This window comes from Arachis hypogaea, chromosome 8, assembly GCF_003086295.3.
Source record: "Arachis hypogaea cultivar Tifrunner chromosome 8, arahy.Tifrunner.gnm2.J5K5, whole genome shotgun sequence".
Lineage (NCBI taxonomy): Eukaryota > Viridiplantae > Streptophyta > Magnoliopsida > Fabales > Fabaceae > Arachis > Arachis hypogaea.
In genome coordinates, this window is record NC_092043.1 from 41,573,060 (window position 1) to 41,630,453 (window position 57,394).

The 57,394-nt window shown below is 30.2% G+C and overlaps 2 protein-coding genes and 1 long non-coding RNA gene across 3 annotated transcripts; 1 reads left to right on the top strand and 2 right to left on the bottom strand.

The window, feature by feature from the left end:
• Positions 1 to 4,107: 4,107 nt before the first annotated feature.
• On the bottom strand, positions 4,108 to 4,950 carry LOC140174613 (uncharacterized). The gene is made up of 2 exons (XR_011864350.1): positions 4,752 to 4,950; positions 4,108 to 4,440 (listed from the first exon to the last, which is right to left on the bottom strand). It is a non-coding gene; the product is annotated as an uncharacterized lncRNA (long non-coding RNA).
• Positions 4,951 to 10,988: 6,038 nt separating this feature from the next.
• On the bottom strand, positions 10,989 to 16,744 carry LOC112707525 (protein RETICULATA-RELATED 4, chloroplastic). Its single transcript, XM_025759286.3, has 8 exons — positions 15,851 to 16,744; positions 14,771 to 14,839; positions 13,834 to 13,965; positions 13,651 to 13,704; positions 13,529 to 13,573; positions 12,674 to 12,813; positions 11,602 to 11,727; positions 10,989 to 11,487 (listed from the first exon to the last, which is right to left on the bottom strand). The coding sequence occupies exons 1-8, from the start codon at positions 16,406 to 16,408 to the stop codon at positions 11,439 to 11,441; spliced, it is 1,173 nt and encodes a 390-aa protein (XP_025615071.1). The 5' UTR covers positions 16,409 to 16,744; the 3' UTR covers positions 10,989 to 11,438.
• Positions 16,745 to 34,624: 17,880 nt separating this feature from the next.
• Positions 34,625 to 37,895, top strand: LOC112707526 (uncharacterized). The gene is made up of 3 exons (XM_025759287.3): positions 34,625 to 34,993; positions 35,085 to 35,137; positions 37,582 to 37,895. Exons 1-3 carry the CDS (start codon positions 34,903 to 34,905, stop codon positions 37,702 to 37,704), a joined length of 267 nt encoding a protein of 88 aa, XP_025615072.1. The 5' UTR covers positions 34,625 to 34,902; the 3' UTR covers positions 37,705 to 37,895.
• The last annotated feature ends 19,499 nt before the right edge of the window (positions 37,896 to 57,394 follow it).

Genomic DNA, 57,394 nt, shown 5'->3' on the forward strand with positions numbered 1-57,394 from the left:
ACCTTACAATTCACCCCCCTAAGGGATTCAGCGCCCTCGCTGGCACATCGATCCAGGCTCCGTCTCTGATACCATCTGTAACAGCCCAATCCACCCGCTAGCACGATATTGTCCATTTTGACACACAAGGCCTCACGGTTTTGCCTTTGATGACAGGCATGATAGCCGAAGCCCCCCACACTCACTCGTCAAAACGCGTCATGCTAGAGAGAGGTAGAGGGGAACGAAGCATGCCTTATAAGGGTGTGGATACCTCTCCCTAACATAACGCATTTTGACGAGTGAGTGTGGGGGCTTGGCTAACATCCCTATCGTCAAAGGTAAAACCATGAGGCCTTGTGTGCCAAAGAAGACAATATCGTGCTAGCGGGTGACCTGAACTGTTACAGATGGTATCAGAATCAGAGCCCAGATCGATGTGCCAGCGAGGGTACTGGGCTCTCTTATGGGGGGTGGATTGTAAGGTTCCACATCGGTTGGAAAGGGGAACGAAGCATGCCTTATAAGGGTGTGGATACCTTTCCCCTATCATGACGCGTTTTGACGAGTGAGTGTGGGGGTTTCGGCTATCATCCTTATCGTCAAAGGCAAAATCATGAGGGCTTGTCTGCCAAAGCGGATAATATCGTGCTAACGGATGGTCTGAGCTGTTACAGGGTGTGACACGATGTCGATGGCGACGCGTGTCACGGCAGCGACTCCTCTCTCTCTCTCTCGTGTGTGATGGTGGAGATGAAGAGAAGATAGGATTTGGAAATTAGGGTTAGAGAGGTGAGAGAGTAGGATAAATGGAATAAAGATAAAATCGTCTAAAAGGATGATTTTAATATGAAATAAAACGTTAACGATGATTCAAAATAAAAAATTATATTGGGGAGGGTTTCGATTCTGATCCTAAATATTAGGGACCAAAATAATACTTATTCCTTAAAAAAATCTTTATCACTCTACTCTTTATGGTTAAAAGAATTTGTTAATAATCTCTTATAGACATATTTTTTTATTCTGAAAAATCTTTTTATTCCTTGCCAATAAAATATTTCAAACAATAACAAAAAAATACTATTTTTTCTGCTTTTCCTTTCTACTGTGTGCTTTTATCCAACTCTCAAAGTATTTTTTTATTGTGTCTGAAATAGACTATAATCTGTCAAAGACAGATAACTATATGCACTATACCTTTTAAGTAAAATCACATCTAAAAAATAAGTATTGAATATATTCAACCTCTTTCTTACACAATACATAAACCTTATTTTCATAGTTTTTTATTTCTATTATATTCAATCTTTCTTTTGTATTCACTCTGTCAATCAAAATAAATCATACAAACAATTCCACTATTAGTAGAACTAATTTTTTCTAAATAATTCTAATGAAATTGTAGCTTATTACCCTTTCAAAAATTATTTCTACCTGTAACATCTACACAAACGAATTAATACTAAAAATACTTTGTCTATCAACCTTTCACAAAAACACCTGCATAATTGGATTGATTGATCTCAGTTACTTAACACACTAATGCAAAGCTTTATATAGCTGCTGCACCGGTTCTATATAACTAACACATCTAACAGTGCAACTTAAACACTGATTACTATTACACCTAACTTCAGGTGGCTACTGTCTGCCTATTTTAATTTTAATTCCTTGCTCTCATTTTAAACTTCCTCTTTCGTCATATTAACATAGTATGGCCCTCCTTTGGTAATGCACATGTTCAGTGATACATGGGTTTTCCTTTATTAATGGAAAAAAAAATAGAATATGGTTGGAAAAAAATAGAATCTGGTTGGAAGTAATTATTATTCCCGCATTTAGGTGAGATTGTTCATTGGAGCCTACAACATTTAACCGGTGCTATGAAACCCTTCAGAATATCATAAATTGGGGCAAGATATTTAATATTGAAATGAAATTATTTAATTTGTTTGAAAAGTTAAAACTGATAAAAGAATAAAGGGATATACGAATAATTATATTTTAAATATGTACTATTATACTAAAAGTCTTTTTTTTTGTGTTTGTATGAATTAAACATTTGAGATCTTTCAAAATAAAAAGTTGGTAAAGTAAGAATATAATTATTTTTTTAATTAAAATAGTAGAATTTACAAAAAATGCTATTTGTATACTAAAATCAACCACTAAAATCAAGCATTAATATATTTGTGTATAAATACATATGTGATTTAATTTATTTTCAATGTGTATTTATATTCTAGCATGTATTTTATACTGGTGGCTAACTTTAGTGGCTGATTTTGGTATACACGTAGAATAACTCAATATAAAATTACAAATTTAATAGTGACTAATTTTTTATTTTATTTTTTATTAATTTTTTATTTTAAAATAATTTTTTGTAAAGATTTTTTTTGCTTTATATTATTTTTCTTTTGTGTAATGAAGATCAATTTCTAAATCTTTTTATCATAAAAATTCTGATATTATACTTGTTCTAAAAAATTAAATTAATAAAAATATATAAATAATTATATATTTAACAAATTTGATGATATATATTACTCTGATTCATTAATGTCTGCGACTAACCTCCCCCCCCTTCTTTTTTTTCATTTTTTAGAATTGAGGACTTAATACAACTTAAAAAATTGTGACCACGATGTCCGTTCATATCTTCTTTTTTTTTCTTTTTTTTAATAATCGTTAAATGCTTGATTTTTTCTCTTAAAAATTAAGGAAGCCAAAGAAGGGGGTCGTCTAATACAATCTGGACAACCAAACTCATCAAAATAATCTACAAACCAAGCTTAACTACCAAATCTCAAAAACAACGAACTTAAACAACAAACAACAAGAAAACCAATTATATATTTGAATAATGTATATTTAGTGTGTTAAGTTTGCAATATTGCAGTTTTGGATATCGTCCAATTCAAATAAGAATTTCAATATAGATTATATTATCTCAAAATTGTGAACCTCTTAAGAGGAGAAAAAACCCCTCAAACTTACATTTAGAGAAATTATATATATATATTGACTAAATGTATGTTTAGCAATATAAGACTCTTTTAATTTCCTTAATTATAACAAGTTTATTTAGGGTTAAACATTATTGAATAGTTTTATATCCAATATATATCATATTAAGTTGGTGAGTAGAGCAATATGTTGGAGACAATAATTTAAAGTTATTTATTTAATTTAATATTTATAATTATATATTTATTATATTTAATATTTTTAATTATTTTAGTAGTAATTAAAAATATAAAATAAAATAAGAAATAATTAAAAAATACAAATAAGATAATTTTAAGCTATTTTAAATTAATTTTTTTATTATCTTTCAGTGTAATAACATTCAATTTGATTGATTTATATTTTATAGTATAATTTTTTTTACATTATTAATTAATATATTATTAAACTAATTAAATAATTTCTTTCAAATAGTACAGGTATAAAAGTGGCTAATAAGCTAAGGCAAATTAAATAACATTTAATTTTCGGGGACAAGTAGAAAGAAACTTTTCAACATGCAGCCAGTGCTGACTGTCTTTAATTTAAATTGGCCTACAAATTAAATATATCAATGCAACTTGATGGGGTCTTATACATTGACCAAACCAATATGATCATAGCAATTACAACGCTACAAGAAATTAATAGAATAGTAACAGATGCGATTAAACAATTGATTTTGATAATGGCTAAAACTTTAATCGTTAAATTAAAAGTAGCGATTAATTTCGATAGTTAATTATTAATGATCAATCTTAATGATTGATTTTTAACTAAGGTTATCAAATTTATATAGAACAATATCAGTCACTAAATCGATCGCAAAATAGTAACTAACTTTTCGATCACTAAATTAATCTTTAAAAAAATCGATCACTAAATAGTAAATAACTATTAACTTTTTAGTTATTAAATCGATTGCAATTTTTTAGTTATTAAATCGATCATTAATACTTTATTTCAAAATCTCTAAATCAGTGACTAAATTAATTACTATTATTACTTTCACAATTATAAATTTTGATCAAATTTCGCATATATTACTATTAAAACTTGATTTTCAAATATAATTTTAATTCAACAAAATATATAAATAATCAAAGACACATCTACTTTTCACACAAATACCAAATAATATTCATAATATCAAGATAGGTAATGAAGAGTAATGTTTACATAATTAATCACTACAACTACTATCGAACCAAGAAAGCAAAATTAAAGAATTCTACAGACCACAATGACCACACTTTCTTTTTTGGCTATCCTCTTCCAACCCCTTTCCACTCTCACATTCTTCAAGTTCACATCTTTATTCTACTCCTTCTTCCTTTTCTCTTTTTTAAGCTTCTTCTCTAACCTTTCTTGCATACCCTTCGTCATCATTTAGGTTTTTTGCAACAAGCAATAATAATAGTACTGTTGTTTTTAGCACAAGTGCAAGTGCTGCAGAGAAATCCATCTAGATATCATAAACAAGTACTTGTAAATCAAAGCTAAGGTCAAACTATGAAACTTACAAAACATAGTTAATAAAGGCGTTACTTTTATATGAAGCGTTTGCCATCAACTTATCCGACAAGAGCAATACGTACATAGATATAGAACTTAGATATCATCATATTACGATTCTTTAGTGGCATGGGTAATATGGAGCAATATATAGATAACTAGAAATTATCTTAAAGTTCACTAATATTTTTTAGATGTTATATGATTAGTTCATTACTCATAAGATAAATGAATACATCACATACCTTGGCATGCCAATATGCAAATATCCATTGGGTTCTGGTGGAAAGCGGGTCAAAACTTTTTTCAACTGTTGCTTGGCATTTACTAAGTTCCCTAAGAAGTGGAAACATGCATAAAATTTAATAAGCAAGTAATACACTGGAAATGGCTCCCATGTAACTTGAAATTGTAATCAGTGTGAAGAATTTGCGTCATAATACTAACACAATAGAACAGGGTCACAATTATGATCAAAATAATGAAGTTGGGTTAATAGTTAAATTAATCCCTAAAAGATAAGGTATTCATCAAATTTGTCCCCGAAAGATTTTTTCAATTAAATTAGTCCTTTAAAGATTACGAATTAATCATATTTGTCCTTCAATTATTTCGCTCACAATTTTCGTCAACGATTGATGATGTGAAATATTAACTGATAGTATATATGACACATAACATGCTCAATTAGACGTTAACTAAATATGTTTACGAAAATCTATCAATTTAGTCATTGGGTCACATTAGGAATAGAATTTTTGTAATTGAAAAAAATGACTAAATTAATAAATTTTCATAAACATATTTGTCAATATCCAATTAGACATATCAGGTATTATATATGTTATTAATTAACGTTTTATAACATCAATCTTTGAAAAAAATTGTTAATGGAATGATTGGAGGACAAATATGATTAATTCACAATTTTTAAAAAACCAATTTAATTGAAGAAATCTTTTAAGGATGAATTTGAAAAATGTCTTATTTTTCAGAAATTAATTTAACTATTAATCCTAATGAAATTAGATACTTTGAAATTACCAAAAAAGACTTGAAACAAACATCATAAATAAGAGTGAGATAAAGCTCGCCTCTACTTTAACAGGCTTCTCTTTCTTCGTTTTAGTAGGCTTGATGATGAATCCATATGAGGAAATATGGCATTCCAAATAGATTCATGCTACTCTTTACTAGTACATGCATATATAAAGCCAAACAAAGCTAGAAAAATGCTAAGAACCTCTCGGTCTTTAACAACATGAAGTAAAATACTAGAAGATCTGTCTTAAAGAGCTGCAACCTCTCCTTAATTTGCACCATTTAGTTTGAGCAAGTGCTCAATCTTCTTTGGATCACCTACCTCCAAAACTAAAAATAAAATCATTATATTATATTCATTCGAGAAATAATGTTACATAAATAATAATTAGGGATAAGTACGATTTTGGTTCCTAACGTAGAGGCCGAAAATTTATTTCGTCTCTGACCTTTTTTTCGCTATAAAATGGTCCCCAAAGTTTCAGTTTGTTTTAAAATCGTCATTTTTACCAATTTTATTTTTTTATTACCAAATTACCCTTCATTAAAAAAATTTTAAAATAAAATAAATATAAAATAAAAAAAAGGAAAGAAAGGGGGATACTGAGAAGCGGAGTGGGTGGGGAGAGAAAGAAAGAAAATTGGAGGGGGGGGGAGGGAGGAGGGGGGTCGAGAAAGGGGGGAGGGTGGAGGGTGGAGAGAAGAGGGATGCCATGCCGCCGCCTGCCGCTTCTTCTTCTTCTTCCTGCCGCCGCGCACCGCCCGCTGTCTCAGACTCCTCGAACCAGAGCTCACCGCCGGCGAGCCTCCCCTACTTCACCATCGCGCAGTAACATGGAGCCTCCCCTGCTTCACCACCGCCAGCGAGCCTCCCTGCTTCCCCTCCCTCAATCCCTGTCACAGAAGGATTCAGAGCTCACCGCCGCCCATTACCCTCCCTCCAGCTCTTTTCTGTCATGCCCAGACTACCGGCGCTCCACCACTGCCTTCTCTGTCCCCTCTTTTCTGTTTTCTATTTTCATAATTCAGCTATCATTTTGCTTTCAATTTCTATTTTTGGTTAGTGTTAGATGCTTGATTTGATTCTGGATTAGTTTAGCTGGATTTTAATTTTCTGTTAGTTGATTTCAGGGTATTGAATTGCTGAAAATTGCTGCTGAATTGTTGTATTGTTGAGCTTCTGTTATTGAATTACTGAAAATTGCTTCTGTTGTTCTTCCACTTTTGCTTGATGTTCTGTTTTTGGTTGATAGTTCTTCTGATTTTCAATTTTCTTGATAGTTCTTATGATGATGATAATGACCATGATGATAATGGTGGTGGTGGTGGTGGGTTCTTCTGATTTTCAATTTTGTTATTGTTGTTGTTGTTATCTATTGTTGGCTATTTTTTTTCCTGCGTTTGTGCATCTGCTTCTGCTTCCGTTAATGTTGAGGAAGAAGATGGGATGGGAGGGTATTTTTGTCCAAAGGACAATTTTAAAACAAATTGAAACATTGGGAACCATTTTGTAGCGAAAAAAAGGTCGGGGACGAAATAAATTTTCAGCCTCTACGTTGGAGACCAAAATCATACTTATCCCTAATAATTAGTTTATTAAAGAAAAAAAAATGAATTGACTTGATGAGTCCAGGGACAGATCCAAAAATATTATTATGGGAGCTAATAACATATATAATATTAAAATATTATACAAAAAATTATATAATGTAAGATGTATTAGAAAATATGCCGATAAAGAATATATTTTAAAGTGTAAAAAATATGTGTGTACTTTTTACTAACGAAGTGGTTGATTCTTCATATAATAAAACTCATTGATAATAGAATTTATGTCAAAGTTTTCAACAATTTTCATTTCAATATAATTAAAAGATAATTAGCAAGAAATTCATCTTTCATTTTGTTTCTGAGTCATTTTTCACAATATTCATAGCTGAAAAAGATCTTTCAGTTGTAGCAATTGAAACAGAGAGAATTAATACAAAATGAATAAAGAAAAACGGTTACAAGAAAAATAAAAGAATTCACTTTATGGAATTTGAAAAATTTTATTTAATTAAAAAATATTAGTAATAATATTTTTTTCAAATTTTTTTAATATTGTTACTTACTTTTTAGATATTAGAAATAATTAATATTTAGGTTGGACTGAACTTTTATTTATAGTAGACTAAATATTAAATAATTTTTTTTAAAAATTAAATCATACTTAATAACTTAATACTATTTTAAAAAGAAAATTGAGGGTTGAGGCTTCCACTCGCCCCCCGTTTGTCCATCCCTACTTGGGTCACGAACTGCTAGACAAAGACACCAGTCACACCCAACATTATTAGATGAACAACAACTTTTTAGCCTAATTTTTATATTGATCATCAAATCAGTCACAAATGATAAATTTAGTAACTAATTTTAGTGACCAACTATTTTTGTCACCTTATATTTTTGTTAGTCACTGAATCGGTCGCTAATTTTATGATTAGCGACCAAGAGACCAAGTTTTTAGCGATCGATTTAGTGACCAATAATTTTTTAGTTTAATTTTTATGTTTGGCTAAATCGGTCACTAATGATAAATAACTGATCGATTTTAGCGACCAACTACTTTTATCGCCTTATATTTTTGTTAGTCACTGAATCAGTCATTAGTTTTATCATTAGCAACCGAGTAGAGACCAGCACTTTAGCAACCGATTTAGTGACCAACAAATTTTCAGAGTAGATTTTAGGTTGATATCTAAATCGGTAATTAATGATAAAATTAGCGGCCGAATTGGTTTTTTATGACAAGAAAAAATGTTGGTCGCTAATTTCTAATTTAGTGACCAACTAGAATAGTTTTAGTAGTGATCGCTAAATCAGTTGCTAAATTATAAATTAACAACTAACCTTTTTTTGGTAAAAGAAAATTGATCAATAGCTAAATCAATTGCTATTAGCAACAGATTTTGTTGGTTGCTAAAATCAATCGTTATTCTAATATTTTTTGTAGTGCAACAACCTCAATTATCTTTCCTTAATTAGGGTATGTTGAAGGTAGATACTACCTAATTGTCCTAAATCTATAACTATAATTTTACCTCCTTATTTTTATATAAATCGTGGTCGATATATATGTTATAGAAAAAAAATATAAAACCTATTGAAGTACCATGATTTATGCTTTTTATTTTGCATGCATGAACCGTTGTTTCTGGCTAAGTTTTGATGATGTCAGAAAAAGCTATCATTTTCACGTGGGAAGACCACGATTTATGTTTAATCCAAAAACCATGGATGAGTGAGACAAAACAATAGGCGAATAAAGCATAAATCGTGGGTTTTAGATCACCCATGATTTAGCGTGATAGATATCTAAAACACACAAGATTCCAACGATTTATGCAAAGAGGTGGCCTATATATAAAACCAGGAGGCACATTTTAGTGAGCCGTTTCAAGGATAAAAAACTTAAACCATAGCAACGATTTACAGTTTTAGAAAAGCTAGTGATCTTGGTGGGTCTCCACACAACACTACAACAGAATGCAGCAATGGATTATCTAGATATCAACTATACTGACCAAATGGGATTGCTCATATCGCAAGAACATAGACAAAGAAATTAGTCTTTTTAAAATTTTTTTGTTCCATTGACTATAATAAATGTAGTGATAGTGTGAATTGCTAATGGGAATTACTATATAGAACATTGTACAATTATAATAGATTGTAACACATTTATAACTGTAGAACTGACATAGTTAGCGCACGTTAGATAAAAAAAATAATTAAATAGGTCACATTACCGAAAGCTGAATTTTTATTGTTAAAACTCTAAAAACATGCATTTGGTTGGATTTTGGTTTTGTAGATGAGTCGTTGTGTTGTTACCGTGAGGAGGTAGCAGAAGATGCCATTACACGAGTGCATCATCCCTTACATTCAGGCTGCTGGGTTATACCAATTTTCTAGGCTTCACGAGTACCAGTTCAAGCTTGATGGACCCTTGTTAGTGCATTTATAGAGTTCTTAAGTCCACACCTTCCATATGCCTTTTGGGAGTACACAATTACATTGTAGGATATTGCCTACTGATTTGGACTTCCAGCGAGTGGGTGTCTGTTAGATTTTGGGTTGCACGTGTCTGAAGGGAGACAAGTATGGATATGGTTTCAAAAGTTATTTGGTGAGCTTCCTCCTACACACCGTCTATTAAACTTGGTTCCAGCAGAGAATTTGGGTTCTCCTAGCAGATGCCAGTAAGGATATTGCGAGGATTTATACTCGAGCATATGTTATGATACTCTTATCGACTTAATTGTTTGGAGATAAGTCTGGTAGTAGAGTACACATTTGCTACTTACCCTATGTTGTAAAGCTGGATGAGTTGGAAAAATATAGTTGGAACTCCGCCATGTTAGCATGGTTGTACCGCTGTATGTGTCGCATTGCCAACCAAAACCTGGTGCAATTAGCTAGTCCATTGACCATTCTCTAGCCACGGATATTTTGGCATTTTTCCATATTTAGATCCCGCAGATATGATTCATTTGTTTGTCCGTTGGCCCTTAGGTAATAGTCTTGGTACATATTTGTTGTTTAATGCAATAGCTAACCATTTAGCTATTTCGTTCGTAACAGTAAGATGATTGCATTGTAGGTAGAAGGGAATTAGTCCTTCGTATCATGAGAAAGAGCCTAGGTTGGTTTATACTAGGTTGAGGCTAGATTTATTCTGATCTATTGAGGTAAGTATCTTTTATATTGTTTAGTTAATGATATTGTAGCGTTAAATATTTTAAAATCGTAAAATGCCACCTTTATGTCTTAACAGTTTTTGTAGAGTTTCGAATTGAAAGTTATGAGAATTTAAGGATGATGATAAATAGTGACAGTTGGAGATTTTTGGTTCTACATTCTTCTCTTTTCCTCAGCTGCTTTCCCTCACTAGATGGGGTTATGGGTGTTGAAAGAAGTGTTGAGAGTGTTATAAGTGTGGACTTAGGCCTAGTGATGCCAGGTTCAATCAGTTTTAGCTTATTGATCCAACTTTAGACCAAAATTTTTAAAATTAATATTTTAATTTGTATTTTAGATATTTTTATTTTCTCCAATTATAAATTTTAAAATTTTAACTTTCTTTACTCATAATTAATTTATTAATTACAATCTAACCGAATTTTACAAAGAATCTCATAATCTATTTAAAAAAAAAAAAAAAAAAAAAAAAAAAACCTTTCCGGTAGATCCCGACACATTCTGCTATATATAAGTTCAAACACTCAAAAAACTTTTAAATTCTTTTTTTTTTTTAGATTTGACCAAGAATCAAACGCAATTCAATTCCTTTTTCGTTTGCTTTCACCGAATTCAGTTAGTTGAAAACCATTTTCAGCAATACTCATGTACTGGCCAAATTATACAAGGTGGATAAGATACGGCCTTGCTAAGAAATATATGGAAACAAATGGAATTTGTAAATGAATTATCAAATATACAGGTAATCAAGATGTACAGTTCTTGGAAAAAAGAAAAGGAAAAAAAAAACAACAGAAAAACTTACGACAAAATAGGAACATATTTAATCACCAATCGTTTGGAATTAGGAAGCATGAATTAAAATCGACTATGCTACATGTACATCAAAATCAACCACCAAAGTCAGCTACCAGTTTAAAATACATATTAAAATATAAATACATATTAAAAATAAATTAAACCATACATACATTTGTATACAAATACATTGGTGGCTAATTTTAATAGCTGATTTTGGTATACAAATAGCATTTTTAAATTACAATTTACCTTCAAACTTTTATGCCATGGCACTTTAGTTTCTCGTTTACCAAGATAAAGATCAAAGTGAATATTACTTTGCAATATCTTGTAATGCATAACAACGCCTAGTCTTTTATCTTCTGGACTCCAGCCCATCGAGCAAAATCCACCCACCTACTTACACGTGTGTAAAAAGGCAATGAGAAGGGAAGAGAATGCATTTATGGCAGCATAATAATTAATAACAATAACAATAGTAAATCAATTGAGGTAAATGAATAATCTTACAGAAGAGAACCCCAGTAAGTGTTGGCAGTTCTAACAGCAAAGTAAGCTGCACTTAGCATAAGCTTGTTTTGCCTTAGCAGCGGTTCTAGAATCCGTTGCTCAATAATTCCTGCAAGTATTTGGTACCTGATCACAAACACAAACACAAACGCAAATCCTTAATATGATGTTAAAACAATATATGCATACATTAATAACGTTCTTTAAATCTCAATATATAAGGAATAGATCACTATGCATAAGTTCTTTAAATCATCTTTTGTAATGTAGTCTGACATATATCTATCATAAAGGTAAAAAATGCACAAGCATCCTAAGTTAACAGAGTTTGGAGAAGGGCCGCTCCCAAAGGATGTAATATACGCAGTCTAATCCGATAGTTACATCAGTGATTATTTCCATGACTTAAACCCAAGATCTTGAGGTCACATGGGGACATCTCAACCGTTGCTCTAGGACTTTCCCTCATCAAAGGTAATGGCAGGAAATCTTTTACCCAGTAATTGATTAGATCATAGTCACACTCACATAATCGCTCTTTTAAAATGTTGCATAGTTACCATAGTTACTTGTTTTTATTTTTTGAGTGGTTAGTTGTTTCTAGACAGCTAATATTTCTACAGTAACTCAGTTATATTGATATAACTGAAGATACTACTATAAAAAGGATTCACTATAACAAGTGAGAAATCCCAATGTCAGCACTCACCATTAGAAATAGGTTTATTTTATCATAGTCTGTTTAACTTCTTGTTCCAGTGTTTTGTTGATAAATCCCTTGCTTGCCCCATAATTAAGGTATATCTACTATATATAGAGATTCACCAAGGTATATGAGGTTAGATGGAAAGGGTTGTCCTTATAATTACAGGTTTAACCTGAATCACTCACAAAGTCACAAGACTAAATAATCCTCGTTCAACAAGAGAGAGCAGGAATTATGTCATTTCCTGGAACTGCCTTGATTATGATATCCAAATCCATCAAAGACATATTGAAAGCAAAAACGAAAATTAACAGAAAAACAGGGCTAAAGAACATTTATAATACATGGTTTCGCTAGAATGCATACCTGATGTTGCTAACCACCACCATGTAAACTCCGTATGCAACACTGGTTGATATTACAGGTAAGTTCTCAATCTCAGAAGCCAATTTTTTTTTAACAACCTTCTGTGCATTGATCAATGCATTTGTAATGCTTATACCGACCTGAAAAGGCACATACACCAGTTATATCACCAGGGTATAGCTACTATTATTCCATTTCATTAAGTAATTAACTTCTGGTAATTGGTATGTTCAATAGAAGATAAAATACATTTCTATAGGATATCTGTTTGGCTCGGTCCCTCTTACAAATAACATGGACCAAGGAAGAGGCAACCTCAAAGGCAATGTGTTCAGAATAAATTTTGATATCTCATGTACGTTCTCCATTAAATATGATACATATCTGAAATATTTCCTATATATTCTTTTCGGTTCTTGTTTTTCCATGTTGCCTAGGTGGTCTATATACTATATCATGTGATTGTGCACTCCATAAATTCTTTTGTTAATGAATGGAAGTGAAGTAGGAAGCAAGTCAATTTGGAAATAAAATGGCTTTGCCTGATTAGCAAGCAAGGCAATGAAAATGGTGCAGGAAATACAAAATCAAGGTCACGGTTCAAGCCGTTGAATCAGCCACTCATGCAAATTATTAGGTTACGCTGCCTATATTACACCCTTTGGGTGCATCCCTTCCCTGAATCTTGCGTTAACGCAGAATGCTTATGCACCTACTGCCCTTTTATTATCTTTTTTCTTAGTTTGGTATTTTGAAGAGTGATCTAATTGAATTAGAGCAATTTCTGCTGATGTACCCAAAAAACAGAACAAGCTAAAATGGAACTTTTGTGAAGAATGTAAGGTGCTAATTTACCAGTGATGCACCAGTCCCGACCACAAATAGTTTTGCCCCATTCCGCTGCATAAGAGATGGAAATGATCATCACTTTCAAAAAACATAACTATTTTGCTAGCTTTAAATGATCCAACACATACCACTATAGCACCTATTCGCTGTATAAGTGTATATGATGTTCCAGCCAAAGCCACCTGTTGAGAAACTGAAATATAATCAACATTTAATTGTACTACAACTACTAGTTATCATGGTTGTATCACAGCTAAAACAAAAACATGCAAAAAAAAAAGTACAATGAAAAGCATTTTCAGGATGCTTACCTGAAAAGCATTCTCAGGACAGCCATAGAAGAATTTAGCAATAGGTCCAGCACTAACTGCTGGAGGGCATTTGAGAGGAACTGCAGGAGCAGGAAACCATACAAGCACGAAACCTGTTACAATGCCTGTTACCTAAGATTAATTTAAAAAGTGAATTAGACAATGTTGAATTCTCACTAAGCTAAGCTAACTAATTCTTCAGACTGCAAGAAATTTAGCATTAATTCATCAAAATTTTATATGACCAGTACAAAAGGGAACATGTGAATGCAAGCAACTTCTAGCAATGAAGGGGATAAAAAATATACATTGATTTTGAATGTATTAGCAGGCTTCCATATATATTCTCAAGGAAAGTGGAACTTCAAACAAGTTATTATCTTCATTAATAATATTGTTCCATATATGTTTAAGCATGTATACATTTAAGTTCAATACTGATTTCATTTTAGAGGCAAGAAGGAGAAGAAGCGATCAGATGGCATGTTGAACTGTTGTTGAGGTATATGACTCATTTCAATGGCTAAACTACCAGGCATTAAGTACTTGAACTAAGATATCATATTATACAACTTATAATTTACCAAACTTCTATATCTAACCCTGCTCTTTGTCTTAGACTTCACTAGTTAGCCCAAATTCACCTGGATAGTGTAAAATCAACTTTGACTATGTAGCACAGCATCATTTGCAGCACCAGAACAGATGTTAATGTATTGTAAAATATAAACTAAGTTTGTGCGAATTACATAGTCTTTGTCCTTCTGAATTATTGTCAAAAGTCAGATTAAAGATGGAATATATATATAGACCATAGCATTTCAAACCCAAAGTTAGGTGAGTGGCTGTAAATTTCTAAAATTCCTTCCTTAGGTAATAACCATGAGTGAAAAGATAAAGCTAAAGAAAGAAGAGTATATATTTTTCACAAGCATACCACATTGGCAACAACAAAATCCAGCTCCTTAGTAAATTTTTCTTTACGCCGCTCCAGTTCTGCAGCAGCCTGAAAACGCACACAAGAAATAAAAAAAATTTCATGTTAAATAATTTTCAAACAACTCTTAACTAAATGAAGGAGGAGGACTAATGCCAAGCAAAGTACTAGAGGGATAGTATAAATTTTTAATTCTATCACATATTGACACTTCACTAATACTCTTTTATATTCCAAAAATTATTTATCCCTCACTTCCGTTGCTGTTGAAGAAAATTACAGTGAACCACCATTCTCTATCCCACAAAAGTGACCATTTCTCTAAAAAAAAATACGAAGACCAATAATACTTGACAAAATGTCCCGAAAATGATTTTACTTACATTTTAATTTTGAGATGAACAATATTAAGTGTTTTAAAATTGGTGAACTTTTGTGCAGTTAATTTCATGTGAAGTTAATAGTTGAGAGTGTTAGATAATAATCTAGTCAAATCTGTCAAATCATTTAACGATTCTCAACTATCAACTTCACATAAAGTTAACTGTACCTGAATTTTCACCTTTAAAATTTTTGGCTAATACTTACTTAGTTCTAAACACTAAAGAACTAAGTTTTAAATTTGAAATACTAAATTTAAATTCTAATAGCATAAAAATAACATATTAGTTTAAAATATTAACTAATATTAATCAAATATTGATTCCCTAATATTTTTCTTTCAATTATTTCGTCAAAAATTAAATTGTTAGCATTACACTCTTTTGGTGGATAGATTGGCATTTTACAAAACAAAATTATAAAAAAATATATTCTATGCATATTAAAAAGTAATTATTAAATTAATTATTATATAATTGTATATTTATATATGCATATATTTTAAATTAAAAATTGAATTTTATAATAAAATAATCAAATTTAAAATAAAAAAATTATTCAAAATATCAAATATATATTTCTATAATTTATAATTGGTGGGTCATTTTGTTTTTGAGATTGTTTGGTGTGAAGAGGCTTCGGTTCATAACGTTATCTTATTTTAGCAATCATCAATAAGAATGCAAAAGATAAAAAAACCTTTGTAAAGATGACAACAACACACTCCATGATAAGCTTGGCTAAGAACAAATCATCCGCTAGCAACCTCTCCTTAAATCCTCCGAACTTCAGCAACCACCGCATCCCGGCCGACTTCTCCAACTCGAAGTACCTCTGCAGTATCAATCCCGGCACACGCCCCGCCGCCACAGCTGCTGCCAAATCCGACGGCAGACTCTCCAGCGACCTTCCGGCCTCCGCCAGCACTAGCATGGCCTCTTCCCTGTTCATGTCCCGTTCTTCCTCATCTTCACCACTACCGCCGCTGCCGCCCCCTCCCCCGCCGTTCCCGGGGGCTCCGCCGCCATTCCCAGTTGAGAAAACGACGGTAGCTGGAGAATGGAGAAAATTGGTGTGCGTGAGGATGGGTTCACATGAGCGATTGAGCTTGGAATTGAAGAGGATGAAGGTCCCATGGTAGGTTACGATGGTGAAGCTCTGTAGAGAAGAGTGGCCGCAATGGTAGAAGTTGGCTTGGGTGTGAGGGCGAAGAGAGAAAGTGCGCGCGGAGATATGGGAGAAGGAAGCCATGGCCATTTTAGCGAGAGGAGTTGATGGCAGTTAAAAATGGAGGGATTATGGAGGGAGAGTCACAATTTTGATAAGCTACTTGTTCATTTTGTCTATTGTCGTGCGACCCATTCGGGAACTTTTTATATTAAAGTGGTGAGGAACGGCTAGGGGCAGTGATTTTGGTGTTTTGTAATCATTAAGTGGTGATTAATAGTGTTTTTAATTATGTGAGATGAGCAATGTTAGGGGCCACCAAATGTTGTGATTGGTAGCCATCAATTCATCTAATGACTTATTTTTTTTAATAAAATTATTGGTCCTAGATTTTTTCATGTGAGATTATATCTAATGATAGGAGATTACTCACTTTTATTTTGATGGTTAAATATTCGTCAAAAAATACAAAAGTATAGGTAATCAACAATATTTTTGAACAATGTGTGAACAATGTAAATTAATAAGGTTAAAAAAGTAAATTTAAATTAGTAATATTAAATTAGGGTGTAGTGTATTTTTATTTGATTGGTGGTTGTTCATGTTGTTCAAAATAGTCATTGTCTACCTAGCATTCTCCTTTTTTAAAATGTGGATTGTTGGGGTGTTATATTCAAATGTGAAATTGTTTAACTAGAGAAGCAGAAATCAGATCATCCGATTTATTAAAGGTACAGAAATCAGACCGTCCGATTTCTAGAGATACAGAAATTGGACCGTTCGATTTGTGAGAGGTACACAAATTGGACCGTCCAATTTGTGTTAAAAAAAATTAAAAAAATTGAGGTACAGAAATCAGACCCTTCGATTTGTATATTTTTCACAATTTTAAAAAACATAAAAAATTATAATATTAAGGTATATCACCGCTTTTACTTCCATAATAAAAAAAATTTGCCCCTATTCGAACAACACAAACTAAATTATTGGTAACAATGAATAAAATGATCAGAGAAAAGTATAAATAGCTTGTTGACTTTTTTTATTCCAAACATTTAAGCGTTGAAAATTTAAAAATACATTTAAGATTTTAATTTTTTTAAAAATTTGGGCATATCAATTTCTTATGTTTACTTAGATTTGTCAGATCTAACGAAAAAATTGAACATAACTCTTATTGTACTGATCTGGTTGATACGAATATATACGTGAGAGAGTTATTATTATTAAAATTGGACAAATTAAACACAAGGATCAATATATCTAAATTTCAAAGAAATCAAGAACTTAAATGTATTTTTAAATTTTTAGGAATGTAAATATTTAGAAACTAAAATATCAGGGATCAATTTTACATTTTCTCAAATTATTATTCCATTCATATTTCTGTCTAATAAAAGTAATAATATTATAAAATCATAATTTTTTAAAAATAAACTGTATGTAATTATTTAATTTTTGTTATGCAATAAAAAACTTAATAATATTAAAGAGTTTATCAAACTAGAAAAAAAAAGATACATATAATGTTTATATAATCTTGTTATAATAAATATTTTTTAAGCTTGATTATTAGTATATTAAATTATAAATTTTAATAGTGATAAAAAAAATTAACTCTTTTTATTTATATCTTAGTCATTATCTTGTAAACACTCATTTATATAATGTTTTTAAAAGCTATAAATATTAACCACACAATAAAAATTAGATTCGAGGACTTAATTAAAATTCTATTGACAAAAAAAATTCATCTAAAAACAGATAAAGTATATTTAAAGTCAATGACAAGGCAATTATTCAACAAAAATAACAAGAACACAAGTATATTTAAATAGAAATGCAATGATTACGTATGTCAAAAATCCCAATGCTATTAGATCCGTCTCTAAATTTGAAAGCTGGTGTCCTCTGTTACCGTGTCTTTGCGCAGCTTCTATTCTATAAGTTAAATCTCATTTTGGTTCCTGAAATTGATGAGTTGTATTGATTTAATTTTCCAGATTCTGATTGCACTAAATTAATCTTTTAGATTTAAAAAAATACACCACGTTAATCCTTAGTTTATTTTTTGTCACCGAAAGACTGACGCCGTAGTGACGTAGTCAAATAGTGCCACGCTGGACACTAGAAAACGGCTTCGTTTTTAAATTGGCGCTAAAAAACTCCTTTGAACGACGTTGTTTCTATGCGATGGAAAACAAAACGTTGACCTCTCCCTCTTTTATCTCCACTCTTTGTCTTCAACTCCTCCGTGAGTGACGCAGAGGAAAAACGTCTCTCTTCCATTACTCACTCAAAATATAAACGAGTAACTGCATTAGGATTCTCGGAGACTGCTGGATCACGAGTGAACACTGTACAGTTGTCTGAGGAGGTTCTTTGCCGCTACAAGGAGCTTCTGTTCCGTCACCGAGATTAGTGAATATTTTAAAATTTTATTTTTTCAAATTTTAGGGAATGCGTTGATGGTTGTCGATCATAGTTTATTACTTTGTATATTGTTCTTTCCTAAGGTTTGTAGTGAAATTTGGGCTAGGATTTTATTTCGATGTTATCTGCAACTATTTTTTTGGAATTTGTCTTCATGCTCTATTCCGATGGTGGATAAATTTGTTTTAGTTTGATATATGTTTCTGTCATGTATGAATGTAGTTGATGAAAACTATCTTAAAAGGATCATTGTGTGGAACTGGTGCTGAAAAGAAATTTTTTTGAATCATGCAGATGGATGTGCACTTAGATATTATGTTCCACCATGAAAAAAAGTTTCAGAAAGATGAAAACGGAATGACTATTTATTCTCCTAATAAAAAGGCATGCGTTGGTGACATTGATGTAGATACTTTAGATGTTTTTTGGGTGAGAAATTATTATAAAGAACTAGGATATGATAGGATAGGAGAATGTTGGTGGCATGTGCCCGGGAGGACTTTAGACATTGGGTTAAGAGCTCTAAATTGTGATGATGAGTTGAGAGAGATGTGTTTCATGGGTGAAAAGAATGATCGGCTGGTTGATGTTTACTTTGAGCATGTCGTTTCAACATCAGAAATTCTTGAGAAAAATGAGATTGTGGAGTATGTTGAGGGTGACCATGATTATTTGAGAGAGGTTAGTGATGAAGCTGACAAGGAACTCCTACAAGACAAGACCCAAAACCAAACTAATATACCCACTGTCCCTGCTGATGAGACTCCATTCACCAACAACAATGAACCAATTCATAATACCTCACCACCCAAGACCACAGAACCAACAGATCCTGGTGCTAATAACCCAACACCCCAAAACAATAATCCTACTACCACATCCAACTCTAATCCTAGCCAAGCTACTACTGCAAAGTCTGTTACCAATACTCCTCTAGTTACCCCAAAAACTAAACCCAATTCAAATGCCAACCCAAATTCGAAATCCAATACTACATCATCACATAAGGCCACTACCAATCCGAAGAATGCCTCTAAGCCCAAGCCCAAGTCCAACCAGAATTCTATGTCCAAGCCCAAACAAAATCCAAAGCCCAAGATCACAACTAAAGCCTATTGCACAAGGTCTGCTTCAAAAGTGAGGAAGGGGCAGCAACATGACAAGAAAAAACAAGTGCTGAGGTTGTCTTCTTCTGAAGATGAACACACTATAAAGGACAGTTCATATGATCCTGGGAGAGATAGTAGCTCAAGTGATGATGATGTTGTTGAAAAAAATGTGAGACCAAGAAAAGAGAGCTTGGGTTGAAGCATGCACCTGCTGAGGGACTAGCAAAGTCTAAGAGAAAGTTTCTTAACGATGATGATGCATTGGTGGTGGATGATGAGGAGTGTGAGGTAGACTTAAGTTTCTTAGAAGTCCCTGTCACAGGAGATGAAAACTTGGACAACGCTTTGGATCCTAGAGTAGAGTTTGATGGTGCCAACTCTTGGCACTCGGAGGAAATGAAGACTCCTCCTCCTTCGGAAGTTGAATTTTCTGAAGAAGAGCCAGATGACGTATTCCCGGTATTTAGAGATGGTATTCGGTTCGGTGATTTAAAACTTGAGGTGGGAATGAAGTTTAATATAAAGTCTGAGTTTAGAGAGACAGTGAGAGAGTTTACAATTCAAGAAGGTAGGCGGATTCAGTTTATTAAGAACGATGCTGTGAGATGCAGGACTATCTGTAAGGCTGAGGAGTGCAAGTGGGTGGTATATGCCTCACGAGATCATGAGGAGACATGTTGGCAGATAAAAACCTTCAATGATGACCACACATGTGCTAGAGAAGCCACCAACCAAGCTGCAAATAGGAACTGGTTGACTAGCAAGTTAGTGAAGAAGGTTAGAAAATATCCTAACTTCAGACAATGTGAGGCAGCTGTCTACTTCAAGTCCAAGTGTAATCTGGTGTTAAACAGAAATTCAATTTCTAGAGCCTTGGCAGACCTTAGAGCTGTGGTGTATGGAGATGAGAAGGCCCAGTATGCAATGGTCAGGGACTACGGAGAAACCCTCTTGAAGTGTAATCCGGGTTCAACAGTTAGAATTGGAACTATCCCTCAACCAGATGGGGAGGTGATCTTTCAGAGGATGTAAGTATGTATTAGTGGGTGCAAAAATGGTTTTAAGGCAGGGTGTAGGCGACTGATTGGTTTAGATGGTGCGTTCCTTAAAACACAAACTGGAGGCCAGATTTTATCCGCAATGGGTCAGGACGCAAATCATCACATCTATGTTATAGCTTGGGCAATTGTGGATGTCGAAAACACAGAGAAATGGAGGTGGTTTCTGGAGCTACTCCATGAGGACTTCGGAGACCATAAAGAAAACAAATGGTGCTTCATGAGCGACATGCAGAAGGTAAATATAAATTGCTACTCCATGCCCTTTCACAGTATACTCTATTAGTAGAACAGTTCTTAAGGTGTAGCCTATTGCTAGTTAATGTAAGTTGTTCGTTAATGAGTCCACATGTTGGTCTGAATAGATGTGAACTGACTGATTATACTGATTATTTCTTAGTATTCTTTATTGGTAATATGACTCAGGGACTATTATGTGTCACGAATTGTAACTCAGGAACTATTATGTGTCAAGATTTGTAACTCAAGGACTCTTATGTGTCACGATTTGTAACTCAGGGACTATTATGTATCACTAAGTGTATCTGATTCACATGCAGGGCCTACTTTCTGCAGTCCAGGAGGTAATACCTCATGTCCACCATAGGTTCTGCGTGTGGCACTTATGGAGAAATTTTAACAAGCAGTGGAAGGGTTTAGAGTTAAGGGGTTACTTTGGAAATGCGCACGATCAACAACTTATCAAGATTTCTTTGACAATATGAAGAAGATTAAGAAAATTAATGAAGAGGCCTGGAATTACCTGAACAAGTGGCCTATGGAGTCGTGGACAAAGTCAGCATTTAGTCATGTTCCTAAACTTGATAATATCTGCAATAACGCTTGCGAGGTCTTTAATGCAAGAATTAAGGAAGCAAGGGCCAAACCAATCATCACGCTACTTGAGGAGGTCAAAATGTTTGTCATGAGAACAATCGCTAAAAACAAAGTTAAGTTATCCAACCATGTGGGAAAGCTACCACCAGTGGTTCAAAGTAGGTTGGACAAGATCAGGAAGGAGTCTAAAAGTTGGATGCCAATCTGGACTGGGGATGATAAGTATGAGAAGTTTGAAGTGTATGGTCATCCAACTAACATGGTAGTGGATTTGGGCAAGCGACTCTGCACATGTCAATTTTGGATGCTAACAGGTAATTAAGAAGCCTTTAGGACCTGTGTATTTACAATTTATTAAATAATTTGATAACACATTACTTTGTTAATTACTTTAGGAATGCCCTGTGTGCATGCGTGTGCAGCACTCGCTAGGGTGAATAAGAAACCTGAAGATTTCTGTCATAAGTGGCTCACCATGGACGCATATAGAGACACTAATGCACATTGTGTAAATCCATTGCCTGGACAATCTCTTTGAAAAAAATCTGAGCAGAATAAACCACAAGCTCCAAAGAAAAAGAAGAAGACTGGACCATTAACAAATAAAAGGAGAAAGGATGCAGATGAGGGTAATGGAGGAAGCAAGAAATCTAAGGTGACTGGGACTCTAAAGAGACAACTAAAACCATTTACTTTCAAATACTATCTACAAAAGGGGCACACAAAGAGGGGTTGTCAAAAAAAGAGAGCAGCTGATGTTGCTCAAGCTCTTGCAGATGCAGTTGCAGCTGCAGCTGCTGCTAACACAAAGCCCACTGCACAAGAAAATGTTGTTCAAGCACCTACTCAAGCTCCTCCAGATGTACCTACTCAGACTCATCCAGAAGCACCTTCTCAAGCTGCTCCACAAGCCCCTGCTCAGGCACCTGCACCAGTTGATGCCCAGGTGGTTGAGATCGACCTCTCCCAGCCAAACTACTCTGATGCACAACAGTCCTAACATAGTCAAGAGGTAGTTGCATTTAGTTTCACAACTCATACTTAAAATTGTTGTGCACATTCAACTGAATTTATGTCCTACTGAAACAGGATCCACCTGCGAGGCCATCCAAGTTGCAGACCAGAAGGAGGTCCTCCATACCACCATCAGGATCGATCACTATGGATCCACTACAAGGAGCAAGCTTAGCCACATCTTTCAGACTGGCCAACTTTCTAAAATTTGTCCCAACACCTAGCTTTAAGCCACCAAATAAGAACAAATGAAGATGTACCTGATCTGTGCAGCTTATTTTAGATGAAACTTTGAATCTTTTTGTGAATCTTACTTTTTGTTTTATGGGCTAAATTTATGGCAGTAGACTTTTACTATATTTGAATACAATATGACAATGATGGCACTCTGTGTCCTTTATCTAAGGTGTATTTTGGAATTAGAACTACTCTTTACTTTTCTAGAGAGTTGTCATTACTATGGCAAGATTATTGTTACTTTTGTTAAAACTTATTGGTATGGTTATTATTATTATGACAATTTCTTCCAGCTTCAATTATGCTACTTCAGATGCATTTTTTGTAATTTTTTTCAACAATTTCATTGAATGACAGAAAATAACTAGAAAATTTGAGAAGGAGAATTTTTCTTTCTTCTAATACACTTCCACCATGAACACAGTAACACAAACTAATCTTCAAGCTTTAACTACCAACATAAAAACCAACAACAAAGACTATAAACAAAGCGAAAACTAAAATGTACATTGTTTGGGTTCTAACTTCAGCCTCTATCTTCCCAATTCTCTAAGCCAAATCTACCCTAACTTGGTCACCATCCACAGTAGAAATTACCCTTCCTCTGAGGTCTTCTTCTCCAATGTCAGCCCAAACAAACAAACCACACCACCTCTTACCATTAATATTATAGTTAGGGCACCCAAAGAATAGCTTGTTAGGGTTAGCCTCTGTTGTGGACCACCGAAGAACAGGCGGCACCCACACCCACACCACTGTGGAACACCCGATGCTCTACTTTGACTGAAACTCCTTGTGTTGGACCGCATAGAACTCTGGCTCCCACTTGCAATCATGATGGTAAACTCGAAAAGGGAGCAGGAGACGAAGAACCAGAGAGAAACGGGAAGAAGAAGAAGATGATGAAGTCACAGGATGAACTTAGGTTTTAAAAGGGGGATAAAGACTAAATTGGAGCAAATCAAACTTTAAGCCACGTCATATAACCGTTAGTGTGTCCAGCGTGGCACTATTTGGCCACGTCACTAATGGCGTCAGTCCTCCGGTGACGGGAAATAGGCTAAGGACTAACGTGGTACATTTTTTCAAATCTGGGGGACTAATTTAGTGCAATCGGGATCTGGAGAACTAAATCAGTTCAACTCGTCAATCTCAGAGATCAAAATGGGGCTTAACTCTATATTCTACTTACCTGTATTGTTATGAGTTGTCAAAAGTTACACATCTTTCGTAGTATTTTAGGTTTTGTGTTGTTTAGTGTGTGTCTGGTTAAGACATAGACACGGTGGAACGTGTCTCTTATTTAATTTGTGAAACATAAAAATAAAAAAATATGTATATTATAAACATACACAACATATATATTCTTTGTGTCTCACTAAAATGATGAGACACTAAATTAAAGTTATGGACACAGATCTGAATTTTTTTTAACTATTTTATCCTCATTAATTTTTTTAAATTTTAAATATCTTATTCTCCTTTTACAAACTCTAATCAATTCTCAGTTCTTTTCTTCTGTTTCTGAAACTTCGTGCATTCTTTATTGTGTGTATGTGTTAGTTGATTTTGTGAAGTTTTTTATTGTTCTATGACAGTCTCAATCTCCTTTTCACAAACCCTAACTAGTTCTAATCTCTTCTCCTCTGTTTCTGGCTTTTTGTAGCTTTGTGTCTTCTTCACTTGTGTGTGGCGCCTGATTTTGTGAAGCTTTTTATTGTTCTATCACAATATTTTTCCTTCATCTGTGCTAGAAAACTTAATTCAAAATTTGAAATAATTGTAATTTTTTGTTTGTTTGTATATTGTGTTTGTATGTTGCTGTATTGATATCTTTTTTTCTTTTCGAGCACATATGTGTTGGGTAATCTTCTTTTCTCTCTGTTCTGGGTATGTAAATGCGCAATAAACATATAGTTTTCAATATCTGAAACGATTATATTTTTAATGAAATTTGGTTGGAGTATTATGTTTAGGGCTCAGTTGGAGTATTATGTTGGGTTATTTTTTTCTCTATTCTGATCAATAAAATAGATTATAAGTGATGGTAACAAATAAAAAAAGAAGGTGCGAGTATTATGTTTCAATTTAAATCAGTTTGATGATAGAAAAGTATTATTTTGAGTCCATTTGAGAGCTTATTGTACTTATTTCCAATTCTGAACTTGCTTTGATAATGAAACTTTGTGTATCTTTATTTGATAATTGTGCAAATCTCGGTGTGATACTCTCAAAAATTCTTAAACATCATTTAATTTTTGGAAATAAAAAAATTATATATTATAAAAAATGTCAATATTAGAATCATCTAAATAGCATATTTTGAACTTTCATGCATGATAAGTATAAAATCGTTTGTACTATTATCATTGTTTACTTTCTTTAACATTTCATCAACTTAGAAATCAAATCTTTTAAGTAAACTAAGATATTATATTCTTACAAATAAATACAAGTCTAAGAATAATGTTATGATATGGTAAAACAAACATAGAGCATCATGCAAGATAATTCAATGGTACAGATCCTGTAAAATCTTAATCATTTTTTAGTGATATTTTTATTGATATATATTTAATTAGATTCCAATAATTTTTTTTGCTGTTTTGCTCATGAAATCTGAGTCAGGTGGTTGATTACTTAGTTTTGTAGTCTATTAGTATGTTTTTATTTTGAATTTTATTTCTAATTTATGTATATACAATTGTAAAAAAAAATAGCAACTGAACTAAATTAAAGAGTTCTTAGAAAGTGATGATAGGTCGTTCTGAACAAATTAAGCTATGTGTTGGATATTACTGGATCATAAGAATACAATTTGATACGTTGATATTATTTTTTTAGTTACTTTATATATATATATATATTAGGAATAGAAGGTGGGGGTCATTCTTCAATTGGGCGAAGAATGAACACATTGCCATTAAGGCGAGATGCATTAGATAACATCATTAGAGCGGGTGGAGATAGAAATTGCATATGAGAGTTAAGAATGAGTTTGAATGCATTTGCAAATTTGTGTGAATTGCTAGAAGTTCAAGGTGGGTTAGACGAAGATGTACATGTTGGCATAGGCGAGTAAGTAGCAACTTTCTTGATCATATTAGCTCATCATACCAAAAATCGTAGCGTACAAGTTAGGTTTTATAAGTCTGGTGAAACTATTAGTACGTATTTTATAAGATATTAGGGTCGGTTTTGTGTGTCCAAAGTATCTTATTTGCAAAAGCAGACCCTATACCAAAGGATTGTATAGATCCCAGATGAAAATGGTTTAAGGTGAGGTGTTGCATAAAGCTTAAATTTTTATTGGTCAAGTTTACTTGTATGTAATCACTATTTTGTTTTGTCCATTAGATAGGGTTGTCTAGGAGCATTAGATGGCACTTACATAGATGTCACAATCTCCAAGAGTGATAAATCTAGGTATCGGAAAAGAAAATCTAGAATATCCACCAATATTTTAGGAGTTTACAATCGGAACATGAATTTCGTCTATGTCCTTAGCGGTTGGATAGGATCGGCATCTGATTCACAGAAAGAACAACGACAACTCTAAAATTTGCTCAGGTTCATCAAAATTAGCATCAAACCAGAGAAATAACAGCAACAACAACTGTAAAAACTAAATAAAATAGCAACAACCACATTCAACAACCACCAGATTCACCGAAATCAACATTGAACTAGAGAAAGCACAAGGTCGAAAACTGTAGCTCACCTAGCTGAGAAGACGACCACTACCACCAACCGAGGGAGCAGATGCTGCTTCACTGGTTCCGACGAAGCGAACGCAGGGTCACAGACTCACGGTGAGAGATCGAGAGATCGAGAGAGCGACGAGGTGAGAGACCCAGAGACTGAGAGTGATGAACTGACAACGCCGAGGGAATGACGAACTGACGACGGGTGGAGAGACGAGGTGAGGGTGAGGGGCTGTCGATGCCGAGCTCGAGAAAGTGACGGGGTGAAGGTGAGCGTCTGTCGGCGCCGAGCTCGAGAGAGTTACGAGGTGAGGGTGAGGGGCTGTCCACTGCCAACGCCAAGCTTGAGAGAGAAGAGACAGAGAAACGAGGGCATGATGCTGGCTGGGGGGTGGTTCCACTCAAAGACGAGGCTTAGAGAGTTAAGGTTCATTCAAAGAGGGGAAGAGGGGAGGGGGTGGGTTTGAAGCGACGTCGTTTCAAGAAAAAAATAAAAAGAAATTAATAAACATGATCTAGACCGGGTTGGATTAACCAACTAAATCACCGGATTTGCATTAAAAGTTAAAAACTGTCAGATCGAACCGAGTTTGACCGGATCTGTTGTATGGACGGTTCAACGAGTAGCTCAACTTGGTTAAGTAATCGAATTTCCGATCGAACTGGCCAGGTCGAATCAGATTTGATAACTATGACGATGAATGAGAAGAATGAAATAAGAGAAAAATTAAAATATAAAAAATAGAGTTGTTAATAATTAAACAAATTTATACTTCAAAAAATATTTTAAATTAATTTTTTTAATTAAATCATACATAGTTTCGTAACTTCAAACAAAAGTATTATAATAATCATCAATTATGTTGTAGCATTATAATTTATTTTGATTTTTTTTTTTGGACTTCAAATATTGAGACAATGATGATAAGTTTTTATAATTTTTTAACAACTTGATTAATGATAATAAAAATTTTTACATATCTAACATTGTTTCGTTAAACTAAGTTTATAGAATTAATTATTTCAAGTAACTTCAATTTGTATATAAGTTATTGAGGAGTTTAGTTTAATTGCCAACAAAAAGCCTATTGTTTTTAATCAATCTAATCTACTTAATATACTAAAACTGGGTTTTTCCCTAATCAATGAAAGTGAGGTGTCACTTTCTCGTGAATCCATTTTTCCTCCAAAATGAATGCATTTAATGAATAATACATAATTATACTAATTTAAGAAAATATCTTTATTTTAATTATATAAAATCAATATTTAATGCATCATTAAACTACTTATCAATTATTAATCAGAAATATTTTAAATTATTTTAATGAATAATGCATAATTATACTAATTTAGGAAAATATCTTTATTATAATTATATAAAATCAATATTTAATGCATCATTAAACTAATTATCAATCAAAAATATTTTTAAATATTTTAATTATATTCATATCCTTCTAATTCTTATTCATTATCCAATAATTTTATTAGTGGCAAGTTGTTAACCCATTTATATTGATAATAATAATAATTTTATTAGGATAAATATCAAATTCTATTCCTAATATAAAAATATAAAATTTAATTCCTTCCATTTTTATTTTACCACTATAAAAGATCATGTATGCTAGAAGAAAAGATCATTCGTTTACCAATTACTCTTTCATTTGATAGCTTTTACGATAATTCTTTTTCTTCCTATGAGGCGTCGTTGCAAGAAGACAACTATCGTGGACACAAACTACCACACTCTCCAACTTTCGTGCTCATCATTCGGAGCTATATAAGATATGTTATCTATAAAGTATTTATAGACTATGGTGTTATCATGTATGCATAAATAAAAAATGTTTCGTATTTAAATTTAAGTCATTTATCTGTTTGTGGTATATTGTAATGTGAAATTACTTTTAATATGTATTGTGTAATGATATTATGTTCTAATTTAAGCTTTTACTTTAGAACTATATTATGATTTTATCTCATCTTTTTTTCTTAGATGTCAAGTTGACGTATTTTTATTTATTATTATTATTATTGAAACGGATTGATATGAAATGTACCAAAAAAAAAATTCTTACATTCAATTTATTTTATTGTAGTCTTCTATCTATTCTGTTTATTTTTATTTTCTTCTTATTCATTTTATTTTCTTTTTAAATGTTATATAATTTATTATAATTTATACACCAATCTATTTCTATTTTTTAATATACTAAAATTAGGTTTTCCCCCAACTAATGAAAGTGGGGTGTCACTTTCTCGTGAACCCATTTTCCTTCCAAAATGATTGCACTATTTCACTCTTTTAAATTTATTTTTAAAAATTATCTTTAATTGATATAATTACATTATAATTAGTATGTAATGAATGATACATAATTATATTCATTTAAGATAATCTCTTTATTATAATTATACTAATCTCTTTTAAATTTATTTCAAAAAATTATCTTAATTATAATTATATAACAATATTATACTTAGCATTTAATGAATAATTCATAATTATACTAATTTAGAACAATATCTCTATTATAATTATATAAAATTAATAATTAATACATTATTAATCTAATTATCAATCAAAAATATTTTTAACTATTTTAATTATATTGATATAATTTTATTTTTTATTCATTATTCTAAAATTTTATTAGTGACAAATTATTATCTTAATGGTGAGCTATAATATAATAATAATAATAAAATAATAATAAAAAATTAATAATGATAATTATATGATTAATTTTTAGTAATCATTAAATATATTTAATATAAATAACCAAGTTTAATTAGTTAACAAATGAAAAAAAATATTATTGCACGATTGTATAAGCAACAAAATATATATTGTAGAAGCCAATTTAATATAATAACAATAATTATCGTTATTATTCAATAATAATAATAATTATAATCTTTCTTTTTATTAAAACACTCATCTAATTGAATTAATATAAATATATAATGAAAATAAAGGATGGATTTTTTGACTTGAAAGATAATACAATCGAATATTCTTGAAGATTTTAGAGCTGTAAATATATATTCTTCCTGTATAAATATACGCATGCATGTTACCTCATTTTTTTTATAAATGAAAAATAATATTTACCCGTTAAATTTGTTAGTTGCTCAACCGATTCATCTTATTTATTGTGATTGAGATTGATATATAATTATAAAGATTTTTTTCCTCCATTAATTTTAGTAAAAAAAATCCATGACGTAAAATAAAATGAAATAAAGTCAGTATCTACTTTTTTCTCAATATTTTTTATATTTACGGTAAATATTAAATGTAAAAAAGAAAAAAATAATATTAATTATTATCACTTTTATTTATTTACATTCATAATTAAATTTAATATAATTATAGTAAGTCTCTATAATTATAATAATTTATATCTGTTATATATATAGCAGTTATATTATATATAATTATATATCTCCTCTTTTATATATACTTAGCAAGTATTTATATTTATATAATCTACTTAATATATTAAAATTGGATTTTTTTCTCAACTAATGAGAGTGAGGTGTGAATTCCTCATGAATTCATTTTCCCTCCAAAATGAATGCATTTAATGAATAATGCATAATTATACTAATTTAGAAAAATATCTCTATTATAATTATATAAAATTTATATTTAATATATTATTAAACTACTTATCAATTATCAATCGAAAATATAATAATAATAATAATAATAATAATAATAATAATAATAATATACTTATACTTAATATACTAAAATTATATTTTTCCCTAACTAATTGAAGTGAGATATCAATTTTTCATAAATTCACTTTTCTTCTAAAATGAAAGCACTATTATCTCTTCTAAATTTATTTTAGAAAAATATCTTTATTATATTTATATTACAATTAACATTTAATGAATAATGTATGATTATAGTAATTTAGGAAAATATATTTATTATAATTATATAAAATTAATATTTAATGCATTATCAACTAAAGAAAGCGAGGTGTCAATTTTTCATGAATTTATTTTTTTTCCAAAATGAAAGTATTATTCTCTCTTCTAAATTTATTTTAGAAAAATTAAGATTTCATGCTGAATATAGGTGGCAAGTTAAAAAAAATAAGCAAGTTCATGGAATCAAATTATATTTCTATAACATATATAAGAATATATATTTTATTATATAAAAATTGAATTTCTGCACTTTATGATGGGGTGACATACTTTTTAGCGTGTTTTTTTAATTTATTTTTTATAACTCATTGAATACAATTTATTACAGTAAATTAATTATATCAACTAATTGATTTGATTAGGTATATTTATTATAATTTATATCAATCAAATAATTATAATTTATTATATCAATTATTTTAATTCATTAATTTATAAGTTACATAATAACATAGATGATTTGTTACTTATACTGATTAAATACAATAAATACATATTAATTTAGTTAAAAAATTATTATCTCCTATGTTTTTCTATTTATTTTTTTAATTCATTAAATCCAATCAATTATAATAAATTAATTATATCAACTAATTGATTCAATCAATTATTTTCTAATTTATTTTTTGAATTCAATAAATCAAATAAAATTAATTATACTAATTATTTGTATTGACTAATTGATTTGATTAATTCTTAAAATATTTTTATTTAATTTATTTTATTTATTTAAATATAACTAATTAGTTATTTAATTTTATTAGGATAAATATCAAATTCTATTTCTAATATAAAAATACAAAATTTTATTCATTTCATTTTTATTTTACCATATATGCTAGAAGAAAATATCATTCATTTACCAATTACTCTTTTATTGGGTAACTTTTACAACAATTCTTTTTCTTTCTATGAGACGTCGTCACAAGAAGGCAACTATCATGGTCACAAATTAGCACATACTCTTCAACTCCCGTGCTCATCATTCAGAACAATATATGATATCCATTAAGCATTGATAGACCATGGTGTTATCATGTTTGCATAAATAAAAAAATTCGTAATTAAACTTAAGTCATTTACCTGTTTGTGTGGTATATTGTAGTGTGAAATTACTTTTAATTTGTGTTGTACAATGATATTATGGTTTAATTTAAGCTTTTATTTTAGAATTGTGTTATGATTTTATCTCATCATTTTCTCTTAGATAATAAGTTGATGTATTTTTATTTATTATTATTGAAGCAGATGTGATATAAAATTTGTAAAAAGAAAAAACAACTTACATTCAATTTATTTTATTGTATTCTTCTATTCTTCTATTTTTTATTTTTTTATTCATTTTATTTTCTTTTTAAATATCATATAATTTATTATAATTTATATCATTATATCAGTTAATTTAATTCATTAATTTATAATATACATGATAAAATAGATCATTTGTTACTTATACGTTTATTTTTCTAAAATCTAAATCTGAATAATTATATTTTCAATTTTTGTTATGAACAAAATATTATTAATAATGAATAATAATTAACCACTCATACTTTTAATCAAAGTGTTTGGATGATTTTTATATTTATTAATATTAATTATTGATTATTTTTTCATAAATAAATTATATTATAATTTTATGTTAATTCATAATTGATTAATGATTAATGTTCATGAAGTTATGTTACTCTAAATTTTTTATTTTATAAATATTTTATTTAAATATAATTTTTTTAACATAAAAAATGTATTATTTTTAATAATATCATAGTTTTATATTTTTTAATTATTCTAAATGAATATTTTATCAAATACTAATTAAAGTCATTCTTCCATTTGCTTTTACTAATCTATTTTTTAACTATTATATAACATTAAAATCGTATTAATAAATTTAATATTAAAGTTAATTTGGCTTTTTATTATTTAGAGTGTTTTTCAATCAATAATTTTATACTCTTTATTTTTTTTTCCAGTTTTATTTTGAATTTTAATTTAGTACTCAAAGGTAGTGAAATTCCGTTGATACTGAAATAAAGTTACAAAAAGGTCCATAGGGTAGAATAAGTAAAATAATGTGATACTTACATTGCAACATCCAAATGAAACAACTTAGGATCTAAAATGTTTATCTTTCTCTTTCTCGCCGTCTATTATATTATCTATTCTATCTATTCTATTATATAAACATTGAATTTTCACCTTTAATAATAGAATCAACGTAGTATACTTCTGCTTTATTTTGTTTAACTCATTAAAGTCAATTTATTATGATGAATTAATTATATCAACTGATTTATTTGAATAGATATTTAAGTATCACATAATTTAAAATTATGTATATTAATTATTTGATTTAATTTTTATGATATATAAATTTAAGTAATAAATTAAAATAAGATAATTTATTACTTATTTAAATTGAATACAACAAATATAAATTAATTTAGTTAAAAATTTACAATTTTCTAATCTTCTATACGTAAAAATGACAAAACAAAATTATAAAAATAATCTTTTTATCACTTTTGCTATTTTAATTTTATTTTCTTTGCTTTTTTTATGTATAATTTTATTTTATATTAACTTTGTTTATTTAATAATAAAATATACTCATATTAATTCTATCATATAATAATATATTTTTTTCTAATATTAACCAAAGAATTAATAGTTATTAACTACATCTAACAGAATGACTGATAAGTGAGAACTACGAAAATTTAACCCATGTTCAAAATGCTGAAACAAAGAAAAGAAAACAGTGGATATATGATTAGAGAAAAAAGTATAATAATAACAAAATATACTAAAACTGAATTTTTTTCTCCGACTAATAAAAGTGAGGTGTTAATTCCTCATGAATTCATTTTTTCTCCAAAATGAAATCACTATTTTCTTCTCTAAATTTATTTTAGAAAAATATATTTATTATAATATTACAATTAACATTTAACGAATAATACATAATTATACTAATTTAAAGAAATATTTTTATTATAATTATATAAAATCAATATTTAATACATTATCAACTAATAAAAGTGAGGTATCAATTCCTTATGAATTCATTTTCCCTCCAAAATGAAAGTACTATTCTCTCTTCTAAATTTATTTTAGAAAATATCTTTATTATAATTATATTACAATATTACAATTAGCATTTAATGAATAATGCATAATTATAATAATTTAAAAAAATAAAATAAAGTCCAGTAATTTATCTTCTAACTACACACGTGTATAGAATAACTTTTAAGAAAGAGTCATGTATAATAAATACGGTCGATTATTGTAAAACTGTATACTAATATTGATATAATATTATTTCAGGTATATATTTTACAGGTATCAAAGAAAAATGTTGAGTTATTTTTTAGTAGATTTAAATTATTTATTGTTTATTAGAGAATTTTGTGCATTAAAATTCTCTAATAATTTATTATTTATTTTGAGCTAATTTTGATATGTTCTTATTTGACAGTAAAACAACATATAAAAATTTATTGGTGGGTCTAAGTATTATTAAGTTATTTATGGTCACATTGAGTATATATGTTTGATTTATTGAAAAAAGTAGATTACTAAAACCAATTAATAACTATTTTTGAGTTAATATATTTAACACTAGTTTAAGAAAAAATAAATAATACATAACATGTTTTATTTTTATTAATCAAATTATTATAATTTAAATTAATCTTAACAAAATAATTTAAAATTATAATTTCAATCTTATCACGTGCATAACACGGGTTAATACACTTGTTAATTTTCTAAAAACCAATAGGTTAAATTTAGAATTAAATAATTTAAAGGAATTAAATTATAATTAGTCGTAATTTAAATTTAACAAATATAAATCATTTATTAAAATTTTTATTAGTTCACCTCATTGTTTCAAATCCAAAAGTTGAGACTAAATACCAGATAACTTTCCAATTAATAGTAGTATTTAACATGAAAACTTTCGTTACACGGCCCTTTTTTATTTTAAGAAAAAATTCTTATATAATTGCCTTAATTTTTTTATTGGAGGACGAAATTGCCAAAGTAAAAACAATTTAATTTTTGTAATAACATAATCAGTTATTGACTTTTTGAGTTTTTTCAAGCATTAAAAAGAAAATTGTGCAAGCTTTCCTTTAAGATATTGCAGTTGCAGAGACTAAAACCCTAACCTCAGTCCTGAGTTCCGACTCAAAAACCCTTGCAAGTGGAATCAGCGGCAGAACGAGATGACACAGAAATCTAATCTTTTCAAAGGGCAAAAGAAGAATAAATCAGTCCCTCCCAATCGCCATGGAAAAGCGCCGTCTGTTCGTAAAGGTACTTTCTTCTATCTCTCTATTAATTACGCACACAGTGATTCAATGGAAGGCCTATCTTAATTAAGTTACCGTTTCGTTCGGTGTTATAGGGAAGAGATTCGTTAAGCCATCAAAGTTAACAAAGGAGATGGATGCCGATCGTGTAAGTTCCTTTTTCTCTTTTTTTTTTCTTTAAATTATTTTTTCATGTTAATTATGTATTTGCATTGATTTTTTTTCTTTTTTAGTCGTTGTTCAGTTTAAAAAGAAAAAGAAAAAATAGTTTAGCTGGAACTCCAAATGTTGCTAACGATTGCCCTACTCCAGTAATTAAAAAAAAAACGATTTATTTAATGCTTTGAAACTTGAAGTTTTTTCTCCTTAGTTTTTCCACACAACCTCCAGTTTTATTCCTAATTCAAGAATGTAGAACCCTAATTTTTTGGATAAAATTATATATTCTAATTTCGATTAACTAAGCTAGTAAACATATTAACAGTCATAAACGATAATTTAGAAATGGCAGAAGGTCACTGGTAGCAATCCCATTAACTCTTTTGGAATATTGGATTCTTTATGGTTGCTAAGGGAAGGTTGGTTTTGGAAGGAAGGAAGAGTGCTAAATCTTTGTAGCAATGTATCTGTATGCAGCTGTTTGAGTCTCTGGTTATGATGTAGTAATCATACCTTCACAGGTTTTCAGACAAGCAAAGATTTTTGGGATGGGGGTTAGGCATTTGGCCTCTGAGATTTCCGTATTTTTCTTCAAGTTCTTTCCCTTGGCCTTTTCACGCATCGTTCTTGCATAATGCTTTTGTTTGTCAATTTTCTCAGGATGTCGTTCTTGCAGTTCCTCTTTTATGAATGATAGAGATGTTAATGAAGTAGAGTCCCTCTTTTGCCATTTAATCTTACTTCTCCAAGGACCTTAACAGTAGAACTTGGGTTCACTCTCGACTTTTTTGCTTGCAACTATTTTCGATTCTTGACTTCTCCTCCCAATGTAGAAAGAGTTATCTTTGATACGTCATTTAGAAATTTAAATGTCCCTCTAAGGTCAAATGCTTTGGCGTGCTTTGTCCCCAAACTTGTAATTAATGTGTGGTTTAGATTTTGAGTTGGGAGTTCATATGTTTTCTTGGCGTTGCATTAAAGTGAGATCTTTTGGGGTTAGGCTTTCTGTTATCTAGGTTTTACCTATGGTAACGGTTTAGATTTTACTCACTAAGTTCAGATGTTTTGACTCACGTAATGAAGCAGACATTTTGTTGCAGATCTTAGTTTTGCAGTGCATTTGATTTTGAAATGAAATTCCAGGGCTTCTAATTATTTGTTTCAAGTGATAATGATCTTATTTGGGATATGATTATTTTTTGGGAATTGGGATCCCTTTCGGACAAAGTGCCATCTTACATATGTTGAGTGGAAAAAGCTATGATTCACTCACTTTTAACTCTAGCTTGTTCTTATTCATGTACAGAGGATCTGTTTCTCTTCAGGAATTTCTGTTATAGACCCTATGTAGGTTTAGGAGAAAGAAATAGAAAGTAGCAGTTTTTTGTGTGTGTGTGTTTTTTTGGGGGGAGGGGGGTTCTTGTGACTAACTTTTCCAGCTTGGCAGAGTAGTGGTGGATGGCCATTTTATTAGAGGAGAGAAACGAGATTATCTATAGAGGAGGCGAGTTAGAGGGATTCATTTTGCCAATTAGGCTTGTTAGAGTAGTGCTGTATGGCCATTTTATTCTGCATATTTCTTACTGCCTTCCCTAATACATTTTCACTTTTTCAGAGGCAAGAATAATATCTCAATGATATCATTCAGCTCCACTGCTTCTATTCCATCTTCTATTCTATACTCTATTATCTGTTTTATCCTTTAGTTGAGCTACAATGATAACAGGATCTTACAGTTTCGTATCTCAGTGCACATTTGCATTAGGGATTTTTGTTGTTCTCCTCACTACCCATTTTTGTACTTTGAATCTTAAACAAATTAGGCCACTCAACAAATTCAGCTCCACTGCTTCTATTCCATCTTCTATTCTATACTCTATTATCTGTTTTATCTTTTGGTTGAGCTACAATGATGACAGGATCTTACAGTTTCATATCTCAGTGCACATTTGCATTAGGAATTTTTGTTGTTCTCCGCAGTACCCATTTCTGTCCTTTGAAACTTAAACAAATTAGGCCACTCAGCAACTTAAATTGCAAAGTGAGATTGGACATGGCATCTGGTGCATCCATTATATTATAGAATGTTAGCCTTTAGAGGAACATAAGCATTGCTCAGTGTCTAGTGGCTTTTATGCAAATTTTTCCAGAAAAATTATATCAAAAGTTCGTGTAGATTTGCAGATATGTAATAGATTTTATAGTCCGACAAATGTAACATCCATTTGTATGTGGATGTAGGATGTCTTCTTATCAGGTAGCGATTTCTGTGCTCAACATTCATATTTATAGGCTCACTTCCTCTATTTTTGTATCCTTTTGGGATAATATATTTGCAATGATAGAACCTTTTACCCCTGGTTTTCTTATCTCATGTCAAGCAATTTGGTCAAATTGTTGATTCTTGTTCTGTTTCAACCTTGGTAAAATTAGGAGGTGAGCAAGTTCATTAATCACTGCAATGAGATTAAAGCCGCTACTTTTGCTCAGAAGGATGGTGGCCAGCTAAGCATAGTTAAATTGCCACCGGAATCTGCAAGTGATGCGAATAAATAGTTGATAGGAAGGGTGGTTTTGGTATTTGATTCTACATTGCATGTAACACAGCGAGTTTGTTGTGAATTGTGATGTCAGAGCAATTTGGATGCCTTTCTATCCATGTGTTTTTATTTTGTGGAGTATGTATTGTTGATAGTAACTGACGAAGTTTTCGTAACTCAATGGAAATTGTAGTCATTCAATGCTCATTTTCTAGTAATTTACTCCATATTTTTTGGCCTCCCTATTATGATTTATTTATCAATTTTTTCCCAAGTGTTGTCAAGTAAAATTTCTCACCGTATAAGATTTTCTCTTGCACATTGTTTGATTCAAGAGAAAATAAGCAAGAAAAAAAACGAGGGGAAATAAAATGGGTGGGAAAAAGACATTTTCTCCTGTCTGATTCACTACAGAAAATGACTAGACAAAATTTAGTTGTGGGACCCATAAAAAAATTTTGTTGCCTCCGTCAGAAAGAAAATATGAAGAAAGCATGTTTAAAAGTTTTGTTTTCAAGTAATTTGGGTTGATCAAGTAGTCACCTCACTCTTTGTTTATGCAAGTGTCGATGGTTCGAATCTCGTCTTGTGGATGCATCGACAAGTTTTTAAATGAAAATTTAGATTTGCGATAAATTAGACTTTATCCTGTTGAGCTGGAAGATATCGTTGACTAAAAAAAAAGTTATGTTTTCAAAATTTACTCTCAATTTTAACTCATTTGATATATTTATATTTTCTTTTTATATTTTTTTAGTTTTTACATCTAAATAATACAGAAGAAAATTATTTGTTTCTTCTTTTTGTTTTTTTTTTTAATTTTTTTAATTTTTTATTACCATCCAAACAATGACCTAGGAAATAGATTATTTAAATTTTTTTTCTCCCTATATTCTTTTTAAGTGAGATCTAGACAAAATATTAAAAAAAAAAACTTATATGAAGAGAGATCATATTTAAAAATGTACTTTTGTGTTTTTAACTAGTAATACACAAATTAAATCCAGTTTTGCAAAAGTATAAAAATCATGATAAAATATTTCCTTTTAATATTAAATAGATGCAAAAGTCAATGGCTAATCTGAGTGGCCTTCAAAGGTCAATAATCAATTTGGCATTTTAAAAAATTTTAACTATAAAAGTAAGACCTTCAAACGGACCGTTTATACAAGTTTTGTGGGTTGTATGGATTGTTCCGTTTATTTTTGTTTGTTTATGGGCCTCAGTTTTTAAATTCGAATCATTTATAACTAGCTTAACTAGTTATATAGCTTGCCAATGAGCCTTAATTAAGATTGGGGTTGTCCAATCCACCAAACTAAAAAAAAAACTAGTTATATAGCTTGATTTGTTTATCTTTTAATTTTTTTATTTTTAAAAGAGTTTAGACAAAATTCAATTTCGGGCTCAGAAAAATATTTGGACAAAAACGGCCACTTTTTGGCTTAAAACCTTATACAAACAAAACTTTTTTAGTATATAAATCGAATCTTTGAGTCGAATAAGCAAACAAATTAAAAAACATTTTTTTTAAAATACAAAAAATTAAACAGATCGCTTGTTGAAGTCATTATTTTTTCATGTTAATCGGGCTAAAGCCATGTATCCCATTCTTTTGAAATTAATTTTAAAGATAAATTTGTATGTTTAAATCAAGTAACTAGGCTAGCTAGATGAATTTGATCCATTTTGATAGTTATACATAAAAATAAACACTAAAGATGAAGAGAAAGAAGTTCAATGATAAAAATAATGTGACAGAAATATAGCTTGAACGTATATTATGAAGTGATGCCAAATATTTCAAAATGTCAAGCTGAAAACATTGAAGTACTATCAACGGATGAGGAAATAAGAGTAGTAGTGTGGTCGTGTGAATCAACAAGGGCGCCAAGTCCAGATGGCTACAATTTGAGGTTTATAAAGAAGATGTGGGACACTATAGCAGAGGAGTTCACAGAAATGGTAAAAATTTTATTGGTTGAAAGAAAAATGCCAAAAGAAGTTAACACGACGTGGGTGGCGTTGGTGATAAAAGCAGAAGGGAGATCAAGGACTTACGACCTATCAAAAGTACTGGTTGTAAGGTTGAGACCGTTTATGGATGGATTAATTGGAGAGAGGCAAACGGCATTTTTCAGAGTAGACAAATTTTATATAAAACCCTAATCACGTGTGAGACAGTCGCATGACTTAAAAAGACAAGGAAGGAGGGAGTGATATTAAAACTAGATTTCAAAAGTTTCAGTGAGGTGGTGCTTCATTGATCATGTGTCTTAAAGAATGGGTTTTGAGAGGACATGGAGAGGATGGATACAAAGCATGTTTGTTAATGGCTCTCCTACTAAGCTATTTATGATGGAAAGAGGACTTAGACTAGGTGATTTAATCTCACCTTTTCTATTTGTGCTGGTGGCAGAAGCTCTTATAGGATGATTGATCGAGTAGTGACAGAGCATGTGGTTGAAGGGCTAGAAGTGGAAAAGAGAAAAATAGGTTAAATGATACAGTTGGGCCCTATACTTTCAGTGAAATTATAAATTGGTCCCTACATTTTAAAAATTTATAATTGGGTCTTTAAAGAGAATTAAAATTTACAATTTAGTTCAACCGTTCAAAAAATGTTTAATTTAACAGAATATTCTCTATTTTAAATATGTAAGCTGCACATGTTTGACAATAGGGATCAAATTGCAATTTTAGTAAAAATATGGGGATCAACCATGTAATTTAACCATTTAAAAATGAACAAAAACTCCCTAGCCTATTTAAACCCACCCCGTCTCTCCTCAGCTCTCTCACTCTCACTTTCTCACTTTCCAAAACGACACCCCAATCCCAGCACTCTCTGTCTCTCATCTCGGTTCACTGCCGCCGCGCTGGTTCCACCGCATTTGTGCTCATGAGTTGGGTCTCGCCTCCTTCCTCCATCTCGCCTCCCTCATCTGACGACTTTTTCTTCTTTAAACCAAACACTTTTTGAATAGCGGGGACTAAATTGCAAATTTTAATTCTTTTTAAGGACCCAATTATAAACTTTTAAAGTGTAGAGACCAATTTACAATTTTATTGAAAGTGTAAAGACCAACTGTATAATTTAATCAAAAAAATAACACTAACACATATTCAATTTACGGATGACACAATTCTGTTTTGTCCAGCTAATCCACCAGTTCTGAGATGTTATAGGCACGTCTTATGATGTTGGATTAGAGATTAATTTTGAGGTAGTGAATTGTGACGATCAGGTTGTACTTAGATTGAAAGGTGCAACGAAGTGTAGTGTGGATGCTTTGCCATTAACATACCTAAGTGTGTCTTTAGGGGCAAACCAAAAGAGGATAAACACGTGAAAATCATTGCTCGACAAAATAAAAAAGAGGTTGGCATCATGGAAGGCTAGTTTACTAACAAAGGCCAGGAGGATTGTAATAATTAAATAAGTGATAAACAACCCTCCAATGTACTACTTGGATTTGTTTAAAATGCTGCTTCAGGTGAAAAAGAAGATAATGTGTAGCAAAATCAAATTCTTTTGGGTTGTAATAAAGAAAAGAGAGTGAGTCCAGCTATTAAATGGAGCACTATACAAAAACCTAAGAAACATGGAGATTTGGGGGTTGGCAATATGGTGCTGAAAAATGCAGCAATGGTGATTAAGTGGTGATGGAGTTTGTCCGATGAAGACGAGGGACTATGGAAGAAGGTTGCTAACTCATGCTATAATGTTGATACTAGTACTTTTGTGGGAGATCATAAGTGCAATAGGTCTAATGGATCTTGAAAGGATATATTGGAATTGGTAGATAAAAATAATATTCTAGGAAAAATAAGTAGAGACAGATGAGGAATATGTAACACCCTAACTAATAAACCCAGCATATCTATCTAGGTCATAATCGGTTATTAGCTAGAATATTATGGTGATCTTTAACTTATAACTCTTAATTTAATAGGAAAATTATAGTATACAGATCAACATGTATACAGAGATTCTTTTATTCTTTCTGCCTGAATGCCTGAGGGACACGTGGTTAAGGAGTCGAACTGTGAAAAAATGGCGGGACAGGTTGGTTTCAGAGGAGCTCTTCATGGCTGGCTTGCAATTGGCGTTATGGCGCCTCACATAACTTCTGTGCAAACGGAAAGATTGATTGGGCTGGACTTCCTCTTCCTATAAAATGAGCTTCATGGGTTTATTGTTATTCTTTTTTCTTTGGAAGGAGTTAAAAAAAATACAAAAACGGTCCAAAAGAAAAACTGCCTATAGAATGAAATTGATACATGGAAGTGTCTTTGTTTGATTTGATTAGAGTATTGAGATAATTTTTGTTTCTTAATAATAAAAAATACACAATGTAAATAAAAAATAGAATACAATGAAATAAAATCCAATATAGATAACATAGAAAAATTAAAAGTGTACATGAATGATGTGAAGCGTATTCAATTATTGAAGTAAAATAAAAATTAAAGAGGATGAAGTAAAATAAAAATTAAAAATAACATATATTATGTCATGTTGTTTTTTTGTTTACCTTTTAAGTTAAACCCGTAAAAAAATACAATAATATAAATAAAGATATTATCGAAAATAAAAATAAAGTAGGTTGAAATTATTTAATGAAGTATTTTTGATTGAATTATTTAGACTTTTTGAAAATAATGCTAAATATTGTATTATACAAATTTTTTATATATAAATTAATGAAATAAATATTGTGTTATCAATATGTTTAATTTACATTTGATAATATCTTAAAGTTAAATCTCAAATTTTTTATGTGTAATTGAAGGACAAAATTATTAAACTTGTATACCTGATCCACTAGTGATCAAGCTTAGTTTAAAAAAATTTGATGCAATAATAATATCTAATATTCTTATATCTTTTAGTGATTTAAATAATTATTTAGGGCGAAAATTGTTGAAAAAATAACATGGTGTAACATTATTTTATAAAAAAAATCATTTACAAGTTACAACGCATTGTTAACTACAAGCTTCAACCAAAATATATGGACCACCTCTAATATTGATTGGAGAATTTTAGTATACAGAGCAAAAGTTGGTACAGATTTAAAGATTTGTCTACACCACACTTTTTAAAGCCACACTTTAAACCGTAACTCTTCACAAAGAAAAGCGTTACCTAATGGAAAAAAGTAAATTAGAAGATTTAAGAGAAGAAATAATCAAGTTATCAAAATTAATAGACCAAAAATTAATGATTTTAACTAATGTTAACTGTAATGACACCGAATTCTTAAAGTCAATACAAAATGATTTTTCTCAAAATCTTTATTTTACTATAAGTTTTATTGAAGGACTTCAAAAACCTGAAAAAATTTATTTTTCACACGGAGTTTCTAAGAAATGTTACCATGGAAATGATTCCCCACATCTTTATCATACTTTTAACCCACAATTAAATTCTATAGTAGATATGCTTGAAGAAATATTAGTATCCATAAAATTTCAAAGAAATAAAGAAAAAGAGAATCCCAAAGAAGAAAAATTTCAAAATATAATCAACATAACAGATCTAAAAGTAAAACCACTACTAAAATTATGAATATTGAAGAAAAATTAGAAGAAGTTACAATGCTTTTTAAACAATTAAAAATGGCTCAAGAAAATAATATTATGGAACAAGGATTTCAAATAGAAGAAGAATTAGTAAATTCTGAAAATATAGAAAATGAAGAACACATCCTAGATTATTCAAGTGACGAAGAACCAGCAATTCCAATACAAGTAAAAAATGAAGCTGGAACATCTAAAGATAACCAATCTCAATATAAATGGGAAACAGGTTTTGATAATTATGCTTTTAAAAAAGGGTTTATAAATAAAGATTCAAAATATACAAAAATACCATCAAAGTACGTTCCTAAAATCCAGGAAATGGAAGGAGAAAGAATGCTTGATTTAGACTGTAAAAAATTTTTTCAAAAATTGGTTGAATTCCTTTTTATTAGAAGCTTTTACTAATCCAAAGCTTAGTGAATTGTCTGGAAGAGATATTTGGAATTACATAGGATTTCATACTAAAGGAACTATAAGAGATTATATGACATCAATAGAAAACCAAATAATAGAAGATTTAGCAACAAAATAACAGCTTATGATAAGATATTATATATAATGATGATTCTATATAAAGAATTTTTTGGAAAAAATATTATAGATCATAGACAAGAAGTCTATAATAAAGAATATCAAGAAGCAAAAAATCATTTAGCTAATATTCAGATATATGATTTATGTAATGTAGAATCTTATATATGTGAATATAGAATACATTATTACAAATTAAAAGAAGAAGATAAAAATCATTATCTTAGTATGTACATAACAAAACTTCCATATCCTGCTAATGAATTTATAATGGGAAGATTTATAAGAGAAATAAATAGAGGAACAATTGAAAATAATTTTGGTGGAGCAACCTCTGCAATAAGAGAGGAAATAAAAGAACGTTGTATGCAATAAGCAACTCAAAAAAGATTTGCAAATATAATCAGAATTTGCTGTCAGGATAATGAAGAGATACCTCAAAAATATGGTCTTAATAAAAATTTTCAAAGAAAAAGAAAATAACAATAAAAACAAAAGACAAAGAAATAACTATTGCCCGAATAAAAAAGAAAATTGTAAATGTTGGTATTGCCAAGAAGAAGGACACTACGCAAATGAATGCCCGAAAAAGAACACTACAAGAAAACAAGCTTTTTGCTACGCTTTTAAAGCGTGGCGAAAAGTCCAAAAAAGCGTAGCGATAGCTTTTCGCCACGCTTTTTGAGATACCGGCACGCTTTTCAAAGGGTCACAACTGCAAGGGTGCCGGTTGCTATATCGCCACGCTTTTGGTGACCTATCGCCACGCTTTTGTTTTTGCCACGCTTTTACATATGGCCACGCTTTAAGAGCGTGGCCATATGTCATACATATGGCCACGCTTTGAAAGCGACCCAATAGGTAGATATGGCTACGCTTTAAAAGCGTGCCAATAGCGTACCATATGGCTACGCTTTTTAAGCGTGCCAATAGTAAGACACATCGCTACGCTTTAAAAGCGTGACAATAGCCTTGAGATACAGCTACGCTTTTAAAGCGTGCCTGTTGTTGCCTACTGTAACGTTATGGCCACACGTTCAAAGCGTGGCAACAAGTGGACATATGGCTACGCTTTTGAGGCGTGCCAATAGCGAGACATATGGCTACGCTTTTAAATCGTGCCAATAGCTGTGAGATACAGCTACGCTTATAAAGCGTGGCTGTTGATTGCTGCTGTACAATATGGCAACTCTTTTAAAGCGTGGCTGTAAGTTCAGTACCTATATTAGCACTCTTTTTTTTATAAACCTTAATCATGGATAATTTTAAAATTTAAAAGATGACTACAAACTTTAAATCAACTAATCCTTCTTCATAAACTTGTCATAGAAAAAAAGTGTTTGATCACATGATATACTCTAAACAAAATACCAAAAATCAAAGTCTCATCCACTAGCAATTTCCTAATACATGAGTTACAATTCCAACATGGGTTACATTATCTACTTTATTTACACTTCGTTACAAAATACAAAAGTTCATGATTACTGATCATCATTGTGAGAGAAATTGTTTTCAGCACTGCCCTGCAAAATTTTAAATATTGTTGTGTGTTAGTGCATCTTATACCAAACCAAAAAATTAAAAGACATATTATCAAACAAACTATGTTATAATCGTACAATAATTATAACCAGCAAAGGCTTTTCTTTCATTGAAAGCCACTATACTTTTTTTGTTCTTAAAGTTTTCAAAAAAGAGAAAGGGTACTGATATAGGAAGCTAACAATCAAACAGTGACATGTACCACCCTAACTCCTAGTATATTTCACAACCAAATTAACCAAACTAACAGTCACATGCATACTAACAACTGGAGAATCAATACAAATTGCATATGGATCAATTCTATAACTGATTCCTTCTTCTGATTAATATTTAAGGTGGGAAAAGAAAGAAAGAAAAAACCAATCCCCAATAAATAAATCAAGCAAAATGAAATATACCATGAGAGCCATTAATTCCTTCTGGAGTCTGCAAAAATAAAAACAAACAAAACCATTAAAATTCAATTATGGTTTCTTTTCTTTTCCTTTTTCCAATTTAATTAGGAAAAAGTGCAAATCTTCAAAGATTTCTCGTGTTTTCCAAAATTGAGATTCAATGCCACACTAGACACAAAACAAAACACCACTAAAGCTTCAACAAATTGGAATTCAGATTTTAATTCAACACTATTAGCACCGTCTATAAACTTTTGTCTCACTATCATCACATGTCCAAAATCAACAACAACAATAAGTCAACTACTTTGGTTGGAAATATATCGAATATCCAAAGATAGTGACTTACATCTTTGGGTGGAATATGAGTTGATTCTGAGCTTCGAGGAGTATTTCTTGGTCTGCTACTTGAGGCATCCAAAGGAGAATTTTGGGCAGCTTGCACTAAGGCTGCTACCTCTTCCTCACTCATTCCAGGGTTGACTTGGTGCACCAATACTTTTAGTAAACTGCATACACCGTCCATCTTCTTCTCTAATGATTCAACCTTGTTGTTGTATTCAACTTTGACTTGTCGAATCTCCTCATCCTTTTTAAGAGAGCTTCTTGTAATCGAAGCCCCATAACAACGAACTCGACCTGGTTGGTCATTTCCTAGCACTCCTACAAATGCATCCTCATCATTTTCCCCTGCCTCTATTCGGGTTTGAAGTTCAGCCTGTCAAAAGTGAGGAGCAATAAAATACAAAGCCGCATTAACTAAATATTAATAGAAATCACTATAGAATTTATATTGTACAAATCCAAATACAAATACAAAAAACTCACAATTGTGCTTTGTGTTTTAGCATCAATTTCTTTTCCTTTTTAACTTGTGCGAGTTGCTATGAAAACTTCTACTCTTGATGGTTCTTCACTATTCTCTTTAGAGTCGCGCTAGAGTACATATAAAAAAATTTACATGAAGCATACTAACTAGAAAACTACAACATGAATATAAATGAGAAATCACAAAAAATATCAATCTTATATTACCAGCTGCTTGCGCACTATTCCAAAATTTGTGGAACCCATCCGGTGAGGACATGTTTGCTTTGACCTATTTTCAGCATTCTTAGTAGACACAGCCTAAATATAAATATGAAAAAGAGATGTTATTATTCTTAATAAACATGTTTTCTTGTTTTTTCAAAATCACACTACCTTTTCCCAAAACACCAAATTTAATCACATAAAGAACAAAAAGACAATATTACCTTGACAGTCGGAAGACTCCAATACCGAATTAGTTTGCGAAATTGAACCTCAGGGATCTCTAACGGTCGGTTCTTTATCATTTCTTTCTTTGTGTTGTACTTCAAGAAATGTTCCTTTTTTATTTTGCCTTTGTATTTTTTATGCGCTGCCGTCTGGTAATTTTGCCCCTTTTAACACACTACAAAAGATTGTTTTCTCTGCTGCAGTCATTGAGAAGCATGCCTTTGCTAACTTAGTTCTTTTACCATCATTCGTATCTCTTGGTTGAAGGGTTTTCCTGATACCCATGTCTTTAAGGTCAAAACGCGCAGCTGCATGATCTTTTGTCTTTCCAGAAATATCCAAAAGAGTTCCAATTATGCTATCAACTATATTCTTCTCTATGTGCATGACATCAAGGTTATGTCTAAACATGTTGAACTTCCAATATGGTAAATCAAAAAAGATTGACCGCTTTTTCCAATTTGAAATGCCATTCTTTGATCCCTTTGCTTCTTCCCAAAAGAATTATCTACCCCTTGCAATATATCAAATACAGTTGTTCCATCTAACAACTGCGGTGGAGACCTAAGTTCAGTTTTTCCATTGAAAGATCTTTTATTATGTCTCCATGGATGGTTCATAGGTAAAAACTTTCGATGATCCATATAAACAGTCTTGTGGCTATGTTATAGATATATAGAAGAAGTCTCATCATTACAACACGGACAAGCCAATTTTCCCTTTGTACTCCACCCAGATAACATAGCATACGCAGGGAAGTCGTTAATTGTCCATAAAAGACATGCTCTCATGTTGAAAGTTTTGTTCTCTTTGGAATCATATGTTTCAACACCTAACTCCCACAATTCTTTTAATTCTTCAATTAGTGGTTGAAGAAAGACATCAATATCATTTCCCGGTGATTGTGGGCCAGGAATTAGTAAAGAGAGCATAAAATAATCAGGCTTCATGCTCATCCAAGGGGGTAGATTATACACCATCAGAACAACAGGCCATGTACTATGTGTACTACTCAAAGTTCGAAACGGATTGAATCCGTCGCTCGCTAAGCCAAGTCTCACATTACGAGGCTCCTTTGCAAAATCTTCATGTCGACTATCAAATGCTTTCCAAGATTCACCATTGGCAGGATGCCTTAACTACCCATCTTTAACACGTTCATTATGATGCCAGGACATAGCTTCAACCGTCCTTGTGCACATAAAAAGCCTTTGAAGTCTGGGAATCAGGGGAAAATGCCTTAGAGTTTTTGCAGCAACTTTACGAGGCTTTTTAGATGAGGTAGCATCGTCTTCTTCTACATGATGCTCAATATAACGGGATGTTCCACAGACATGGCAAGATGAGTCATTCTCATGCCCGTTCCGATACAACATGCAATCATTGCGACATGCATCGATCTTTTGGTAGTCAAGGCCCAAATTCTTCACCATATTCTTTGTTTTATCAAAAGAAGTAGGAATATTCAAATGTGGCATTCCTTCTTTCAATAATTCTAAGAGAGAAGTGAACGACGCATTACTCCAACCATGCAAGCATTTTAACAAGTAAAGACGGATGGTAAAGGATAATCTTGTGAATCCTTTACATCTAGGGTATAGTTCTTGGCTTGCCTCGTCTACTAATTTATAAAATTCTTTTGCACCTTCGTTAGGCCCCATGTTATGTCCATCAACTTGTGTAGTATCTCTGAATCTATCATGTAACAACTCATCAATGTTATCATTGCAGTTATATTCCTCATATGTGTCACTGTCAACATCCATAGCAACAAGTGATTCCCCATGATTAAACCACCTCCTATAACCTTTTACGAATCCATCGCATATTAGATGGTCATACACGACATCTCTCCTTAACCAAAGTCTATTACAACACTTTGCACATGGGCATTGAATTTCTTCCCCTTGAGGAATTCCCGGTGATGAAAAAGCAAAGTGTAAAAACTTTTCTACACCGACTTGATATTCTTTTTCACGACGTGGTGTATCCATCCAATCTTTAGACACATCCATCGAAAACCTATATATTTCAAATAGATAGCTAAGTTTCTAGTTTGAAGTCTTTACTGCTAGTCTCACTAACTGCGAGTCTAGTTTCCTAATTAACTTAGAGACAATATTTTCCATGTCTCCAAAATATTGAAGGCATTAGAGATAAAATAGCAAAGAAAATTAAATTTTAGCAATTCTTAAAGAAGATCCTGAAGTGAGTGCCTCAGGAAAGCACTTAAGTTGTACACATAACATTAATAAAAAATTAATAGATGTATTTAAATTCGCATGAACCAACCTTAAATACTGTCTTAATCCGTACCACAACAGTACCAAAGTAGTAGCGCAGCAGAAGCAGAATTAGAGAGGTAGCAGCAGCAGCGAGTGGCAGTTCAGCAGTAGATAATTAGTAGCAAAGCAACAGCAAAGCAGTACCACAGAAACAGCAGAACTTATTAATTAGAGAGAAAGCTGATATTTCCTACACCAAAATTGCTAGAAGTTTATGCAGTTATAAAATATAAGACAACAATTCAAATATAACACAACAATTCAAATTTTAATAATCCAGAGGCTATATAAACATTGACATTCAATATACTTCAATATTATTCAATAGCAAAAGTTTCATTTAATTTCGTTCAATTCTCTTCAAAACAGATTGACACAAGAAGATTATTAGTTCACATTAAATACTATATGGACCCATAAATGTACTATAGTGACCATTTACTTCATTTATAAGATAACTCAGTAAATGCATTCACTTCATTTATAAGATAACTCAGCAAGTGTAAGGCAGTGAGATTTTTTAAAAACTGTAGAACTAAGAAGTCCCAACAATCCTTACTTTATAAAAGAAGCTAAAAAGAAACTAATTTAAAAAGGCAGCATATTTAATACCAAGTACTTCAAAAACATTTTTTTTAAATGAAAAAGAAAGAAATAAGAAGGGGTATTCAATTCTAGTCTAAACAAGCTCTCCTCTCCTCTCCTCTCTCTCCTCTCCCTAAAGGAAAAAAAGCCTGAAACTTGAAATGATCTGATTCGATGACTCTGTACTCAACACCTCGCCGGATGCTATAGTCCTTGACACTCAGCACAGCTTCATCTTTACTCTGGAATGATTGCCCAATCTGAAATTCTGTAGAAGATCCCCCCACTGTGTTACCATCGTCTTCCTGTTGACCAAGAGCATCCAAGTTTAGTGTGGAGAAGTGTGGAGGGTACTGATGAGAAGCAGAACTTGAAGGCCGATGCTGCGCATGTGGATCGCCACCTATGTCATCGTCGCTGTCACCTACGATATCAACAGGCTCCTGGTCAGACTCATCGTCACGCATTGCATTCTCTACTTGATCAGGTCCACCAATGTCTTCGATATAAGGTAACAGGCCACCACCAGTGCCCACAACGTGGGGAGGCTCAATGACTGCTGCATTCTCCAAACGTACAGAACCAACAACCTCCGTTCGGTCTAAATTAGCCGCAAACGAAGGTGATTGAACCGGCGGAAGATACGGTCTAACCGCAGGCATCGAACTAGTTGCACCACCCGCGGCAGCTGGGCTAGGAACTGGAGCGGATGCCCCAGAACTATCGACACCAACCTCCAACTTCGCGAACAACTCATGGATTCTGATCTCCGAAAAACTCCTTACACAGTAGAACAAAACCCTAATATCTTCATCAGCCTTAACCGCAAAGGTTTCATACTGAACACCGGTCGAGACAACCGCCATGGGAATCTTGTAGAATAGTTTCTTCACCCACTTGCTACCCAACACGCCAAGCTTCTCCAAGATGCTGTTCTTCAAATCTGACAAACTCATCGACGAACGGATAAAAATACTCAGTGGTTCTCTGTCGGTAAACTTCACACCATGGCTTTTGCTTTTTTTTATTTTCCCAGAGCAATGCACTAAGGCAAGAAAACTCTCTTCCTCATTAGCCATTGTGAGAATGATCTCTTAGGAGCTTGAATCACCCACATATATATAGAGTTCCCGTCATTGTAAACCGTGGAAACCTACAAGGTTTTCTGGCCATTATTTACCCTACATAAACCGTGGTAACCTACAAGGGTTTATGACCAGTACATTCTCCTCATAAACCGTGGTGACATACCACGGTTTATGCATGCCACGCCTCCTTCGTAAACCGCTGGGACCTCCCACGGTTTACACTCAATAATGTTTTCCCCTAAACCGCTGGGACCTGCCACGGTTTATGCACGTTTCGGAAACCGTGGTGGGTTGCTACGAATTACATAGAAGAGGATTTTTGCACATGCACGTAACAACAGTCCATTTTGCACATTTAGATAAAGGATTATGCCATTTTATTTAAATAAGTAAATTGCCCTTCTTTTATAATGAATTAAAAAATATATATTATTCTTCCAAATAAAATAAAATCGCTTTATTTACTGAGATTTTATTTTTTTTAAATCTGTAACACAATTCGCCTAATGTCTTGACAGATTGTATAAAATTTATCCCAATTCGCATAATTATTCAACAAACTATATGCTTGAGATGCAGTAGTTTGTCTAGTGATTCAGTAAATTCGTAAAATTCACCTAAATATAAACAATGCTCCTCCTTTCCGTCATTTTCATACATTCATCAAATCTCAAATTCACTTCTCTCTCAATTCTCTCTCGTGTTCTCTCTCAACTACATTATTTATCTTTATTCAAGTTAATTTTTTTATTTAATTATTTAGTTTAAATAATACCAATAATAGTATTATATAAATAGTTAGATTATTGTTATATAAAAATAATTATTAATTGTTATAGGAATAAATATATTAGAGTAATTTATAATTTTAGGGTTGACAATAATATATAGAATAATTTTTAAATAATATAAGAATACATATGTTAGAGTAGATTACCGTATATTGAAATAAATATTCACAATAGAGTAGTTTATGATTTTAATTTGAATTTAAAGTGTATCTAGAGTAGTATAGCATTATTTATATTATAAAGTTATGTGAGTGTTCTTAATTATTAGTATAATATGATAATAAATTATAAATTAAATATAGAAATAAATTATTAATTTTAGCATATTAACTAGATTAAAATATATAAAAAAATTATAAACTAAGTAGAATTATGTTGATATTTTTTATTATTAGTTTTGTATGATTTAATTTTTTTAATGTTATTTTAGATTTAATATGTATTGATTATTTTCAGAGGCAGAGCCTCATACAAACCAAGGGGGCAATGATTTTTTCTAACTATCAAGTTTTTTTTACAAGTTGTGTATAAATTTTAGTTTAACCCTCTTAAAATTTTTATTTTATTTTTTGTTAATTATAAAATTTTTTTGGCCCCTCCCTAAAAGTTAATTTAGCTCCGCTCCTGATTATTTTGATCTTTCTTAAGTTTTGTATAGACCATATGAATCGAGCAAAAGTTGTTGAGAGAGGGTCCGAGCATAATTTATATAGGCTCGATGGAAGAATTTTATTATTGGAAGGCTTGAACCAATAGTATAAAATTTAAATTATGTATTTAATGCGTATGAAATTTATATTTTTTGTAATATAAATTTTATTTAATTATAAAAAAAATTAAAAAAATTGAAAAAATTGATAAAATTTACTAATTTTTTTAATATTAAAAAAATATTTTATCTCATCATTTTTAATATTATTTTTTTATTTTTTAATATATTTTATATTATAAAAATAAATTTTTTTTATAATTTTTTTATTTAAATATATCTAAAAAAATAAAAATTTATTTAATTTATATATTTTTTATTTTTTTTCTTTCAACCAATGATAGCCTTATAGATTATCCCCTCGTGTCTTGCACAATAAGTCATCATATAAAATATTATTAGGCTATCCCCTCGTGTCTTGCACAATAAGTCATCATATCTATCTACTTAATATACTAAAACTGAGTTTTCCTCCAATTACTAAAGGTGACGTGTCGATCTCTCATGTCTCTATTTTTCCTCCAAAATGAATGAAATTTTTTACATTCTAGATTATTTTATAAAAAATATCTTCATTGTAATTATATTATAATTAATATTTAATGAATAATATATAATTATACTATTTTAGGAACATATCTTAATTATAATTATATCAAATCAATATTTAATACACTATTAAACTACTTATTAATTATCAATTAAAAATACTTTTAATCATTTTAATGATAATAATAATTAGTATAATTATATTATAATTAGTATTAGAAAATGAATGATATATAGTTATAATGGTCAAATTGTCATTTCTTCAAAATCTATTACTTTAAATTATAGAAAAATGATTAAAAGTATTTAAAAAATTATTTAATTATAGTAAAATGAATGATACATAAAAATTGTCAAATTGAATAAAAAATTGGAGCATCTTCAAAGCGAATAATTAAATTTATTTTAAAAAAATATCTTTAATTAATATAATTATATTATAATTAGTATTTAATGAATGATATATAATTATACTAATTTAAGAAACTGTCTTTATTATAATTATATCAAATCAATATGATATGATATGTTATGATATGATAATAATATGCTAATGGCATGAGTTATTCTAATCATAATAAAATTCTTTTTAATGCACGGATTATTCGGTTATTCTGTACTTATAAGTTTTTTAAATAATAATAATAATAATAATAATAATAATAATAATAATAATAATAATAATAATCTACTTAATTTATTAAAATTAATTTCTTTAACTAATGAAAATGATGTATCATTTCTTGATGAATTGTTTTCTCCAAAATAAAAATATTAATCTTTAATATATTTACATTTATTAGTTATCAATTTCTTTTATTTTTATTTCTTACATTTGTTAAAGATTTTTTTTAATTATTGTTATTTAATTTATTTATTTTAGATATTAATTATTAATAAGTCTTCACAATTATTTTTTAACTATTAGTATTATTGGTATATTAGTATATTTTTAGAAATATTAGAAGTGAGATGCGATTTTTTATGAACTTTTTTATTTTCAATATAAAAGCGCTACTTTTAATAATATTTACTATCTTTTCAATCTATTTTAAAAAAATATCTTTTTTATAATTATATAAAAATTAATATTTAATATATTATTATACTAATGTCAATCATTAAATATTTTTAATCATTTTAATTATTATATTAATTTATATAATTCTAATTCTCAATCATTATACAAGTTTATATACACGTTAATACAAGTTGATACTAATTATTATATTAATTATATAATACTAATTGTTGACCATTAATATTTTTAATTATTATTTTTAATCAAGCATAATTAGTAGCAAATTGATACATACATTAATGGTGACAAATTGATATTGATACTAATTAATTAATATTAATAATAATAATAATAATAGAAAAGGTCTAAACAGCACATGCACACGTTATATTTAAAAAAACAAACATATTTTTAAAAAGATTAAGATATTAATAATTAAAAAAAACACAATTCTATAATTCTAATTGTCATAAATATGATACTAACGTTGATAATGGTAAATTGATATTGATATCAGTAATTAATTTCTATAGTTATTTTTGTTCTACTAATTGCCATAAATATGATACTAACGTTAATAGTGGTAAGTTGATATTGATATCAATAATTAATTTCTATAATTACTTTTGTACTACTAACCTAGGTTATATATAGTGTTTCTTTTGCGATTTGTGAGTCTAAATCTAACAGGTAAAGCATTCTTTTTTTCTAATTTGTTATTCTTCTTTGATTGAGCAATTGTTTTCAAGGAGTTTTGTAGGTCAAGTTCAAGTCTCATTCCCTCCATGCTTTGTACGTTTGTCCGAAAATATTCGAAGTAGAGTATCTAATAAGATTGAATTTCCTTAATTTACGTTCAATTTTGAAAAATTCGTTCAAAATTGAAGATGCAATTTCAAAGATTGGTACTATATTTAAATTTTATTTTCTTAAACTTTTGTATTAAAATAATTTTATAACATACTGTGATTTTTTCAGAAACTACCGGCCTTCTGGTGCATCAATTCAATGTCATTGAGAAAAATAAAGGTCAATTTAGTTTGACAATTTTAACAAGAAGACAGTCTGAATTTGTACAGATTCTAAATGTTCGATCTTATGATGTTATTTCGGTTGGTTGTCATTACTGGAATGACTCTAAGCTATACGTATCTAATGACTAGAATAGATTAAATATTATTTAAATAATTTAGTTCTAATATTAGTATTTGATTAAATTAGTTTTAGAGAAATTTAAATTGTTACCTCAATTTATATATTATGACTATTCTTTTTGGATATGTTATTTTTAAATTTTTTAATATGAAATTTCTTTCTTTTTTTGATTTTAAGTTTATTTTTTTCTTGAATATATGTATCACCTTTTTTTATTTTTTGTATTTCAGATTAGTAATGCAATTATTAAGAGAAATATAATTCATCAATATACTAAAGTGATTAAAAATTTAATTATATTGTATGGATACAAGATTGATTAATTAAGATTAAAGCGTAGAAAAAGAAAAAGAGTCTTAATACGTGATTTTGTTTTTTTTGCTAATGTATAAAAATATGCAAAAAAAAATAAAACATCACCATTTAAAATAAAAATAGTTAATCATCATGTGTATGAAATGGGATTGCATGGATAGAAAAAATAAAAATTATTGCATGATTATAGAATAAAAAATAATCATATATATATATATATATATATATATATATATATATATATATATATATATATATATATATATACACACGAAAATAATCGTAACAAAAAAAATAATATATGTGACTTAAATATTTTTATGTACAATTAATATATATATGTATACATAAATAAGGAAATATTTAGAATTATTTAACAAAATTAATATATACGTATACATAAATAAAGAAATTACTATAAACAAATTATTATAATTTATGAAGATTACACATATGATGACATTAGTAATAAAGAATAAAAAAATTATCGATTGATTGTAGGCTCAAAAAAATAACTATGATAAGAAAATAACTAATATATGTGATTTAAATATATCTACATACAATTAATATATATGTATAAACTAAATAAGAAAATATTTAGAATAAATATATTCTGAGAATAAAAAAATTCACTTAATATACTAAAACTGGGTTTTCCTCCAATTACTAAAAGTGACGTGTCGATCTCTCATGCTTCCGTTTTCCCTCCAAAATGAATGAAATTTTTTCAATTCTAGATTATTTTATAAAAAATATCTTCATTGTAATTATATTATAATTAATATTTAATGAATAATATATAATTATACTAATTTAGAAACATATCTTTATTATAATTATATCAAATCAATATTTAATGCACTATTAAACTATTTATCAATTATCAATTAAAAATATTTTTAATCATTTTAATGATAATAATAATTAGTATAATTATATTATAATTAGTATTAGAAAATAAATGATATATAGTTATAATGGTCAAATTGTCATTTCTTCAAAATCTATTACTTTAAATTATAGAAAAAAGATTAAAAGTATTTAAAAAATTCTTTAATTATAGTAAAATGAATGATACATAAAAATTGTCAAATTGAATAAAAAATTGGAGCATCTTCAAAGCGAATAATTAAATTTATTTTAGAAAAATATCTTTAATTAATATAATTATATTATAATTAGTATTTAATGAATGATACATAATTATACTAATTTAAGAAACTGTCTTTATTATAATTATATCAAATCAATATGATATGATATGATATGATAATAATATGCTAATGGCATGAGTTATTCTAATCATAATAAAATTCTTTTCAATGCACGGGTTATTCGGTTATTTTGTACTTATAAGTTTTTTTAATAATAATAATAATAATAATAATAATAATAATAATAATAATAATAATAATAATAATAATAATAATAATAATCTACTTAATTTATTAAAATTAATTTTTTTAACTAATGAAAATGATGTATCATTTCTTGATGAATTTTTTTCTCCAAAATAAAAATATTAATCTTTAATATATTTACATTTATTAGTTATCAATTTCTTTTATTTTTATTTCTTACATTTGTTAAAGATTTTTTTAATTATTGTTATTTAATTTATTTATTTTAGATATTAATTATTAATAAGTCTTCACAATTATTTTTCAACTATTAGTATTATTGGTATATTAGTATATTTTTAGAAATATTAGAAGTGAGATGCGATTTTTTATGAACTTTTTTATTTTCAATATAAAAGCACTACTTTCAATAATATTTACTATCTTTTCAATCTATTTTAAAAAAATATCTTTTTTATAATTATATAAAAATTAATATTTAATACATTATTATACTAATATCAATCATTAAATATTTTTAA

What these genes read in the sequence shown, in the direction of transcription:
- LOC112707525 (XM_025759286.3), bottom strand. Translation starts at nt 16,408, where the DNA reads ATGGCCATGGCTTCCTTCTCCCATATCTCCGCGCGCACTTTCTCTCTT. An exon ending in TTGTTGTCATCTTTACAAAG is followed by an intron (nt 14,840 to 15,850) that starts GTTTTTTTATCT and finishes GTGCGTTTTCAG; the next exon opens with GCTGCTGCAGAACTGGAGCG. An exon ending in ACTTACTGGGGTTCTCTTCT is followed by an intron (nt 11,488 to 11,601) that starts GTAAGATTATTC and finishes ACGTGTAAGTAG; the next exon opens with GTGGGTGGATTTTGCTCGAT.
- LOC112707526 (XM_025759287.3), top strand. Translation starts at nt 34,903, where the DNA reads ATGACACAGAAATCTAATCTTTTCAAAGGGCAAAAGAAGAATAAATCA. An exon ending in AGCGCCGTCTGTTCGTAAAG is followed by an intron (nt 34,994 to 35,084) that starts GTACTTTCTTCT and finishes TCGGTGTTATAG; the next exon opens with GGAAGAGATTCGTTAAGCCA. An exon ending in AGGAGATGGATGCCGATCGT is followed by an intron (nt 35,138 to 37,581) that starts GTAAGTTCCTTT and finishes TGGTAAAATTAG; the next exon opens with GAGGTGAGCAAGTTCATTAA.